At 34.1% G+C, this 70,642-nt stretch overlaps 8 protein-coding genes and 1 non-coding gene across 12 annotated transcripts in view; 6 read left to right on the plus strand and 3 right to left on the minus strand.

Moving 5' to 3' along the window:
* The first annotated feature begins 7,726 nt into the window (after positions 1-7,726).
* TRNAA-UGC (transfer RNA alanine (anticodon UGC)) lies at positions 7,727-7,799 on the plus strand. Its single transcript has one exon. It is a non-coding gene; the product is annotated as a tRNA-Ala (tRNA).
* Positions 7,800-10,904: 3,105 nt separating this feature from the next.
* LOC112697483 (mannosyl-oligosaccharide 1,2-alpha-mannosidase MNS2) lies at positions 10,905-15,586 on the minus strand. Its single transcript, XM_025750683.3, has 14 exons — positions 15,208-15,586; positions 14,709-14,756; positions 14,378-14,584; positions 13,935-14,047; positions 13,692-13,757; positions 13,369-13,540; positions 12,958-13,047; positions 12,643-12,767; positions 12,464-12,529; positions 12,240-12,348; positions 12,068-12,166; positions 11,892-11,972; positions 11,648-11,818; positions 10,905-11,541 (listed from the first exon to the last, which is right to left on the minus strand). Exons 1-14 carry the CDS (start codon positions 15,400-15,402, stop codon positions 11,293-11,295), a joined length of 1,791 nt encoding a protein of 596 aa, XP_025606468.1. The 5' UTR covers positions 15,403-15,586; the 3' UTR covers positions 10,905-11,292.
* Positions 15,587-19,035: 3,449 nt separating this feature from the next.
* LOC112697501 (transcription factor bHLH35) lies at positions 19,036-22,612 on the plus strand. Its single transcript, XM_072199860.1, has 4 exons — positions 19,036-19,439; positions 19,579-19,848; positions 20,026-20,196; positions 21,970-22,612. The coding sequence occupies exons 2-4, from the start codon at positions 19,579-19,581 to the stop codon at positions 22,057-22,059; spliced, it is 531 nt and encodes a 176-aa protein (XP_072055961.1). The 5' UTR covers positions 19,036-19,439; the 3' UTR covers positions 22,060-22,612.
* A 1,263-nt stretch (positions 22,613-23,875) lies between these two features.
* On the plus strand, positions 23,876-26,354 carry LOC112697492 (uncharacterized). Its single transcript, XM_025750694.3, has 2 exons — positions 23,876-25,077; positions 25,676-26,354. Exons 1-2 carry the CDS (start codon positions 23,989-23,991, stop codon positions 25,832-25,834), a joined length of 1,248 nt encoding a protein of 415 aa, XP_025606479.1. The 5' UTR covers positions 23,876-23,988; the 3' UTR covers positions 25,835-26,354.
* Positions 26,259-27,715, minus strand: LOC112697506 (uncharacterized). The gene is made up of 3 exons (XM_025750719.3): positions 27,466-27,715; positions 27,170-27,370; positions 26,259-26,515 (listed from the first exon to the last, which is right to left on the minus strand). The coding sequence occupies exons 1-3, from the start codon at positions 27,574-27,576 to the stop codon at positions 26,480-26,482; spliced, it is 348 nt and encodes a 115-aa protein (XP_025606504.1). The 5' UTR covers positions 27,577-27,715; the 3' UTR covers positions 26,259-26,479.
* A 1,684-nt stretch (positions 27,716-29,399) lies between these two features.
* Positions 29,400-33,620, minus strand: LOC112697517 (RNA-binding KH domain-containing protein PEPPER). The gene is made up of 6 exons (XM_025750731.3): positions 33,005-33,620; positions 32,088-32,346; positions 31,645-31,793; positions 31,231-31,488; positions 30,659-30,850; positions 29,400-29,863 (listed from the first exon to the last, which is right to left on the minus strand). Exons 1-6 carry the CDS (start codon positions 33,419-33,421, stop codon positions 29,684-29,686), a joined length of 1,455 nt encoding a protein of 484 aa, XP_025606516.1. The 5' UTR covers positions 33,422-33,620; the 3' UTR covers positions 29,400-29,683.
* A 7,715-nt stretch (positions 33,621-41,335) lies between these two features.
* On the plus strand, positions 41,336-45,592 carry LOC112697523 (protein CHLOROPLAST IMPORT APPARATUS 2). Of its 2 annotated transcripts, none has more exons than XM_025750740.3 (3): positions 41,336-43,005; positions 43,693-43,848; positions 44,502-45,592. In XM_025750740.3, exons 1-3 carry the CDS (start codon positions 41,938-41,940, stop codon positions 44,547-44,549), a joined length of 1,272 nt encoding a protein of 423 aa, XP_025606525.1. In that variant the 5' UTR covers positions 41,336-41,937; the 3' UTR covers positions 44,550-45,592. The 2 variants fall into 2 exon arrangements, with proteins under 2 accessions (XP_025606525.1, XP_025606534.1); XM_025750749.3 differs by having other exon boundaries at positions 41,460-43,005; positions 45,179-45,592.
* Positions 45,593-46,926: 1,334 nt separating this feature from the next.
* On the plus strand, positions 46,927-50,279 carry LOC112750252 (BRAP2 RING ZnF UBP domain-containing protein 2-like). Its single transcript, XM_072199898.1, has 9 exons — positions 46,927-47,571; positions 47,645-47,753; positions 47,830-47,944; positions 48,039-48,136; positions 48,374-48,480; positions 48,579-48,825; positions 48,906-48,959; positions 49,056-49,199; positions 49,860-50,279. Exons 1-9 carry the CDS (start codon positions 47,558-47,560, stop codon positions 50,004-50,006), a joined length of 1,035 nt encoding a protein of 344 aa, XP_072055999.1. The 5' UTR covers positions 46,927-47,557; the 3' UTR covers positions 50,007-50,279.
* Positions 50,280-67,948: 17,669 nt separating this feature from the next.
* LOC112697531 (BRAP2 RING ZnF UBP domain-containing protein 2-like) overlaps positions 67,949-70,642 on the plus strand; it is a 3,587-nt gene continuing 893 nt past the window's right edge. Inside the window, exons 1-8 of one of the 3 annotated variants that reach the window (XM_072199884.1) lie at positions 67,949-68,851; positions 68,925-69,033; positions 69,110-69,224; positions 69,319-69,418; positions 69,656-69,762; positions 69,872-70,107; positions 70,188-70,241; positions 70,338-70,481. In XM_072199884.1, coding sequence (XP_072055985.1) covers positions 68,838-68,851; positions 68,925-69,033; positions 69,110-69,224; positions 69,319-69,418; positions 69,656-69,762; positions 69,872-70,107; positions 70,188-70,241; positions 70,338-70,481 — 879 coding nt within the window. In that variant the 5' untranslated portion in view covers positions 67,949-68,837. Of the gene's footprint in view, positions 68,852-68,924; positions 69,034-69,109; positions 69,225-69,318; positions 69,419-69,655; positions 69,763-69,871; positions 70,108-70,187; positions 70,242-70,337 lie in introns of all 3 variants that reach the window. The other 2 variants (XM_072199879.1, XM_072199876.1) reach the window with 2 other exon arrangements.

The following is a 70,642-nucleotide window of genomic DNA, read 5'->3' on the forward strand; positions in this document are numbered from 1 at the left end:
CTTGATGACTTACACTCGTTGTGACGTCTTCAATAATTCCCATGCAAAATAATAAATAGTTGTTACTGAGAAAGCAGGATTAGACATATCTTTGACCAAATGAATTGAAGCATATGGGTCCTAACGTAGTCATATTAATTTGACCCCTTGCTAGATTCGAAGCCTATGATATGAAATTTAATCATTATAACCTTTACTTTTGAATCAATTTTTGCTTAGTAATTTCTAAAAAAAATAAAAAATAGATAGCTAGCCCAACAAAACATGAAATAAAATTAACGGTATATATATAGAGGAATTAAAAATAAACAAACAAAAAAGCTAGCATAGAAAAGATAATCCTAAATATATTTTAATTATATATGTATATTCTATATTTCTCACCACTCTAATCAAGTGTTAGCAAAGACTCGAACAGAAATTGACAACGAAATTGTCTGAGAATAATAGAGAATTATAATATTTTTTATTTTTTAATAAGGAGAGTTGTTTGTTATTTAGAGAGAATTTTTTTTAGTCTGCGACTTAGGGTAAAGAGATGTGATTTGCAAAATGAATTGTCTGGACCCTTTTATTCTTATTAATAATTCTCATGATAATGTCGGGTGTACAAATTTTTTGACATTTAAAGTAAGATATATCATAACTTGAAAGTGATGTGTTGATTTTCGCTTGATTATATGAGATGTAAATACTGTGACGAATATCATGACAAAGACAGCGTTGAAATCGCATTCGCAGTATGTAAAATTTTCATTGTCTTAGAAAAAACTTGAGATGAGTATTTAAAGAAATTGTATTGTAATTAAGAAGAACCGTGTAAAAATTAAAGAACACTTGAAAATGTATGTATAATGTGACCATAATTAACATTATCAAAGAAGCATATATAAATGATCATAATTCAAAATTAGTACACAAATTAAACTAAAACAAACAGAGTTTTGAAACTTTTGAGGTTAATTAATTAACTATACACAATTTGAACAGTCAAATTAAAAGGTATGGCAGGCAAAGATATGACCTAGCTAGGTTTATTTGTTACTTTCTTTCTAAAAGGCTAATTTATTTATGGAATATATCCAATTAATACCCTTTTAAGCTTGTCGTTTACACTTATCTCATGATTGAAAGTTTCATAATATATGATGAGATGATATTTGCTTTAATTTGCTTACTGTGAAAAGTTAAATAAAGTTAACAAAAACACAGTGAGTGGTTCATATCATATCATATCATAATATGAGTAGAATTTTTGGAAAGAGAGAAGGGAAGGGATGGAAGCACATATATAAATGTATTCATCATTGAACACTCTTTATTACTATCTTTTTCTTCCGATCGATTAAAGATGAAGTGCACCACTAAGTAGGTAATAATTAGCCTCATTCATTTTGGGCTCATCAATGCTCTTACAACAACCCTTTAGCAGTAGAAAAAAAAAATTATATATATGTATGTGGTTTTTATTAAAAGGAAGGGTTACGTGCTCAAATCATTGGAACATTATATTTCAAAGTTTGAAAAGTATTATTGGATTTCTCTACTTTGAAGCAAGGGATCTCTGATCCCTTTATGAATTAATTTTGAATGTGTTACTCATTGTGATCGAAAATATAATAATAATAATAATAATAATAATAATAATAATAATAATAATAATAATAATAATAATAATAATAATAATAGGTGAAAATTTAGATGCAGTAAATTTTATGTAAAGATGATAGCTGAGAGCGATTAGATGATTTAACTGATTTGACTAAATTTTTATTTAACTACTTTCAGTTATTAACTTCACGTGAAATCGATTGCACCTAAATTTTTACCGTAATATTAATATCTTTGGACTTGATGATGGAATGATTTGGTTTGCATGTTCATTAACAGATTTTCAACAAAGCATATCAAAGTAAACTTAAGAGGCTTCATTAACTCAGACAAATCAGGCCCACCTATACATAAATTCAAGGGCTTATCGGGTATTTCACAAAGTTTAATTATTTTATACCTCGTCCTAATAATTTGATGCATAAATATTGTTAGAGTTAATCACTATATAAAAGAACTTTTATATTATTATATTGTTTATGATCTAATTCCCCTTATTAGCTTCCGTATACATCTGATTTGGAATTTTATTTACAACTACTTGTACAGCTTTAATTATTCTTAAAAGGTGATTATTCAAATATTTCTAAAAAGAGCAAAGAAAGGAAGTGCAAGAATCTGCGTGGTTTGACTGTTCCACAATGGACTATGCATGTCCCTCACACTCTCAATATTTTTACAGCTGCCTGGCCTTCCTTATCTTATCTTCCTTTAATTTCATAGAATTTTTTTTTTCAAAGGTTACATTTCAAGTTTAATTTTCAATAATCTCCTATTGATTCAAGTACTAAAAGGTCAATTTTGTGGTGATTGTATATATATACAAAAATGAATAGCACACAAAAAACCAGTTATTAAAATAATTATTATATATATTTTATAGTGTCTAAGATATTAGTATTTAATTTGTCTAAAAAAATGAGAAAAATAAAGATAAATTTCATTTTTTATTTTTGTATCTAATAATTAAAAAATTAAACACCAACATATCATATATAATATATTTTTTTAATTGAATAATCAGTTATTAAAAGTTTAGGATAATTAGGTCCAGTTTAGGTAACCAACTTAATTAAGTTCCTTTTGATAAAATAACTTAAATAATAAATGACTCTGTTAAAAGTAACATATAAATAAATTATTTTGTATTTGAATTTTTAACTCTAAAAATGCTTATTTTATAGAAATGTAATGAAAAATATAAGTATTATGAGAGAAGTCATTTTTTTTTAACTTCTCTATAAACTTCTAAATAGCTTCTTAAAAAGTTGCACTTTAATTTTAAAAATTGTACCAGACATTAATACTACTATTTTTCACAAATCAAAAATTAAAAAAATTACTTCTAAAATTTTTCAAATAGACCCTTAATCTTGCTGTAATAAAATATTAAATCTGCAATAGTAGAATAGTTAAATTTATTTATAATAGTAGAATAAAAAAATAGATGTTAAATATGTAATTTTATATAGAGTCGCTGAATGGTGACATGATTGATATTTACATTGGTTCTACCTAGCTAGCTAAAACATTAATCAATTAGAATGCATCTCTTCATTAATTAATTAATTCCTTAAAAGCTTGATTTGTCAAAAGAATAAGCTTGTCATCACATATAAAAAAAAGTCTTTAATGAGAAGCACACATATCAAGAGCATCGTCTGATCTGAGATAATAACCTACGTTTATTTTCTTCAGGGTTATATAGTTAACTATAAACAGCTTAGAGTTGCATGCCGTATCTATCTTGAGATTCATGCGTATGAGATTTTGTAGAATATAATGGTCGGTAACTCGGTATACGTAGCATGCTTATTATATAGTAATTAATTTAACATGAAAAATTATTGTTAATAAACGTTAAGTATTGCATCATGATCTATGATGCACAAATATTAATATAGATATAGAACACGACACAATACGACATGTTCTATATCGACACATAAATTATAAAATTTTATAAAACAAAAAAATATGTGTATATATAAAATATAAATTAATTTTTAATTATTTTTTAATTATTATTTTAATTATATAAAATATTTTTATTTTAATAAATAATAATATATATATATAATATTTTAAATTTATTTTAAAAATATATAATAAAAATAATACTAAATACGATTAATACGTAATAATATTTAGATATATTTAAATATGTTCAAAAAAAATTTTTCTTTTATTAAAACATAATCAAACATGACAACTCAATAAAATATTCTAATTTTATAAATCATCATAAATATAGTAATTTACAAGAATTTCGATAATAATAATAATAATAATAATAATGATAATGATAATAATTAAGGATGAGAATGAGTGTATGAATGTGTAGGTGTATAGGATTGGTCCCACGAAGGAGGTAAGGACAGTGGAACCCACAAGTTGCAAAGGGAATTGATCTCTGATTCCAAGTCATTGGTGACTCAAAAGGTTTATTTAGAATATATATTTGATCTTTGGGGAGGTGAAAAGAACAAGTAGCGTGCAACTTTATACAATAAATGTCGCCAGAAACATACATTTTTCTTTTTCGTTTTTCCATTTACACTTACTTCTCCACTATATTTATCTCTCTATCTATCTTAGTTTTAATTTACCTATGCTCTTGTTAAAATAAAAAAACCCTTTTCTTCGGGGAGTGCTTAGTATTCATTACTTAATAGATAATTTGCTACTAATTTATCGTGATGCTAACTAGCTAAATAACTACTTTAAATTTGTTGAATTCATTTGTTTAAATAAGTATTAAAAATTTAAATCTTACTTTATACATGCAGCAATTCAATAGAATTTAAATTTACGACAGATTAATATTTATTTTGTCAAATTAAAAGATGTCGTCGACAATAGTGCTTAATTAATAAATAATAATTCTCTGCTTCAGAGTTAATTTCCTCATGTGCCTGAAATATGCCTTCTCCCTTTACTATATAGTATATAGTATATATAGTTCTTAATTTTAGATTATTTATTTGTCTCTTTTGTTAAGTATTCGATGTTTTTTATTAACCTAAAAAATGAGATTTTTTTTCCTACTTTATATGATGATTTATTCAACGAGATCAACAATAGCGTTTTTTTCTCATTAATAAGTTTTAGGGCATTATTATAATTATTTATCACCAACAAAATGATTAGAGAAAATATCAACCAAATAATGAAGAATGCACATATAGATCACAAGTTTTACATGCTAGCTAGTAGTCTTAAATTGCATGTCATTATTGTTTTTGTTTTGATAAGAAAATGATTTGTTATGTGGTGCGACACAATGATGGTATAGACTGACATTCGAAAAGGAATAATGAGTATTATACATACATGAATAATGATTCTCTTATTGTAACTGCATAAATCAGTTCAGTTCATTTATTTGTAAGCAACTTAAGATCAGAGAATTCAAGTATACTATTTTTGTGTATAATAAGGTTGGAATCAACTCACATGCATGTGTAGGTAATATTTAATAACACTATATATATACTTGTATATATTACATTCTTGTTGTAGAGGAAAAGAATATTTTTACATAATCTTATTATATGTATACCAACATCTATGATCCAAAACTAATAATACGAATGATTCTAAACCAAACAATTAAGAACTCTAATGGCTGGTATTGAAATAACAGCTCATTCTTAAATATTTCTTACTTAGTAGATATAGTATTGTATTTTTTATTAATTAAATAAATTTTAGTTGTTTATTTATTATATTTTATATTTATAATTTATAATTTATAATTTAATTAAAAGTTCTACTCTTTTTTTTTATTTAGCATTCACTAACTGACTAAGGCTTTATTTTGGTAAATTTTTAAGAAAAGATATTTTTTCGAGTTATCTTTTTTTTAAAGATCTTACGTAAAAGTAAAAGTAATTTTATGTTTAGATATTTTATGCAAAAATATCTTTTTATTTATTAATTACGTTTGGGTATAATAATATAAAAATATTTTTTATTTATTTAATATATGAAAAACATATTTTTTAAAGAAAAAATATCTTTTAAAAAAGATGTAAATTGCAGCTTCTCAAAAAATATATTTTTCTGATTTTTCTAGTACTTTTATTTTTACTACTAAAAATTTGTCAAATCACTAAAAACTAAAAAAAAATCTTTTTTTATCAAAATAATAACGTTCAAACAAGCATTAAATAATATTCATTACCTTTCACTTCTAGCTAAACTATATAATTATAAAATAAGAGCAGAAGAAAAACTACAAAACAAGACAAAAGCAAACCTTACCAATTGTTGAAAAATAAATTTTAGTTTCTCTAAATTAAGGCTCAATAATCACAATATCATTATAATAAGAATTGCACTAAAATTGCTTTGAGATATAATTATTAAAACATATAATTTCTCTTATCAGTTTAAACTTCTTAATTAAACTTTTGAAACAAGTAATTTTGTAACGATAATAGAATCAAATTTAAGTTTAAATTACAAAAAATTCACCCTCCAATAATGATTGCATCCGAAAATAAAATAATGCATTCCTTCATCATGACATGCTTTATACATGAATGACAATTCTTAATTAGTAAAACTAAGGTTAAAGTAATATAATTACTTGTAAAACAAGAGATATATACGAAGAAATAATATGTAACGGGTAAAGAGAGAAAAAGAGGAAAGAATGAAGAGGGTGGCTTTTGTTACTGAAATCTAAGAGACAGATTAAAGTTGAAAGCAAAGAAAGTGAAGTGATCAAAGACAAAAAAGGAGCATGTCATGAAAGTATGTTCCTTTATTTTAATTTGCATGCAAAACGATGACAACACTAACCCATCATTGCTGCCACCCTCTCTTTGTTTGTTAATCCCGATAAAAATGTTAGCTTTCTCTCTTTTGTTTTACCACACTACATTGGAGACACACCCCTCTTAGCTTTCACTAATTTAATTTCAAAAGCTGTCTAGGATAAAAGAATAAGAATATTATGTAGCATGAATTATTTTATTTTATTTTATTTTCTTGGTCAGATACATACCTAGCTAGCTAGCTGCTTCAAGATTTCTTTTGATCCGTTATGTCACTACCATCTCTTTTTTTTTTTTGTATTATAACATTGTCTTTATTAGCTCTTTCAATATCAAATTAAAAGGGATTCTATGGCACATAATGTATAAATTACTACTCTAATTAAATTATGGATCCCGCTAGGGAGACAATGGACTATTTGTACAATGTGTACAATGGCTATTAAGTTATGAAATGAACATTCCCTATACTATTTAGAATAACCATCCGAGTACAAGGGATAATGACCTTTCAGATCTAGCGCTTTAATACCATGTCATGATACCACTCATCCCAAAAGATTCAGCTGATGGAAAAATGTAACACTAATAATTATATCTCTAATACTCCATAAACCTCCATTTTACACATTGTATAAATATTTCATTGGCTCCTCATACTTTCCCTTAAATTATGGATATATGTAACTAACTCAGTGGTCGAGGGTACAAATATTTATATTACTATGAACTAATCAGGGTGGAATTAGGATAAAATTTAGAGAGGGGCTAAAGTTTAATTTTTTAATATAGAAGGATTAAAATTAAAATTTTAAGGAGGCTAAATCAAAATCTACACATAACTTATAAGAAAAATTAAAATTTGGGGGCCACTGCCCCTTTTTAGTTTTTATATGAATAGCTCCGTCCTAAAACTAATCAATTTACGTTGACCTACTAGTTAGCTGATTACTTATTTGTTTAAATAAGTATTTGAGTTCAAATTTTGATGTGTACATATAACAATTATTAACTATTAGCTAGCAACAAATCTTTAAATGAAATTTTAGTTCATGACAAATTAATTAGTTCTTGACATATATATCAAAGCACTAAATAATAATCCACACATTGTGATCCATGTAAACACTGAGATCTAAACATAGAGGATAGAAGTAAATAGACAATAATTAATCATTAACCAAACGCCTTCAAGGTGATTTGTTGTATCTATGTAAAACAAAATTAGAGCTATGAATTTGTACCCAGCCCTAGGGCCAGCCTTAAGCCCTTTAAATAGCCCATAATTCTATAGTATTATAAAAAATAAAGCCTGATAATTTACTGAACAAGGGGATGTAGCTCAAATGGTAGAGCGCTCGCTTTGCATGCGAGAGGCACGGGGTTCGATCCCCCGCATCTCCAATTTTGATTTATTTTTCAGTTCTACATATGCAACATTAGTCCAACTAATCTGATATAACAAATATAATAATGTTACAGAGCAAAGCAAGCATAATATATTTGTTATAGATATATAATAAGGTGCCAAAATAGGTCAGAGACTATACTTCATAACAAACAAAAATCTGCTGGCTTTGGAAATAGACCTCTCAAAATCAAAATGAACAATTAGATAGATGAGACCAAGATTCTTCAATTCAGAAAATAATGCAATATGTTCACAGAATAATCCTGACTCTTGAATAGACCTCTCTCATCTCCCTCTTAAAACTGCTCTTTGCTCTTCTTAGCTTATTATATTAGTTTACATCTATTATTGTTGTTATTATTTTCACATAAATCCCAAAGTTTAAATCCAAAGATGTAACCAAGTTAATCAACCCAACAACTAATTCTAGTACTTGCTGAAAAGCTTTTTACTCAAGCGTGACAAGTAATTAATATATATATATATATGGATGATACGAAATCCAATAAGGCAAAGCCAATAGTACATATCATATTTCAACTTTCTTTCATCTCAATCCTAATTTGTGTAAGGAAAGTAGGCATGCAGAGAATATAATGCTAGCTAAAGAGAATGAGAATTTGCAATCCTTGATAGCAGATTCCATAGAGAATAAGAATCTATATGAATACATACATTCATGTATATATAAACATTATTGTTGTAATGTTGTGCACAACAATGTATGTCTTGAAATATTTCATGTCAGTGAAGCAAAGCAAAGCAAACCCGGAAAACTATCCTAACATCATCTGAGGCAGTCTCTGGGGTTGACATTGGACAAGATTTGATGTTGTTTTCAAACTCTGTCAATGCATTTTGTCCATTCTAATTCAATCACATGCTACTGCATTTATACAGCTTTATATATATATGCATTTCTTTGGAACCATGGAATTATTAAAATTACTTTTTTTCTCTCTCAATAAAACATCAAAATTAAATAGTTAATTAGGCAAAGTATAATTAATAATAAGTTCTCTTCACAATATGCATGCAATTGGTTTTAATAATTTGTGATTAATGCAAAATGCACACAAATTTTTTCATGCATATTATTGAGGTGAAATGACAAGTTCACAGAGAAAGATGAACAATTCTTTATTTTTTTTTTTTTAAAAAAAAAGGAAGAAAAAGACAATAGCTAGCTTTGGAATTTAGTATACTGTTATTTTAAAGTCCAGTGGCTGGGGTCACTATCTAAGATGGCTAGATCTTAAATTATGGTATTTTAATTAATATTTTAGCTGATAATAGTACATTGTTTATCATTATCCTGCAAATTTTTATTTATTTATGCTATCACAATCACTAATAGATAATTCTCTATTATTACTTCACTTGAAGAAACAGATAGGTTTAAGATTAATGGTAGCATAATATACACAACACCACTGTGATAGTCAAAAAAACTTCACTCACCTTTTACAACTTTTTTTTGGACCCAGCTTTATTCACTAATAAGAAATGGATCTATGGTATTTAAATCATTGGATTGAGGATCAAATCAGAAAAAGCTTTTGTCGTATCTTTACATGTTTGATGTCTTTAAAGTTTAATCCTATATAGTCTATACCAACCACCTTATAACTTATACAACTCTCTCTCTCTCTCTCACACACACCCTCAGAGAGTTATTGCAATTGTATGCATAATATATATATACATTAATTAACATACAATCAGAAATTCTTATATGAGTACAAGTGTTACAATTTATAAATATATATAAATAATATGGATTATTAAACTTGTGTTCATTGAAGATTTTTGGTTATATCCTCCATAGAATTGAGTGTCATACTACCCCAAAGAATTCATGAACAGAATATAAGTTCTGATGAGGCTTCAGACTTGAGAATTGAATGAATGAAGCCTTAGCCAATGGCTATACCCTATTTATTTAGAAATTGCTGCATTGTTACTAATGTGTCTGTTTCAGCAAAGAAAGAAACAAACAAGTTTTCCGAAAATTCATTCAAAGAAAAACGCATGCCTTCCCAAGCTGACACAAATAGCCCTTCTCTCTCTCTCTCTCTCTCTCATCCTTCAAGGCTCACCTTTTCAAGTTCTTCATTCCATTCCCCCCCCATAACAAGGATTCTCTTTGCCATCCTCATCACTTCTCTCAAGAGATAGTACTAGATTCTACTTTCAAACTTTTTTGCTTCCCTCACATTATTCCTTTTAAAATGCCACACATTATTCTTGAGTGAAGAGTTAAAATATGAATAATGTCATGTTGTCTGCCTTAAATTTGCATGGAAATTTTAAGAAGACTAGTAGGGTATGATGGAATGATACTTTTTCTGTCATTATAGTTCTTCCCAAGCTTTTTACCTTTAAAAAGACTCCACTTCCACTCTTAGTGTCATCATTGCTTCTGAGTTGGTGGGGGTGCATCATGCCTTGCTTTTATGCTATTAGTTTTGTTTAATTTATACCCCCTTTTTTTCTTTTCTTTCTTTTCATAGGAGTGTCTCTTTGCTTGAGCTTCTTCTACACCTCCTCTTTCATTTCATCTTTTTTCCTTCTTTCAATTTTCTTACCATGATCACTTATGTGAAATTGTCTCTGTGTGAAGACAAAGATAAAAACAGTTAGATAGTTATTTAACTAAATTGTAACGATTTTCATTTATCATCTTCACATGAATAGTCACCTTCTCTTATTCTTTGTTTGCCACCACTTTCTCACACTTGGAAAGTAAAAACAGTAGAAAAATGAAGTTTTGCTAATTATTTAACTAATTGTGACAGATTATTTAAAAAATGAACTTTCAGTAATAATGATGGTTAAGGTGGTTGTTAATATCAGTATATGTACATATATAAATCAGTTCTGATAATAACAAAGTGCTGACACAGAATAATAGTTGACATCAGGAATCAATCCACTGCCATCATTTAGATTAACACAATGCTAATATGTGTCCAACTTTATTGCAACAGTTCTATACGTTGCTACATCTTCATACATATTTTTACTCACCCTTTTCTAATCTGATATTCAAGCCTAAAGGGGGATGTTTAGAACATGAAAAAAAAGAAAAGAAAATCTCAAAACCAAGTAATTGATATCTAGATTTCATTTCACTTTAAGCTTACTCCACAGAGGATTTACAACCGTGCAAAAATTGATTGAAACTAAGTAGGGCTTCTACTTTTACATAGGCATTTACAACCAGAGTTATCCTACTAATTAAAAAAAGAAAAAAGAAGTTAAGCTAATCTTCACCATATCACCACATACATAAGATCATTGGTGGTGATAGACAACCCAAGAAAATGTTGATAAATTGTAACAAGCTGTCCCCCTTTGCAACCATTGATATCAAGGTGGTTGATCAGCCTCAAATGCTGTCAAACATAACTAATTAACTTGGTAGGGAACTTAAGCACATTCTTCGGGTTTCGCTCGCCAAGATCCTAAATAAACAACTCTCGGTTACTTGTTTTCCAAGCGACCTTCTTTTCTACCTAGCAAATGGCTTGGAAATTTATCTTCTTGGTCTAAATTCAGTTGTTCCTCATGAACATCATTTCTAGTTCTAATTCTTAAAGGGTGGGCCTCTGTGTTGAACACCCATTCATCAAGAGAGATGACTGAAGGAGGAGAAAAGAGGAGATAGAGGTATTTGAGTGTTTCGGCGAGGAAGAAGCTCTGCATCATATCATCTTGGGCCCCCGTATTCACCTGAATATTTAGTCACTCAAGGACTTTGTTATATGATCATTTTCTTTAAACAGAGAGGAAAATATACTAATCTAATCATCAAAGAAGGGGTTTGCAAAGTTCTTACATCTTTGAGTCCAACATATCCTGAAGCTATTCTAGAGTTCGATTCGAATGCTTCAAAAATATCCCAAGCCCATTCTCGGTATGTGTTGTTTCCAGTTAAACGCCAGAGGTAGAAGAGTGACTCAATCGTTTCTGGTCTTTGGATATTCCATGAAGTGCCAACAAGCATATCCTACAATTTTGTTTACTTTTAGCAGAACAACCTTGGAAATTTGGAGAAAAAAATGTTAATGGAAGATTCAAACCTCTCCCTGGCGGAAGTAATAGTTCTCCCCAGCTAACTTAGTTGGTGTTAACTGGTAGAAATTGTAACACGTCCGTGCAAGCTGCAAAATTGAATTCGGTATAAGCCTGAAAGAGAAGTAGCAATCGGAACCAAGAAATACGAAGAATTAACACGAGAACTTCTCAGAAGAATTACCTCCTCGGCTAGAGACATGTACTTGCCTGCTTCTTCAGGGTCATAGCCAGAAGATCCCAGAGCAAGCATCCCAGGAACAAAACAAGCTAATTCATCCATCTGAAATGAAGACAATGAGATTAGAGATTCTTTTCACAACATACACAGTTAAGGATGTATAAATAAATAGTACCTTGTCATAGACAGTATTTCCAAGCTTCTCGGTTATGTATGCAAAAGATGACGGTGTTGATCTCTTAATCAAGCTTTCAAGACCTTGCATTGATGTCTCCCACATTTCCCTGAATACCATTTGTTTGTAACAGGCAAAGTCAAATGCCTTATGACTCAGGAGAATTGGATCAACAAATTTATGCCTCAACTTTCCAAAGAAAATTGACTTTCCAAGTTCAATACCTGTAGTATTTTACTGCTTCAGTCTTGTTTCCAAGAATCCAGGCCTTGAGTAGATATTCATAGAAGCTGAAACACAAAAATTGGCAACCTTTTAATTATGGCATTATTTAATGTAGTTAACCTTATAACGAAACAAGACCAGATTTTTATTGTTTCTTAGAAATTATCAGAGCCATCACCTGTCACCCATAGCACCAAATGTAATTGAACCAGTTGGGTTGATTCCAGTTTGTGGATTTATATATATGGGAAGCAACCCATCCGCAGGAAAAATTCTACGAAACCGTTCAATTACCTTCTCTGCCTGAAATATCAAAGTTCAGAAGACAAACTTCCACTTTCTTGCAGAAAATCAGAACATTCTCGTTATCGATATGCTTATGCATGTAAAAAGGCAACAATACTTGGAACAAGTTCACCTCGATAAAGATACTTATAATTATAATGTTGACAATTATTGATTGTCAAAAATCTAAAATAAAGCAGGAGATTACCGTTTCCTGGTACTTAGGGTCATTTGTTCTTTGTGAGAGAGTAATAAATTCAAGCTGCTCTGAACCAGAATCTGCAAGAATACTGCTTCCCTAGTAACAGGAAACAAGTAATTAACAACATATTGTTAGATTTACAAGGAAAATAAAAGAACCTAACAGGTTCATTGAGCAACAATATGATTTCAAATAAAGGGCAGCCGGATGCTCAAGCATCACAAGTTAGGGTCTGAGAAGGCCACATCCAAAAGGTCTCCAAACAAAGATGCGAAAAGACTATTATCGACAACAATATTTTGCCAGTAATGAGAAAACTTTATGATAAAAATCAGAGCTTCTAAATTTAGCAAGACATTATCCATAAAAAAGTGAGTGAGTAAATGAATTGGAGTGCATATTAAGGAGCAAACATACCCGTGTCCACCTAGGATTAGTTGGTCTGCCATGTTCCAAGTTAATTCTATTATAGGGGATTCCTGAAGGTGTATCCCAAGCAGGTAACAGCCTCTCTGCAAGTTCTTTTGACTTTTCAAGGAAGACTTCTTCACCAGAGAGATCGTATGCACTAAGAAGGCCACCTAGAATTCTGAATACAACAAAAGATAATAGATAGATGAGAGGAGAATGGACCAGAATGCAAAATCTGCCACAATCAGCCAAATTTGCAATAATAATTAGGCTGGAGAGAAAGCACTAAAAAAAAATTAAAAAAAAAAGATTGAACCTTCTAATTCAACCTTATGGTTGTCTCAAACACGCTCACTTCAACATTCTTCTTAAGATATAAAGATTTCTCAATCCACCTGTAAAATTATCATATTGCACTCTTAGAATTGTTGAACAAAAGAACAACAGCAACATATTAACATTAACTAACACACACAAATTGTGGAACTCCTCTCTCCTTTGAAAACATATAAGAAAACACACACTTATAAACCAATTACATAGTTCACTGCATTAAAGATAAGGTAACTCACTCTCTGGCTTTTTGGAACTCAGAATGAAGGCCCATTATATATAATGTGTCAAGAGAATCTACTAAAGTTGCACCAAGTCCACCAAAACTGTCAACTCCAATCCTTGATATTGGCTGGGAGAGAGGAATAGCAAACAACTGAGTTGCATGCAAGAGCCAAAATATGAGCAAACACTATAAACAAAACGTTCAGATTTACATGAGGAAGACCATTCCAAACTAGAGTTAAGAATGAATATGAAGGACATGCCATGTTGCAGTTTTTCATCTCTGATCTGGATAAAACTCAGTTTGACTTCTACATAGCAATTACTCATTAACTTGTGTGGTAAAACATAAGACAACTCATCTACCTTATGCAAAAGGAGGGAACAAGCAATGCAAGTGATAGACCTATGAAGAGATAGATTAACTATTAACAAACTAAAAATATTATGCAAAAACCTTAAGTTCATCCGTGCCCCATGCATACTTTTCATAAGATGACCATGCATGAAGCATAGCATCTTTTACTTTCTGTCTCCGTTTTTCACAAATAGAATCATTGTCCTCAGCAGAGGTGCTCTTGGTGTGTAAACTAGTTTCTGTTTCATGTTTTGGGATGCTTTCAGTTTCAGCCGAGGTTTTCATATGGTCATGTATAGCTTCCAGCTGCAATTTCAAATAACTTAAACTAAGCAAACATTGCCGTTGAAAGGGACAAAATTTTAACTTCTAAAGTAAAAGAAAATAAAATAACGCAATCCTTTGGAGAGTCACAATATGCAGATCTTACCGCACTTCGTAAGTTGGCAACCTCTTCTTGTAATCTCAAAATTTCCTCCTGAACAGAAAAAGGGAAATAAAACAAGACATTCACTTGAACAATGCCACATTTAAAACATGATCAACACATGGTACTTCAACAATGATGGGAAACACACACTCGTTTCAAAACATAAGAAGGTATGAGATGGAGCATGCATACTACTATGGAGTAATAATCCATCTTTATCAACTTGGAACTTTTTCTATAGATTCTCAGAACAACAATTGACTGCAATCAAATGCCTGAAGATAAAGAAATCAGCTTTCTCTTTTTCCCATTACTTTTCCAATCCCTTAACTTGAAGCATGCCAAGACTGACTATGTACTCAGCATTTAGACATTTTGTCCACCCCCAATTATATATTTTACATAAAAAGTTAAACTTTGAAGCTCCAAAACCAGAAAGCACATGTGCCATGAAGGTGAAACAAAGAAAAAGAGGGAAATAAAATGAAAATGAAGGAACCTGATGGTCCCTGTTGAGTGATTGACGGTCATAGAAAATCCAAGTGACAGAGACGCAGAGGAGAATGAGCAAAGCGAGTCTCTTTGGCCTCTTTCCGTAGTACCTTGGCTGAAAAAACCGCCATCTCCGCCGCAATGTGGTCGACGACGATGACGATCCTGATGAATACGATGATGACGACGATTTCTTCCCCATTATGAATGAATCATGGAAAGGTTTTTGGATTGAAGGGAGCCTGAGGATTATTCAGACGGAGCATTAATTATCGGAACGAGAAGGAATTTTGCTTTTATTTCGTTTCTGCCTTGTAAAGTTTGTATCTTCTCTTCACATGACACAATACGCACTAACCAACGTATGGAGGTTAACGAAAGTCTCCATTTTTGGGAAAACTTAAGCTTACTATTTACGTAAATCAATCACCATCTATAATCATCTCCTCAAAATTATACTTATTTATTATTCAATAATATCTATAACCAAATCTTGTCATGTTTTACGCTAATTTATAATACATAGTTTAAATTATTTTTGGAGAATTCACTCCTAATAACTCAGTATAAAAAAAGGTTTTCCTTTGTATTATCAAATATTAACTTCATATAAAATCAACTTTATCGGAGCTTCATTTAAGAGTTTGTTGTTGGCCAATGAGTTGCTGACTTGTTGCATGCACAAAATGGGATTCGAAACCTGACACTTACTTAAGTGAACTAATGAGATAACCATTATACCAACCCAATTTAATTTGTGTATATATTTTTTTATTATTATATTTTTGGTACACATGCTTTTATATTTTTTTAAACCAAAAAGAGGGTCAATGGATTTAGTTTTCATGCAAAACATTTTTTTTCCGGTACAGTAAAAGGACCAAGGCCCAAGAAAAGAGAGAAAACTACAAAGAAAACAAACACACAGCACTGCAAGTGGTTACTCTACAGCACCACTTCTACATTACGGAATGTATCTTTCCCGGCGCGGACATTTGCTTGTTATATTTGCGTCTCCCACATATTTTAGATACAAATATTTATTAATATTTATCTGACACTTATATTTTTTATATTTAAATAGTATCTTAATGAAAATAAAAAATTTTTTTAGACATATTTAAACACACTTAAAATATCATTATATATTAACGTATTTAACGTTATTTTTAATATGTATTTTTAAAATAAATTTAAAAATAATATATATATTATTAATTATTAAAATAAAAAATATTTTATATAATTAAAAAATATTTAAAATAAATAAAATTTAATTTATATTTTAATATTAATAAAAAACCAAAATATCATTATATTTTTTTAAAAAATATTTTATATCTTATAAAATTTTAAATTTATGTTTCCACATGTTTCATATTGTATCATATCCTATCTTAATATCCATTCATCATAACACTAAGGAGAAATAAAAAGTCGTACTTCACTTCCAAGTTCCAATCCTCTCATGCAAGCTCTGCGCATGCACATTTATTAGTTTCTCTCGTCATGTGCTTATTTTGAATTTTCCATAGTCTTCTTTGTAGTTCCTTGATTCTTGTAATCAGTGAACAATGACTTTGGCAGGGATTGCTTCTCCGTTTCAATTGATTTAACACAAACTGAATTGGAGTATGCTTCAAACTTGGATTGGGCCTAAGTTTCAATTACGTTACACTTTGACTGTATGCATGAGTATGACTCATTCACTATTTATTATGGGTCGAATTGAATAAGATGGATACATTAGCTAGACATATAATTAATATATAATTTAAAAATTATATATAACAAACAAATAAATTATAATATAATATTATATTAAAATAAATTATTCTAAAACAAAAATAATATTATATAATATTAAAACATTAATTTTACTGAAAATATATATTTTAGATATAGAACGTGACATTAGTAATAATAATATTAAATATTATTCAAATTCAGTCTGAAAATAATATTAAATAAAAATAATAAATCCAAATCTCTCAAAATGTGTTTTGGATTCAGGTCAAGTTCAGAATTGAATGAAATCGTGTACACACAAAGATCGTATTGTTATTGACGACAAAACAAGACTAGGTACATTGGATTTGGATAATTTTATCATACAAAACTTATTTTTTATAAATATAAAATTGATTTTTTTAATTTATAAATTTTGTCAGTATTTATAAAGTGCATGAATATGTTTGGTAGTTTTTTCCACAAACATGCCATTGCAATTGACGACAAAACAAGACTATGTATTGTTAGAAAATGCTTTTGAAAGACATAAATGAACAAAGTGAGTTGTACATATTAATTGTTGATAAAAAAACAAGGGTGGATGGTTGTTGTGTTGATTCATAAAGCATAAGTCAAACTTTGAGACACGTCGATGAAGAATTTACTGACCAAAACGTGTAGCACCACGAGCACTACATAGTCATACTATTACTATGTTATTTATTTATTTGTTTAATTTTAAATGAAGTTTTTGTTTCAAAATTGTAGACATTAAATTTCAATTATTAATATATATGGTATCGTAGGATTCATAATTAATGTTCATATTAAATTGTGGCTGAGATTTGGTGTATATAATTGCTATATGAGCTGCATCCTGCATGCATGGTGAAGTGTGAATAATGTTATATTAATTTCCAGCAGTTAATTTGTGGTCCAAATAGATTTCGCACAAGTAACATGCACAAACCCCTAAACAACAAATCAAGTGTGAGCCTAAGAATGAAGTGAAACATGCATGCATTAGGGGTGTGCATGGCCGGCCCGGCCAGCCTTAAACGTTTTAGAGATTAATTTGTTATGATTTTATTGAGTAAGAGTCTAAAAAAATAGACTCGGTCATTATTTCGGATTGGATTTGGGCCATGGCTCGAATCACTCGAAATTGGTTCGGTGGCCCGATCATCATATGCAATTAATATTTTGTGTTATTAGTTATGAATGATGGCTATTCTGACGTAGAATTTAAGTATTGTAAACCTTAATATTTTGTGTTATTAGTTATTATAAGACTATAAATTAATATTTTATCTTTAAAATGCATGAGATTTTAGAGTAATTAATGCATAATATTGTATTATTTGTATTGATTTAAATATTTGGTATTATTAGACAATATTAGTATTGATTATGGTTATACTTTAATTTTAGAGAAGAGTTGGTTCTTGTTATATTTTTCTAAATGAATTTTACTATGTCAAATAATGATTGGAGTATTGAAAATTTGGATATTTTTACATGCTAGTTTATAAGAAGGTATCAAGGTAATATAATATTAACAGCCTGATTTTCATATGGTATAATCGTGATCCGAAAGTGTATAGGTTTCATCAGGTCTAAAGTCGGGGTTCAGGTCTAATAAATAGATCCGGTATATATTTCGGGTCGGATTAGATCACATCAAACCCGATTTCATCACCTGGGCTATGCACACCCCTAGTATGCATAAACATATAATTAATATTTTTTAACATAATATTTATAATTATATATTTATTATATTTAAAATTATATAACTATCTAATAATAATTAATAAATATTAAATAAGATAATTTTAAATTATTTAAATTAATATTTTATTTTTCTGAAAAATGATATATAGAGGGATTGGTTGGATGGATAGTGTGAAAGAACGCTGCCGCAAAGACTAAAGTATATGTTTGACGCTCTATTTTAGGATGCTTCTATGAACCACCCGTACAACATGTTAAGTTGTTAACACAATCATTCCCTTAACCTCCTTTAATTTCACGTGTGTATGTAGAAAATTAATATATATATATATATATATATATATATATATATATATATATATATATATATGTGGCACGGTGCTCTTAGTACCACCCAACTTCAAACACGTACATAATATTTTATGAAACATATACAGAAAAGAAACCAAACTGGGGTATGGAGGACTGTGAGGATTACAAGAATTACTGGGAGACCAACATGTTCCTCCAAACCCAAGAGTTGGACAGGTAAGTCAACTAATACAATCAAATCATACTACCTTATAATAATGTTCTAATGTTATTTAATTTGTTAATTGACACAACTGGCAATTGGATGAGGCCTTCTCCGGCGGCTACTACGATTCCAGCTCTCCGGACGGCGGAGCTTCATCGGCGCCATCTAATAAGAACATTGTCTCCGAGAGAAATAGGAGGAAGAAGCTCAATGAAAGACTCTTTGCACTTAGGGCAGTGGTTCCCAACATCACCAAGGTATATAGATTCAATAGAAACTTAATTATTTAAATGAATGCTAAATCAGATAATCTTTCAGATCTTTAAATTTCAATGAGTGATTAGCAGTGGTTAATTAATGATGAGATATAACTAAGATGAAGTTATTATTACATAGATGGATAAGGCATCAATCATAAAGGATGCAATTGATTACATAGAGCACTTGCATGAACAAGAGAAAAGGATCCAAGATGAGATAATGGAGCTTGAATCTGAGAAGCTCAAGAATCCAATTATTGCAGCAGCAGGAGACTACGATTTTGAACAGGATCTTCCCGTTCTTCTCAGATCTAAGAAGAAGAGACCCGATAACCTTCTCTTTGATACCTCAGCTTCTTCTTCCTCAAGAAATAACATCAACTATTTTCCTATTGAACTCATTGATGTAAGTATATATTTTCGATAAAAAAAAAATAGTAAGAATTTATTTTTAAAATTAATAAATATTAAATAAAACGAATTTTGATTATTTTGTGTAATTTTTTTTGTTACTAAGTATTTTTGATATAGTAATACATAATTAATAATGATGATGATGAGATTTATATGGATGAATTGGCAGCTGAGGGTAACATACAAGGGAGAGAAGATATTTGTGGTGAGCTTGACATGCAGCAAAAGAACAGATACAATGGTGAAACTGTGTGAGGTCTTTGAATCTTTAAAGCTCAAGATCATCACTGCTAATATTACTTCTTTCTCAGGCACACTCTCCGAGACGCTCTTTGTTGAGGTCAGTTTTCTAATTAAGTAAATCAGATTAATTATTGAATAATGTTACACCACTAACAAACAGATATTATTATTATTTTAATTAGTATTTAGTTAATAATAATTTGTATTTATATTTATAAGAGTTTTGTACAAAATAAATATATAATTTATTGATATTTATTATAATTTATACACATAAATTAAAATCATTTGTATTTATATTTTTTAAAATTTGTACATATAAATTAATAAAATTTATTTGTTAAAAATAATTTAGTATTTATTTTACTGATCAAATGACTAAAAATTAATAGAAGTTACTAAGTCCAAGAGTTTGTCTTACTTAATTAATTACTTTTCTTTTTTTTTTTAATTTGGAAGAAAAAATATATATCTCTAGAAAACTGATAATTAAATTGATGAATCACTTTAATAAAGTGAAAATACAATTAAGGGAATGAGTATGGATTTTATGGTTGAGGAGATCAGGGAGAGGACCCCATCCTTGATCAATATTATTGCTTTTTCATAATTTTAGGTAAAATTCACTGGGTTCATAAAAGAATTTGAAGTCCAACTTCTCTATTAATTTCACAACTTCGTACACACGTTTCCCTGTAACTGTGAGTGGGACAAAATGAAACTCTTATCAAATATATAAAATTTCCTATATATGGATATATTAAGAATAGATAGAAAATAATAAGAATGTTATAAAACGTGTTTCTCATTTGGAATTTCTGATAGATTTAATTTACCAGTCTCCACGCGGTGCTATTTCTGAATTTTTGAGACACGTTTTTGTATTCATAAAAATAATAGGAACCTTCCACTGCATTTCACTGTCACAATAGTTTAAGTGAGTTATTTAAATCTTTCTGTGGATTATTTCTTATGAATAATAATATGGGAGTCATTATGAATGACGTTAAAAACATCCTTTTATAAAGATATTTTTTAATAATTAAAATTTAATATATATATATATAATCGATTAAATCGTGTTATTTTTGTCAAAATTAGGTTAGACAAATTGATTTGACCGAAAAATAGTGAATCAAATCTTAAACCCATCTAAATTAATATTTATTTTTATAGAAAATGACTACAATATCCTATTATAGAAAATGACTAAAATACTTCTATTATATATATTAATTTTGAGAATCTTAAATTTTAGTCTTTTTTTTTCTATGGTAGGATTAGGATTTAGAATTTTTAAAATTAATATATATATAATAAAAGTATTTTAATCATTCTCTATAATAAGGGTATTGTAGTTATTTTTTTATAAAAAAATAATATTAATTTAGACTAGTTTAAGATTTGATTCACCATTTTTTTAGTTTAATCAATTTGTCTAGTCTAATTTTGACAAAATTAACATGATTTAATCGATTATATATGTTAAATTTTAATTACTGAAAAACATCTTTACAAAAAAGACATTTTACACGTCTTTATCTGAGTAGTACCTCTATTATTACTACAAGCTAAGTATTAATATCACATCAATTAGCAGTCTTATTCAAACATAATTAAGCCAAAAATTAAAATTAAACAAGGTTCTGTATAACTAATCACTATTCACTAATTGACCAGGCTGATTAGGAACGATAATTAATAGAATCCAATGCTAGGTAGCTAGCTGGAGTAGCATTTATAAAGTTTTAATTTGTGGCCTCATGTTAATTATCTAGAGCATATGAGGCTGAAAATTAACATAATTAATTATTAATTAAGCTAGGCGTTTTTGTTGCTTTGTTTAATTTGTGTGGTTATGTTTTCTCAGGCAGATGAAGAAGAAAAAGATCATCTGCAGCTAAGGATCCAAACAGCCATTGCAGCTCTTAATGATCCCCAAAGCCCAATGAGCATCTGATTTGATGATGAATTAATTGGAGGGTTAATTAAGTTATTATAATCATTTCAGATTAATTGGAGTGGAATAAATACAAGCACTACCTATAACGAGCTATTTCATACACATTAAAGATAACTATCTAGATAAATATTTTTATATATGAAGACTATAATTGAAAATGTTTAGATAAAGGTCGCAAAATTGTTAGTCAAGAATTGTTAGATAATAATTTAATTAAATTTATCAAATTATATAACAATTTTCGACATCAACTTTATATAAAGATAACTGCACGTAAGTCTTATTAATCATTATATTTATATCTTATCCATTATATCTACATCTTAGTTATTAATTTATTATATTCACAGGAACATACACATCTTTGTATTACTATTTTTGTATTTTATCCTTTATATTAATCTTCGTGAGTCATGAGGTGTTGGGTGTACTTTGATGAACGAAGAAATGTGGGGGTGAATTGTGAATTTTTAGGATATTTCCCACTAATTGTTGTATTTACTATTTAGTGAAGATATGAATAATATGTTTGCTGCTTTTGTTTGTGCTCTTTCACTGTCCAAACTTTGTGAACCCCATTTTGCATACACCTATAATCATGAAATTTGCACTTTGCCATATCCCTTTCACTTTATTTTTTTCTTTTTTCTCTCTTCCTCCCTGAATTAGAGCAGCTTTCTTTTTTCTACTTCACATGACATGTATATGCTATGTTTGGTTTTGAGCCAACAGACGATTTTTTTTATTTTTTTACAAAAATATAAAGCAACTATTTCCACGAAAATATCAAAAATCTTCTCCTAATGTCCTTTGTTTAAAAAATGTGATTTATTTATTTAGTCACGTTCTAAATAAAAGTAACATTTTTATAACCTATAAAAATTAAATTTTACCATTTATTATTCAATAGTCAAAATGAAATATTTTTGTATAAATCCAACAGACGATTTTTTTATTTTACAAAAATTATAAGACAACTATTTTCAGGAGCATGTCAAAAATCTTCTCGCAATGTCTTTTGTTTAAAAAGTGCGATTTATTTGTTTAGTCATATTCTATAAAAGTCAAATTTTATAATTTTATTATTTAATAATCAAAATAAAATATTTTTGTATTAATACAATTATAAAATTTTTATTGGAATATCCACCGAATTATAATACTGAAACTTCTCCAATATTAAAGTGTATGGCAAAATAGATTTACGAGAAAGAATAATTTTTTAATAAATTAATTAGTATTTTAGGTTCATTATTATTTCTAATTTAAATTTTAGAAATGCTAATAAAATAGAAGTTCATTTTAAACTTACAACTTAAATGACACAAGAGTAACAACATTCATTTATTCTCAGAATACACACAAAATTTTCAAGGCAAAAGAAAATGTCTTCATCATACATGTGAATATTACATACATTGATGAAATTAATTTTATTTAGAGATAAAAAACTAATTTAAAATTTCATGTGATTTTATATTTGAATTTTGATAATCCATCAGATGAAATAATAAAAAGTAAAAAACTCACTTCTTTTTTATTTTTTTTTTGGTTTTCTACCACAACACACACACACAATACTGAAAAATTCCTATAGATTCAAATTTAAATACAGCATATTAAGAGACATATGGTTTACACCTGAGCTAAGACCTCTGGAATTTTTTTTTTCACAAAATGAGGATATTACAAACAACAAGTTTGGACTTATTTTTATGTCCAGAGTGGTTATTCGATTTTGGGCCTTTCTCCTTACAATAATTTTCCCATGATCCAATATATATGGCCCAAATACATATATTTGACTTAAGTTAAAAAAGAAAAGGAAAAGAAGAAGCAAATATAGGGTTTGGATGTTGAAATTGTTCATCTCAAAATCCGTAATTCCTAATTGATAATTGCAAATCCCTAACCCCTAATTCAATAATGGATTCTCTGTTAGCGAGCTACGCTTCTTCAGACGAAGAAGAAGATGAGCAACAACAGCAGAAACTAACCGCAGCTGTTCCCTCCAAAACGACGTCGTCTTCCAGCAGCGCTGTCTCCTCTCTTTTCTCTTCTCTTCCTCAACCCAAATCTTCTTCTTCTTCGCTGTTTCAATCTCTTCCTCAGCCGAATCAACATTCAGTTACCGCAATCCATGACAACGACGACACGTCTGCACCCTCTTCCTCCAAATTCACCGGAAGCTCTTCCCTTTTCACTTCTCTCCCTAAACCTAAATCCCAAATCCAACCACCACAACCACAACCCAAAAAGGTGGTTCAATTCAGGCCTCCAACTATCCCCATCTCTAGACCTTCCGCACCCGACGATGACGATGATGAAGACGAAGAAGAAGAACGAAACCGAAGAAGAAAAATGGCGTCTTCAATTCAAGCTCCATCGGTGAAGTCATTCTTATCCAGCATTCCGGCGCCCCGCAACTCCGCCACCCTAGGCGTCCAATCCAGTTCTGGTTCCGGCCGTAGATCCATCATCGAGACGGAGGCGCCAGCATCTGAACCGGAACCGGAGCTAGAACCAGCTATGCCTTCAAGTTCTGGTGTTTCGGATGGCGGTGTTGTTGTTGATCAAAATTCAGCTGGTTGTGTGAATTATGAGAGTTACAGCGGTTATCAATATGGGAGTGACCAGAATGCAGGGTCAAGTTATTACATGGATGGTGGTGCTAGTTATGGCGGTTATGGTGCTGGTTATGATCAAAGTTCGGGTTTTCAGCCAGAGGATGGGGTTCCTGGAACTGCTGGTTATGGAAATGGTGATGGTGCCTATGCAAATTATGGTGCATATGCTGATTATGGGAATAATTGGAGTAATGGGTCGTCAGCTTCAGTGACTGCAGAGCCGCTGGCATCTGGGCCTGCCGAGAGTGCGGCGATATTTCCGAAGAAGAGAGGAAGGAATGAGATTCCCTCGGAAATCATAGAGGTGAAGCAGGATGAGTTGATCAAGAACCGGCCAAGAGAGGATCAGGTCAAGCTCACTGGGATAGCTTTTGGACCCTCTTATCAGGTACTACTCTTTGCCTGCTTGTGCATCTTTTGTAGTAAATTCCCTTAGATTTGTTCGGATCTTTGGATCGAAATTCATGGTATAAAGCTGTTATCTTTTGTGATGGTATGGTACTTCATATATAGGACATGTTAATGTTAAGAGTTTTGATTGAGTTGAAAATGTTGAATTTCATATATATGACATAGCTATTCTGTGTAATAGTTTGTTTGTCTCATCAAACCCTGGTGCATGTGGAAATGCGGATATCATGGTCACTTGTCAGTTTAAATCTCTGGCACTCGAAAATGGATGATTAGAGACAGAAGAGAGTAGTCAATAGCTCAATATAGGGCTGGTCTTTTGGTTTACAATCAGGGACTATAGAACAAAAACTTACTTGAGAAAACTCTGAACTTCCTTGTGATAAGTAAAAGCCATGAATTATAGGCTCTCCTAGAAAACAAATTTAATGGGGATGATGATGGACAATGTTTTAAATTATAGATATAGTGGCTGGTGTTTTACTGTTTCCAGATTCAAATATTACTAGACTCCAATGGAAACTCCGTTGTATTGGTACCATGCTTATTTGTATGTATTAATTGTTCTCTTGCAGCCTGTATCAACGAAAGGGAAGCCGTCAAAGCTGCATAAGAGGAAGCATCAAATTGGTTCCTTGTATTTTGATATGAAACAAAATGAAATGAAGCTCGCAGAGCGGCGCGCAAAGGGTATGCTTACCAAAGCTGAAACACAAGCAAAATATGGATGGTGATATGAGGGAGGATTTTCTTGCAATTTCTTGAACTTCCGTGAAACATGGATTACAAAAGGGAAGTTCCCATGTATGACTGCGGCCCTTGTATTTCACTGTTCTTCCAAGATATTTGTATGTTTGCTGTGTTCTCTTTGCAAATTTAAAGCGATGATATGTGTATGCGCTGAAATCTGCAATTTGCTGTATTTTGAGATCCTCTTTCTTCTTTATCTAGCCTGAGATCAAATGGAAGCTTGTGTGAATTCTCTTCTACATGAGTAGTGGCTTCTGGGTCGAATCCAAAAGTCTGTCCATGGATTTTCGACGAAGCGAAGGTGGTGTTGGGGTTAAGATTGGATTGAGAATTAAGGTTTAAGCTTAGAAGTAATTAAGTGATTTAGCTTGTCATGTGTGTTTTTCTCCTAGTTCTACACTAACAGTGTACTCAAGTAGACTCCAACTTTCATTTCAATGTAAAGCATGAATTCGAAAATATCAGAATGAATGGCATAAAAAGGACAACTGTATTGTTTAACAATCCTACACAATTTATATATCAAGTTTATTGGTTAACTACAATCATGCATACAACAGATTTTTCACGGTCGATAGAATGATCATTAGCCGGATTTTGTCCCTGTCCAAGCCCACAACTAGTCTGATCTAGAAGGTTGAGCCATTGAACCCAAAGAATGAGCGCTGCACAGAGAAAAAACAAATAAAATTAGATCAAGTATGTATGTGCTTAAAATAAGTTACAAAGAAAAGCTGTAACTATGCCGTTTATTTCATGGAAAGGCATCTCTTTTTCATAGGCATTACCATTGTTGACCAACAAGCATGATTAGTGTTATACTTATATATCTACCTTAGCAAATTCTAAGTCCAGAATTGGAAAACAAAAGAAAACGTTACGTAGCACCTTATACGAGTAAGGATTAAGAGGAAAAAAGAGGCCACATATGTTGTATGATATTGCAAGCTATTACTACTGCTAAACAATTTTGCGAATTCAATATTGAACTAAATTACATGCATTATAACGGAAAAAAATACCATCATAAATGGAAGGATATATAATAAGATGTGCTGCCAGATTAAAACAGTTTTACGCGAAATATCAAATAATGATAAGTCAGTAAAACTATCTATCTTTTTACATTGACAGCGTACATGATAGTTTAAAAAGAATAGATGTGATTGGACAACGGTGTAAAATTAAGATTTTTTAACGAGTGAAACTCCAAATTCAAGGAAAGAGTGAATTAGAGAAGGGAACTTATGAAATATCGACATGGGGTATAAGAATAAAGCGAATACTTGCAAATATGAATTAAGAAAGCAGGAATAGACCTGAACATCATAGAACTTGATATAGAATCGGGAACTATCAATGAAAAGCTTAGTTTTCAGGATGTCAGCAATGGTGGAACTTAGTTTGCCATTAACAGAAGGATCAAGGCCACCAATGGAGATGAGTTCACCATAAGCAGCTGGCTCCTCAGAGCCAGCAAACGCAATAGGGACACTCCCATTCAACAGTATCATCACATACTGCAAAAGAAAGAACCCAGAGGGATTCAGAGTAATTTCATCGAACAAGAGGTGTGCAATGCAGAAACAAGAAAAAGAGAAGAGGTGTTCTTAACGGATTCGGGTTTTCCGATTATCTTAGCAACAGCTTTGGTGGCGTCTCTGAGAATGTCGGAAGCAACGACGGTGTCGACGGGGATGTTGGTGAACAAGTTCAGCGTCGGCATTGCTGCTGCAACCTCCAAACACCGCTGGGTCAAAGATTAGGTTAAGGATAAGCTCTATCTCTCTTCACAAAACAAGCCTATAGTACTATTACTATTTACTACCATATTGGCACATCTTAATAATAATAATAATAATAATTAATGTACTCAGAAATATTCTTGCCATATTTATAGAAAACTTGAATTTAAAACAATTTAGACATTATGTTTATAAAAATTTGCTTTTGATGTCCCTAACTACAATTAATTACTCGATTGGTTCTTAACAATTAACTCCGTCAGTCATTTAGGTTATTTACTCCGTTAATTCTAACGGAGGACAAAATAATCTCCAACAACTTTAACAGGAGACAAAATGGTCTCTGATCTCCTCTGTTCGGAAACGACACTGTTTTATTCCAATTTCTATCATATTTCACATAACACTAACAGTTTAACACTGTAACTTCAAACTACACAACGCACACTCTATAAATTTAATGTTCACAAGAAAAAAAAATCATCAACTTGTTCTCAACCAATTCATACGCAGAAAACTAATGCATTTGTTTCTCAACTAGTTGTCATCTTTGATGGATCCCATGAATCTAGACAGCACGTCTAATTTGTTAAGACTCGTTGTTGTCGTTGCCATCTCCCTCCTCCTCTGCCCAAACATCTCCATGACCACATTGTCCACCACTTCGATCGCTTCTTTCAACTTCTACTCCGAACCAATGTTTAGTAATCGCTTCAGTTTTTATATGAGCAGCAACGGTGACATTGCTCGTTGTAATAGATTGGATGCGAGGTCGAAGCTGTCTGCCAACTTGGACTCCGGAAAAGAAGGAATGAAGCACTCTGTGTCTATTTCAAATGAGAATATGCATATGATGTCGAAGGAGAATCTTCTCGTGATGTCCTAATGTCCAACAATCTATATTGCTTGCCGGAGAGTGGAGAAAGGCGTGCCCTTGAAGTAGTTGTGGAACTTGGTCTTGAGGATGTCGCGGACATTATTGGAGTTGGAGGTGATGTTATCAAGGATGTGGAAGTGGATGCTTTTGGTGGGTGAAGTGCAGAGGAGGTAAATGTACCAGTCACAAAGATTTAGAAGAAAGTGTGTGGTTCATCACATATTGAGATAGGTGCGACACGTTTGACACGTGCCATGGCTTAATCATAGAACTAAAGAGGATGAAAAAAAAGATGGAAAAGAAGACTGTGAAGATGAAGAAGGAGAGTATGGATGTTAGAGTTATGTAAGATATGATAAAAATTGGAGAAGAACAATGTCGTTTTCGAATAAAGGGGTCAATGATCATTTTGTCCCTTGTTAGCGTTGTCGGGATCATTTTGTCCCATATTAGAGTTTTCAGGAACCATTTTGTCTTCCATTAGACTTAATGGAGCCAAAAACCTAAGTGACTATCGAAATTAATTGTTAGATATCAATCGAGTAATTAATTTTAATTGGAAACTAAAATATCTGGTTTAAAATTCTTTAAAGACAAAAATAGATATATACTCTTATGTTTTAAAAAAAAAAGACATCCAGATGTATTTAAAACATAATAAAAATATTTTATTTTAAAAAATTTCAGAAATCAATTTGAATATGAACTCTACTTTCCGCACTCAAATAAGCCATTTCAAACCACTTAATCAATAAAATTTCACTAGTATGGAAAATAGTTTTGGAGTCAATGAATATACCTCCAAATTATAGTATGTTCGCCCTAAGCTTAGCATATCCAATACTTGAATTCGACTTATAAATGCAAGCTTATGATAAATGTTTGGGTGACAATAAGAAACGGCATGTATAACACTGGGCACAAAAATAACGATACCAAAAAAGAAAAGGTATGATTAGTTGCTCATAATTTGGTGAGTAGTTGCTAGTGAAAACCTACAATTCTCATAATATACACTACAAAGTACAAACTAAAATAATGAAATTGACTAATATTGTGTTACATTTTCTATGGCACTACTCCACTCTTAGCCACAATACCAGATTACATGATATCATAAAAAAAGAAACAAAAAAAACATGTGGAACCCAACATATATATTAGAACAAACTAACTAGAAATCGATTCCTTGTGAATACAGCGAAACCATTTTAAAGTCTGAAAGAACTGTAGCCTCCAAGACCAGAAGAACCATAACCGCTGTAAGGTTGCGTGGACAACGAAGATGATGAGTATGATGTACTGCCCAATTGGGCGTAAGTAGACCTCAGATCGGCATCTAACCTGCTGTAAGCACTAGCGGCAGGCTCTTTGTGATTAGTTATCACTTCCTGTAAAATGCAGAGTAAAGCGTTTCTCTCAACAAAAGCAAATATAAACTGGAGGTGGAAAAACTAAGCAATATATACATACATAAAGAGAGGATATGAATCACAATCACAATCGTGCAAAACTTTTTATTCCCTTAATGATTACTTTTACGATTGTCCTGGTGACATGCATGTATATCTATCTATTGTATGAACTTACATCCAAGCAATAACTACATTTCCTGAACAAATATACAGTTAGTGCAACCCCATCAACCTGAGATAAATATTATCTAAGGATAGGTTTATTCAGGTCTGGTATACACTCAATAATGGTCATCTGTTTTGACTACTTAAGATGATGTCTACTTCCTAATGCTCTGCTTAGAGTGGTATTTATGAAAATGTGAAAAAAACAGTTTATCTGTCTTCTGCTCCTACCAAAATATACAGAATGAAAATGCCAAACTATGCTAAACTGATGAAACGTCTCAATCCCCTTTCTACTACTTCCTTTCAACATCTCAATCAAATTATCAAGTGAAATGGTTTATAACTTTTAACCCATACATGGAATGGGGATATAGACTAAATAGCAAGTGTCTAAATCATTCAAATAAGGGAAGCAATAATGGCTATAAAACTGAGCAGCTGGGCAATAAATTTGTTAAGATCATAAAGCCTATTTCTGCATTAATACTTGCTAACATATTCCTATCAAAATATACAGATATGCTTAGGCATTTTCATTATAATACACAATGGAACCAGATCAATGTAACTTTAACTTTCTTTTCATAGGCCCAGCTCTAGTACCTGAATCAGTTGTTGTGCCAACTGAACCTGAGATGAGGTGCCTTTTTTTTCCACAATAATTTCATCAGGCACTCTGCTCTCCTGCACCGTCAATATGGCTCCACTAGTACGGCGAATGTAATCAATATTAGTCCCTTGTATACCAATTATGTCCTCTGCATAGGACAGTGGTATTTGCATTGTTTGTATTACCTGATAAATGCAAACAATATGGGAGTAAGGTGAGAGTTATCATGATAATCAATGGCAAAATAAATGGGGAAATAAGACCAAGGTGCAAGCATATATGCTAGAATTGGAAAGGGGTTATCAATAAGCAAGTTATACAGGATAGGATTTGATGATTAGCCTCTAATTTAAGTAAAGCCTATGATCTTCTCTTGTATGGAGAATCCCTTATCCTCCATTTTCTTGTATTATTCTTCTCTCTGTCTTAATGATATTCTTTTTTTTTCTTTTGTAAAATAAATCTTATATACACTTTGTAAATTATTATCATAGATATATTTTGTCAACGGAGTTTCAATAGCAAATAGTACCCAAATAAAAATGTGTCACTAAAAAATGCTAACCGTAGTAACAATAGGAGCACCAGCAGCACGGCCCAGAGCTGAAGAACGAAGACCAGAAAGTGAAGAATCTTGCCCGTACAGTGACACTGAGGAGGAAGGGAGTAATGAATCCAATTGATTCTCACGCTCAACAAAGAGAGCATCCCTTTTTGTTGGAAGAGAAACATCAGCAACAATGGAAGGTTGGGAAGCACTATACAGCGATGGCTTGTCAGCCCAGGTATCCACCTGGTGGTCTTGGGAGATTGTTGCATTGTACTTGAACAAAACAAAGGATTCACATATCTTAGAGTAAGGTACAGCAATACCAGATAAGATAGCCTTCATGTAAATGAAATGGCAGTCCAACATGCAGAATATACACTGGAATCAGCTTTTAAGCCTAATAATACCTTTAGAAGATAAAAAACTTACAGTTTTCTCAAATAGGGGAAGAACAGTATGATCCACCAAAAATTTCCTCAGGTGCCCAACTACTGCTTCCAGTGCCTTAAGCACCTTCAAGACTTCTCCCTGCAGCTCTACAATCCTTTCATCGGCCGCAGCATAAAATGGCACCTCGTCTATCATGAAAATGATTTGGCATCAGAAACATTCCGATCTCTTAACCAAAAATGTATTTAAAAAAGAATGCTCATTTCGTTAGGTACATTAAAATGAGAACAGGAATCTAAACTTAAGTCAAATTGGACTCTGCACAAAAATTAGGCTCAAGAAAAGAGCATCGACCAACACAAATCTGATTGAACATAGAATTCAGCACACCTTAATAACCCAAAATCACTAGTTGCTGTTAAAATAGAGGGAAAATCATAGGTTCATTATGTAAAATTACATAAATGTGACAGGAAGCATACCTCCTGACAATACTCTAACAGAAGCAGCAGTGCTTTCCTGTATGGATTTGATTAACGAGCCCTGCTTTCCAATCAAATTGATGGCCTGTGTTGATGCTACCAATAAACGGATAGAACAAAAATTGCCCCCGGAAGCTCCCAATGTCATATTCTCGCCCTCAGTTTCAGATAATCCCGATATACGCTTAAAAATCCTAATTACAGCATCCATTGCAGGAGAGAATGCTGTCTCTGGATCTTCCTTCCCTGATATAAGTACCTACAGACATTTAATCCACATTCAGATTCAAAAGAATTCGATACAAATTAATAAAATATCCTCATGTACACATAAACATTTTGAGATGCCAACGGTGTGAAGTCGAGAATCATCTGCATTCTGTACGATATATAAACCAATTAAATTGGAGAGCTAATTCCCAACCTATACTGAAAGTTACTGTATCAAGACAAAAAATCATGTAGTATCACTGACTGTACAGGGATGAAGATAGAATCCGAAGTAACCTGCTTAAACAATGGAAATCCTGCAGGAACCTACTTCATACGGGTAGCCTTGAAATTTAATCCTATTAATACTGTTTCGATAGCTAAATTCATCAAAAGCTGATGAATTATGATAAAATTGAAGTTGAACGACGAAAGCAAACATGAAATCAAATTACAACATTAGTTATAACATACGACTTAATGAATAAAGGATAAGGTAGAGTAACGCATATCCAAAATTAATGAAACTGCATTTAACCAAGGAAAACAGTGATTAGCTTCAGAGGAAGGAGTATATAAAGTTAAATGCGTGTTTTTTTCTCTGAGCTGATCTATAAAGAGAAAACCTTTGAACGAACTGAGAAAAAGAATGATAAAGAAAACCCAATAAATATAGATGTGTATGGACTATGGAGAGAGAGACTCACGATTCGATCGGAAGTGCCGACAGCACCATCTAGAACGCGAATGCGAGCTCGAGTCTCTTCACATGTCTTCTTAATGAGCTCGCCCTTCCGCCCAATTATGCTGCCGACTTTGAGCACCGGCACGATGAGCCGGAACACGCAGTGGCCGGGCCAACCAGGCCATCTCTTCTCCGGCGGAGTGGTGGTGGTACTGCCGGTTGCGGCAGCTTCAGGTGCCGGAACCGCCTCGGATTCGGGTGCATCGGTTGAAGGGTTTGCGCTGCCTACGGCAGTGGATTCGGTGGCGGCTGCCGCTAAGGCGGTTGTAGTGGTGGTGGCGGTGGAGGGTTGTTCGGCGGCGGCGGCGGCATTTGCCGGTGCAAGTGGCTGGGAAACATTGTTGGAGGTGCCGTTCTGGATTGGTTCGACGGTAGCCATGGACGCGTGGAGCTTAGGTTCTGTGTCGCAAGTTGCAACCGAATTGAAGCGATTAAGGGTTTATAGTTTTAGTTAAAAGTTAGCGCTATTACTCTTAATCTTAACTACTATTCTTATTCTTTTCCAATTGGTAATTTGGAATTTGGGAATTTAGGTCTAGAAGACTACAAGGCCTTTTAATCTATCTTATTATTCAAGTAAAATTAAATGAAGTTCGCTAAACCTAGATATATACTTTCTCCATTTCTAATCATTTTGATATTCAAAAATATTAATTTTAATGTACTAATATTATAAAAATTTATATAATTATTTGTTGAACATGTAAATAGTTTTTTAAAGAGTAAATAGTCAAATTATTTTTTAAATTTTTTTTTAATCAAATTCGTCCAGTATTTATTTACAGAAATGGGACAATATATTTTGTATCTATTTTGACAGAAAAAATATAGAGACACTAACAAATGACATAACTTATTTTTTATTTATTTTTATTATTTTTGTTAATTTCTCATAATTATACTTTTTTATTTATATATTTTTTTATAAATTTTTAATGAAAAAAGATAGAATAAATTAGATTTTCATAATTTGTTATATTTTATTAGAATACAAAAACACTGAATTTATGAATTTCTGTCTTTTATGTCTTAGTGTTTTGTTGTTCTCAACTTTAAAAATTTTAAATTAGTCATATTAGTTCTTCTGTCATTTCCTTGATATGGTATCGAAATTGGGAGTCACTCAGATAAAGACGCCTAAAATGTCTTTTTTTTTAAATATATTTTTCGGTAATTAAAATTTAACATATATAATCGATTAAATCATATTATTTTTGTCAAAATTAAGCTAGACAAATTAATTTAACCGAAAAAATAGTAAATCAAATCTTGAACTGGTATAAATTAATATTATTTTTTAATAAAAAATGACTATAGTACCTTTATTATAGAGAATGATTAAAATACTCTTATTATTATTATTATTATTATTATTATTATTATTATTATTATTATTATTATTATTATTATTATTATTATTATTATTATTATTATTATTATTATTATTATTATTATATTAATTTTAAAAATTCTAAATCCTAACTCTACGATCGAAAAATAAAGGACTAAAATTTATGATTATCAAAATTAATATATATAATAGAAGTATTTTAGGCATTTTCTATAATAGCGTATTGTGGTTATTTTCTATAAAAAATAATATTAATTTAGACCAGTTCAAGATTTGATTCACCATTTTTCGGTCAAATCAATTTATCTAGTTTAATTTTGATAAAAATAACATGATTTAATTGATTATATGTGTTAAATTTTAATTATTAAAAAATATCTTTATAAAAAGACGTTTTCAGCGTATTTATTTGAGTAGCTCCCATCAAAATTTGCTAATGTGACATGTTAAATGACACCACAACGCACACCTAAAAATTTTAATTGATTATTAATATAATAAGTTTACGAACATCAGCTGTTAGCAATTAAAAAAATAGAAAGACTAATATAAATATATAACTAATTTAAAATATTTAAATAACAAATTTAATTAAAAAATTGAACTAATTTAAAAATAAATAATTTTTAAAAATTAATTTAACTATTTATTTATTTTTTAAATAACAAATTCAATAATTTTATGATATGATAATATACCATTAAATATTCGTGTAAAAATATTTTATATTATAAGTCGATAAAAATTAAATTCTTAATAAAATATTGGAAACTAAACCAATAAACAAAGTAATCATAATACTATATTGAGTTATTAACTTTCTTTCTTTTCTTTTCTTTTTTTCGTTCATGCTATGTCTTTTTTTTCATATCAATAAATATTTGTTTTAGCTGTAAAAGCCCAATACCAAGCTGCTCAGAAGACCCAAGTCCGAAAATGAAGGCCCAACCCAAAACGGATAATCAGTGTTAGGTTCGGATCTAAAAGACGTATCCAAGTTGCTCTCACTTTCAGCGTGGAGTTTGGAAAGCTCAACTCAAATTCTGGCTCCATACTCTCACAATTTCACCGTCTTAGCTCTTAAATCTGCAGTTGAGACTTAATGCAAGTGGTAAAATTTTGTACCTCTTAATAGGCTACATTTGGATTTAAAACTTGGCATAAGTCAAGTTATGAAATTCTTAAATGTTGGTTGTATGTGTAGGGTAGATGTGATTGTCGTGGTATAATGTTTAGGATTGAGAGTTGTCTAATTTATCGTAAAAAAAATTTTTTAACTCTTAAGCTTATATAATATTGAATAAATTGTCAAATTATTTTTTGAAAGATCACTTATTTTTTAAATTGGTCATGGAAAGATTTTTTAATCAAATTTATTTTTAAAGATTTTAAATTAGTCATGTTAGTCCTTCCGTCACTTTCACTGCTAATTCACAACACACACTTAGTAGTCCTAATTGATTATTAATATGAGTAATTTATAAAATTAGATTAAATCAATTTGAAATTAAAAGATTTCAACATCTCAAGTTCTTTTTTAATTAGATTTTAATTTAGTCACCAAAAAAATTAGATTTTAATTTTATCTAATTTTATAAATTTATTATATTAATAACCAATTAAAAATTTAAAAAATGTGTTGTATAGTGTTACTTAACGTTTCATATTAGTAAACTTTAATATCATTAATAAAAAATGTCAAAATAATTAATATGACTAATTTAAAATTTTTAAAAAATAAATTTAATTAAAAAATTAAATTAATTTAAAAACAAAATATCTTTTAAAAATTAATTTATCCTTTACTCTTACAATATTGGGTGGATGTTCAAGTTCGCGGTTATTAATATTGTCATTTCTATATTCTCTGGGGTGCCCGGAATTTTTATTATTATTAAAAGAAGACAAAAATAGATGCACTTCCATATTCACCGCTATAGTGCAGTGTCCAAACTCCAAATTGCTTCCTGTTACCCTCCAACAACAATTTTCTATTTTTGGAAAAAGAAAGGGAAAAGAATTAAAGAAATGTATATCCAATAGTATAACTTCAACTTCAATACAAGGTTAAGCGAAAGGGCGGTATAACGGTAGTGTACATAACGAAAAATGTTAGACAACTAATAAAATTTAGAGTAATAGGAATAATAAATATCTAAGCTTATCGAACTCTTGTTCTTTTGAATATAGAGTTTTAATATCATGTCATGATACCATTTATCCTAAAAATTTCAACTGATAAAAAAAATAATATTAATAGTTATATCTCTAATACTCTCTAAATTTCTATTGTACACATTGTATAAATATTCTATTAACTCCCTATATTTTTTTTAAAATCTATTTATTATTATTTTTAGTTATCCAACCTGAAAAAGTGTTACCCAATCTAAAGAAAATATGAAGATTATTTACCGTGACTATTATTATAGACGTTTAACCTGAGAGATAAAGTGGGAGGGTGTGTCCATGCTTATAGCTTAGGCAGGATGGAATATATGGTCCCAAAATTATGTGTTATTTTGTAAGCATCTGTGTTTGTTGATCAACTTGTTTGCTGTGTTAGAATTCAGATAGTGACACCCCTGCTACCCACTACACCATTGCTCACTCATGTATATGTAAACCTTCTATGCTCAATTTTAAATTTCAAATTATCTTACCTTATACTTTCTTATTTCGGTATATTATATATTTGTTGCCGCAAGTCCCACCCAAGTTTAGGCATACATTTTTTTTTTTAATCTGCATCATAATTATATTCATTATACCTGTGCATATTTTCAATATTCCGAGTGACATGCATTCGAAGTATCTCGAGTCTTGAACCTCTTTTTATTATTTAAACTGATACTATATATCTCATGTCTCTATAATAATTTATTATATATTATTAATTTTACAATTAAAGTATGACATGTTAATTTTTTATTGTAATTGAATTTAAATATTTTTTTTAAATTAAAAAATTCTCTGCTCCTCTCTCTTTTTTTTATCTCTCTCGTTTCTTCACTCATTTCATCTCTTTTATATATTATTATTAATGATTAATTACAAATTTGACAATTAAAATATACAACATGACATTTTCTAATTATATTCAAATTAAATTAAAATCAAAATTAAAATATTAAAACTAAAATATAGCTATACTATATATTCTATTTATATATTACTAACTAATTTTAATAACTAAAATGCGTCACACAACATTTTTTTACTAAAATCTAGAGAAAATATTTTTCTCTAAAATTAGTAAACTTTTTTTTATGTACTCTTATTTATTTATTTTTTATTTTTTCATTTTATATATAATTTATAATTTATATTAGTAATTTGACAAATTAAAATGTATCACTAAATACTTTTTTAGTAATTTGATAAAGTAATTTATATTTTATGACTTTTCTCTAAAAGTAGTTTAATATTATAAATTTTTGTGTCATAATCTATAATTTTGAGATTAATATAATTTTAAAAAATTTATATTCTCGTATTAATAAACACTAGTTTCTAAACTAATTATGTCATTTTTTTTCGTGAATTTAAACTGCTTAGTCCAAAATAACTATATATGCACACAGAAAAAAATTAGCAAAAATCAATAGTGATCCGTAATCCCAAATTTGTAAGAATTTACTATAATTTAATACGTGGAATGGGTATGAAATTTATGTTAGTACGTGGATTGTAGTGAGATTATGATTATGATGTATTATTGTATGTTATTGAAAAATAGCATTAATGTAAAGATAATTGCACTAAGTGAATATAAAATCGTCAAGTCCACAATGGCGGAGATTGCGTCTTAGCTGTGGCAAATGCAATCATATCCACTCGTTGAAAAGCTTATATGATGATGAAGTTGAAGATAATATTAAGATAACATGAAGATCTCAACTAAATTCATATGGAGACTATGGTCACATGTTTTGATTTAATTTCTACCTTATATTAATCGTACGCACCTCTATCATTCATTTATCCAACTTCAATGGCTCTAGGGATTCCACGTCACCCTCTTTTTGTGATAAGGTACTACCAAATATCAACTACTATATATTGAAAAAATTTTAAGTATACCAAAAATTCAATATTTTAATCGTTATAACCGTTGATTTTAATTAATATATATTATATATATTTTTTATAATTTAAATCAACATAATACATTTACAATTCTTCCTATAAATATATCATCATTCTATCTGTCACATGAGTGGCTACTTAATTAATTACTTCAAATAATTTCATTTGGAGGGTTTCTATATGCAGTTATTCAACTATATATATATAAAATATAATAATATGATTAAGGAATAAAATGCAATATTTTATCAATTGGAATGACCTGAAAATTTCTCTTTTTAAATCAAAATTTAACACTTAATTAAAGTTATAATTAGGATCGGTAGTATTAATTATTTTATTATGGTAAAAATGAAAAAAACGTAATTATATTATTATTTTTAGAAAAAGGAAACAGAAAGTAAAAAATATAATTCTGGATACAATCAAGGCTCTTTCAATTTTTACTGGTATCGGAGATAGCGATAAAAATATAAAATAGACAAATATCTCTTCAAGAATGTTTTAACTTCATCTTATTGGAAGATACAATATGATATTTTCCCAAATATCTTAATTGGGAAAAGGACATTCAGCTCTGAAATACAAACAAAAAATCACCGGACTCATTCCTTTCAACAAATATAATAGTATTTAGTACTACTATCTATTCACATGAAAAATCCATCAACTATTATATATAAAATAGTGTAATTATGGTTGTTCATATTTTTTTTAAGATTTATTTGAAAAATTTAAAAATAATTTTTTTTATTTTTTTATTTGTAAAAATATTAGTATTAATATTTAGTACAACTTTTAAAATTAAATTATAATTTTTTAAGAATCTATTTAAATATTTATGAAAAAATTAAAAAATATTTTTTATTATATTTTTTAAAAATAAATATTTTTAAAATTAAAAAATTAAATATAAAATAATTTATTCATAATTATTTTTAATATAAATATTTATTGTTTAAACTATTTTTTCAAAAAAAATTTAATTACTAAACCTTAATCCATAATCTATACCATTTTGTTTAAGCTATTTAAATTTATTTATGAGAATTCTCCATAGAAATATAATATTCCCTTATTTGTTTTAATTAAGTTTTAAAACATCATTCTCGAAAGAATAAGAAAAAAGGGAAATTATAATGGGAACCAAAAAATTTACAAAGAAAATATTATTTTTAAACTCAATGAAAAATAGGAAATTTCACAAAAAAAAATATATAATTCCATCCCACCAGATGGGCACAATAATAATGGAAAATAAATACCCCTATCCCACCCGATAATTTTATTGATGGAGCCATCTTATTCTTAGCTTATTCATATGGAATTAAGGTCGGTGATGTGTCACTGGTTTTTTTAGTTCATTATTTTACGGAATTTAAATTTAGTGAACATATAAAATAAAAGTAAATCAACTACATGAATACCTTAAGCATATACTGAATTACTTGGTTCTACTTTTACATAACATTTTTTTATTTATGAAATATAAAACTAGGTGTCCTATTTAAAGAATTTAGTGAAAAGTCTAATTTTCCCTTACAATAAATACACTATAAATTAACAGTATGGACAATGTAATTTATTGAAGGAGATTTAAACATATAACGGTTAGTTTATTAAGAATGAATTAAAATTGATTTATTAAGAGAAGGAACATGAAAATGCAAATTGGGAATAAAAACATAAGTAGCAACAAGAGTGATAATGCGGAAAATAGAGGATAATAGGTGAGAAAAGATTGTTAATAAGGAAGTAAATGAACAAAATAAGGGAAACGTAGTATGATTGAGTGCCACAGATGTAATGGGGAAGACACCAAAAAGGTTGGAATCATTGATAAAAATCCAAAAATCCAAAAACCCACCTCTTCCCTTCATACACGTGAACAACTCAAGAACCGCTAAAGCATATGCCATGTAAGCCCCAGAAAATCTAAACCATCCAATCACACTGCTCCATGTCATCAGATAAGGAGCCTTTCCCATAACATTGTCTTTTGCAGGTATGGGGTACAAATAATAATCCTTTGCCTACTTCCTTTCCTGGCTCCTCTATCCTTAACATTTTAATTACTCAATTACCAAATTACCCAAACATAAGATAATAACATTATATAATTTTTTTTTATATTTTCTTATCATTTTTAATAAAATATTTTGTTTTAAGTACGTGCTAATATTCTTAGCAAGATTTTTGAAAGGTCAATATTTAAACTATACTTCAAGATTTGCGTTACCGAATATAAAAGTTTAAATTATAATTTATCTAAAATTCGAATGAGAGTAAAATAATTAAATTTTATTAAAAAATTATATATTTTTTGATAATTTTAAGTGGAATATTTTGTTTAGAATACATGTTAGTGTTAGCAAGACTGTGGAAAGTTAGTATTCATAATATATATTAGTAATTTGTAATAATGCTTGATGTATCTTATTTGAGCTTTTTTTTTAATAGATATTTTGTTTTGTTTTGGAAGAAAATTAATACATATACAAATTATTGGATACAAAACGGCTACTAATTTAAATTAATGATTTTGATTAGCAAGGCTGGCTCAGGTGCATAAAATTTATTTTCAAAATTATAATTATTTAATGAATTTAGTTAATATGTGTTTTTAAAACAAATAATAAATTTATCATTAATAAAAAAAATTAAATATTTTTATTTAATAAATATAAAATAAATTATACTTTTAATAAAAAAACTTTTTGTTTTGTAACTGTAAACACATGTACTCTTAGAGTACATGATAAATTCACATTTATTTAATTCATTGATTTCATTCAATTATTAACTTTGTTCACTTGGCATATCCATAGATACTTATTGAAAGATGAAAAAGCATGAAAGTAGTGAGAATATAGAAGGGTTGAAGGATATAATAGTAAAAGAACAGTGTAAAATAATTGGAGGAAAGAAGGGGTAAAAGTAGAAGAGAGGAGAGTGGTCCCTACTGAGAAGTAGGAATAGCAGAGAAACCGAGCATTGTCTCTTCCTCCGTTGCTACTCATCTCCATAACTCCATTCTTCTTTCTTCCTCACTCTACATCGTGCCACTTGCCTATATGTATAGACACCCCAACGGGTCTTTTCTTTCCTCTTTTTCTTAACCCCTTCAATTCCTCTCTCAAATTAAATACTTCTCTACTTTTCCGGAATCGGTCAACTTTTTCTTTTCTTTCTCTCAATCCAACACACCAATCCTCGTTCTTACTCTTTCTGGGGGGTTTTACTTTACTTTACTTTACCAATCCAGTCCCTTAGATATTTTCTTGCCGGAATTGTTTTTTAATCCTTCAACTCCGGAGACTCTCTTTGGCCTTTTCTTCCATTTGTTTTATTTTAAGTTCTTGTACTTTCTGGGTTTAGGGTTTTGTACTTTTTGTTCCATCAACCATGTTTAGCTGCTAGCTCTTAATTTCTAAAATTGAGAAAGAATTAATAGAATGTCATCATCGTGTTTAAGTGGAGCTGGCGGAAGAACCTATGGCTTCGAATTCGAATTCGTTAAGTCAACATCTTCATCAATCACCAGAACTTCACACACTTCATCATCACCGTCTTCAACAATCTCCGAATCCAGCAACAGCCAGCTGGCAATCTCCACGCGTAAGCCCAGAACCGCTCGCAAGCGACCCAATCAAACCTACAACGAAGCCGCGGCGCTTCTCTCCACCGCATACCCCAACCTCTTCTCATCCAACACCCTCAAAAGCTTCGCCAAACCATCGCCGCAATACAGTAACGGTAATATTTCCAATACGGCGTCGTTTTTGGACGACTCGTCGGACCTGTTGTTGCCGTTCAGGGTGTTCGATACGTCGTCGTTTCTGCTCCACCAGTACAAGCCGTCGTGCTTCGCGGTGGAGCCTAAGGTGGTGAGTGTGCAGCACGAGAAGCCATGCCAGAGCCCAGGGGAGATAAGCTCCAGGGTGAATTCCTTGGAATTGGAGGACCATAACAATAACCATTGCTGCGCCGGAGAAGACGATTTCGATGCCGAATCGATGCTCGACGAGGAAATCGAGGAGGGAATTGATAGCATCATGGGGAGCGGGGTAGAATTGGAATCGTCCTCCATTGATGGAGCTTCTTCGGATAATAATCCGTGGAGTTGTTTTGGCGGGAAACTGGATTTCCGGCTAGGGTTGCGGAGGGCCGGAGTGAGGGCTCTCCGAAGCGCCGACGACGGCAATTGGTGGAATTTCCCGGCGGTTGATATCCTTCAGATATCGCCTAAGGCCGTAAACAAGCCTGCGCCGCAACAACCGGTGGCTGCGGCAGCTGAAAAGGCGAAGAAGAAGAAGAAGAAGGTGGAGAAACCGAGCGTTGAGGTGAAGAATAAGAGCGATGAATTTCCGAAGCTGAATAATATTCATGCCGCTGTTCCGAAATTGAATTCCGGATTGATGTTGAAATTGAATTACGACGGTGTCAGGGATAGTTGGTCCGACAGGGGCTCGCCGTTCGGCGACGACGGCTCAGCCTCCGACTTGCCGGGAAGTGACGTCACCGTACGTCTCTAATCATATTTTTTTTATTTATTACTGTTGGCACCTTAATTCCTTAAACCCCTCAAAGTTTTTCCTTTGTTTATTTTTAATTGTCTTTTTCCTTATGTTAAATTGACTTCTATTTTTTGTTGCATTAGATTAACTTATTTCAAAAATTTAGACATACTTTATAATTTATAGTAATTCATAATTATACAAGTTACAAAGTTTGGACTTTGGAGTTCACTATTTGGTCGGCATTTTAATCACGTGGAGCGTTAGAATCACACCTTTTCACTCTTCAACAATAAAAAGTATTTCATACTTTCATGCATATCATGCTCCCTTCTTATTTAATTTACTTCCCAAAGTTCTATGCTTTTGAAAACATTCCCTAAACTAATATTTAATTAATTGTTTCCAACTTTCCCTTCGTTGGTTGGCCTACAAAAGGTTTTTGTTTTTCCTTACAAGATCTCATTTTCTTATTATTTATTGTAGCCTTTTCCAAATAAGTGGTGGTACCATTCCGAACACGTTCGTTTATTATGAGGAGGAAATATTTATGTTAAATATTTAATTGAAAATAGAAAATACATTGTGGAAGAGATGTCACGGTTGAAGGGTGTATGAGTGTGTATTATGATGCCGAAGCACGTAATAATTACAGCTTGTAACGGTTTTGAATTGTTTTGGACTTTGGTGCAGGCACGATTGTCACAAATCGATTTGTTATGGGAGAATGGGGGAATGAGAGAGGCTAGCGTGCTTCGCTACAAAGAAAAGCGGCGTACACGCCTCTTCTCGAAGAAGATCAGGTACCAAGTCAGGAAGGTCAACGCAGATCGACGGCCCAGAATGCAGGTACGACCCAGCTGAGTTCAGGACATTCCAGCAAAAATTATATATATGTTTTAGCAGTATTTTATGTGTCACAAAAGGGGAAAACAAAATCTCCTTCATGATTTTGAGATAGTGATAACAATTTGGTAATGAGGTGCGTCACAGATCGAGAGTATTTCTTTTTTGTTATGGAGAGTGGACCCTAGCATAGCGTGCTTGCTCACTTTCGTCCAACTTTTTGAGGATCTATCTTATTCAAATTATTTGCTATGTTTAGGATTTTCATTTTCATATGCATTCTTATTTTCAATCAATTAATAAGTCCTAAAATATGTTACGGACTTGCTCATTCTCTATCTATAAAGCTATTCTCGAGATTCTTTAATTTTATAGAGGGCAAAAAAAGAAGGAAATAATGTTAAATCTACGTTACCATGTCACATGAGTCGTACGTAAATCCCTATAAGGGTTCCGATATTTTCAATTTTAGTGTTGTGTCCGACAGTTAAGCAACGAAGTATTGTTTAATAACTTAAAAATAATTAAGGGGAGGTTTGACTAAAACAAACATTTGTAAGTTTAAAAGGAAAAAAAAAACACATAAAATTGAATTATGGCTTCCTCATTGTGTTAAGACTTGAGGTAACAGGTGTACCTTGTTTGTGATGTGGCAGGGACGATTTGTTAGGAGGGCGATTTCTAGCTCAAATGCGCACAGTTGAACATGCTTATTTGTGACCTTCCTTTTAAAAATAAAGTTTTAATTCTTGTAACCTTTTCTTTAAAAAATTCCTCTTCACTTTTTGCGGTATTCTTCCTTCCTTTACTGAAAGAACCAAAGTGGTAAAAGAGGCATCCTAAGACTAGGATAAAGCAATGAAGAACTCACAAAAACAAAACACCAACAACAATAATAATTGGCTACAACTCGATAAGCTAAGAACTAATCTGTTGCAGTTTTGAATTCTATTTAAGAGTTTACTATTAGTCAATAAATTACTGTTATACAAGACAAAATTCAAATTAAACGAATAAGTAAACTGACTACTCAACCAACTCAAGTTGGTTAATTGGCTAAGATTCTATAACAGTTAACAGTTTGACTTGCTTCACACTATGGGCCTCTAGATTCTCTTTGGTTTCTACTATGTTCCAATGTATGTGCTACTTATTTAGTATGAGGATTCTTTGATTAAACCAAATGTCCATAATTGCTGCTTTCATGTTTGTTTGGCATTTTTAGCGATTTCGATTATGTAATTCTGGTGCTACTGATTCCTATTACTTGAGCTTGAGTGGTTGGAAATTTGGTCCTCAGGTCTGAAAAGTGAATGGTGTGACTTGTTTCCAGGAAAAAAAAATTCTTTAAACGGTCGGAGGAGATAGTAGCAAGCCTAGAAGAGCTGGTTAAAGTACCGTTTTCCTTAATATATTTTTATATTGGTTGATGATGGGAGTTAAACTTGTACAGTAGTTATTTAATATTTATAAGGACATACTTATGCATATCATACAACACAAATGGATCGGCTATTCGATACTGTCTTAAACTCTACAGCTTAGATATCTCATGACTTGTCTAGATGATGCGAAGCCGGAACAACAACAGTTGCCTGAGCATAACGAAATCGAAGATGGGCTTGTGTCTGCCTCATCAAAGGAATCCTCGTTAACTACTAACTCTCAGCTTGGCAAAAATCCATAAATACAAGAATCATCCGACTAAAGTCCTCACACTGATTTGAATCAATCGTGTTATGTTCATGCGTTCATACAAATTGTGCATATGGATCCATTAGTATAAATGTTTCAACCTGAAATATTTGTTGTTTCGAATTGTGGTATATACCTTGAATCTATTCAGTTATGTAAATAGAGTACTAATATTGGATTGATGCCATAAAAACGCAAACAAATAAATCATGTCAAGGAAGGTATGGCAAAGTCAATAAAATTGCAAATAAATTTTATGACGATACATGTTGCGAAAGTTAATAAAAAAAGATTAATTGTTAGTTGATTAAGTTAGTTTTTATTATTATTATTATTAAGGATAAAACGTAAAACTAGCAAGCCACATGAAATGTGAAGCTGAGTGGAGAGATAATATTCAATTAAAGAAATGTCGTTCGAGATTACCATCACAGTTTAGTGTATTATGTAATGCATGAACACAATAATGCTATTCGTAAGTCGAGCAACTCGGATTGCTTTCAATTCTATTTGTATATATTATCTTTTACGTATAAATTAAGCAAAACAAGATGATACACTCACGATACATGGATTTGTTCACCTTTTGACCAATAGTGAAGCTTGTTTCCCAAAATGTTTTATTGTCTTTATTTATTATTTTTTTTCCTAACACAGTTTTGCTACTGGCTAGAGAGTAAAGAAAAATATTCGCCGTCATCTTATATCGTACAAAAGACATCATATTATTTGTCAAGAGAAGAGTAAAATGTTAGGGGATTAGATCAACATTTTTAGTAAATAAAAAATATTAAATAGTGTTGATTCAAATACAAGAAAAAAGAAAATGTTGGAAGTAATGTTATCATTTATATACAAGGATATCATGTCCATGTAATGCAGCTATGAAATCAAAGAATGAAGACAAGAGTAACGTTACTCGAAGAGTCGAAGCATATGAATTTCAGTTATACACTTATACTGAATAACTTAAAATAACATTCATACATGAGATTTAGTTTTAATGAGTGCACTTGGTTGGTATATTTGGTAGGTGCTGACATTCTTCTTCCTTGAGCATAGCCACTTGTCTAAGGTTTCTGACTAGATCCTTCACTATGAAGCTGCATTTGTGACCCATCTGTAGAACAATGGAATAATTGTGAATGTGAGTAATGAAGAGAAGAGCATATAGAATTGTGGTTCGGTTACGTACGTGAGCAATAATGGTGATGTCAAGAGTGTTTCCAAATGGAAAGACGTTACTGCTGGAAATGGAAAGATGGAGGAGTTGAAGTTGGGAGAGTATTTGGATGAGAACGCCGTATTGAGTGGCACAGTGAATTTTGATGAGCACTTGCTTCCCCAACACAGTACAAGGTCCATAGAGAGGACATGTTACCACTTACGGCCGAAAACAAAGCCCATACATATATAGGAGTCATAGTCGAAGACATGCTTTCTGTCCAAAAAAAAAGGCATGCTTAATGCTTTTGATGGATAACATTAATATACCATCTCATTTGATCAAACATGTTGAGCGTTTATGGTTTATAAGACCCAACATACAACCAAATCATATAGTTACGGAGAACCTTAAACTAGAAAGTTATTGAATCATCTATAGAACAAGAAAGCAGGAGCAGTGGAGGAAAAGTGGAGGAGCAGGAGCAAGAGGGAAAGGTGATTAAGATTAAGAGACGTGTGTGCGCGCGTAAGTTTGAATATTAGGTGTAGCCTTGTCCACAAGCTGGCGTTCCAGCACTGCCGTTTCATCACTGCCAATCCTAATTCCAATTCCAATTCCAATCCCCAACGAGGAGCCTTCATCATTCTTCACCTCTGTCTTCAACTTCTCCTCTGAAAACCCTAGGATCGAGGAAACCCGCGGCCTCATGCATCTCTTCCCCGACCAAGATCCCCTTTCTACCTTCCCTTTTGGATGCAAACCCTTCGTCTGCGTCATCGGTGTCCCCAATCACATGACCTACGCGACTTCTGCCAGTTCTGTGGTACCTTCCTTCACCACATCCTTTAGATGCGCATTGTCAGGTACTACCCTACCTCCTTCCCCCGTCTGTTCTTCCCTTCACTACTCTCTTACTTTCTTTCCTTCTTGCTTCAGAATGGATGGAACGGAAGATCAGTACAGCGTTTTGATCCGCTTCAATGATCAAGGCTCCACCGACAGCTTGTTCAAGCATTACAATGGCCGCCATTTCTCCTCTCTGGAGGTCCTTCTCCATTCTCTTTTCTCCATTAGCTGCCTCTCTCACTGCCTTGTACTTGTTCTTCTTATTTCAATTGTAGGTTGAGGTTTGCCGTGTTCTTTTCACGTTGGATGTGCAGTACACTGGTTCCGTTGAACATGCCCAACCATCCAATGCTACCTCCACTGAACAGCCCACATGTCCAGTTTGCCTTGGTACAACATCCCCTTTAGATATGCATTGCCCACTCTCACTATTATATTATCCATCACCATCTATGACTCTAACCGTATTTTGTGTTGTCTGCAGAGTCGTTAGATCAAGACACCAGTGGAATTCTCACTACTATATGTAATCATTCCTTTCATTGTTCGTGCATATCAAAATGGGCTGATTCTTCTTGTCCTGTAAGTCCCTCTAGAGCCAATTTTTTTCTGTGCATCACATTCATTAACATGTACATAGCGTACACTTGACTTTCCTGTTTGAACTATTTTGCGTGCTTGCCAGGTTGGGTGTTTGAATTCATTGTTCTTTTCAGACTTTTCATTAATTTAGCTAGCATGTCTAAATAAGTTTAATGTAGTGCTAGTTATTGAATCTCTGTACTTGTCTGCTTAGTAATTTCCCACTATTTTATTCAGGTGTACCGCTATTGCCAACAGCAAGCAGAAAAATCCATATGTTCTGTTTGTCGGAACACTGAGAACCTTTGGATATGTATTATATGCGGGTTTGTTGGTTGTGGAAGGTGAGAGAATTTCTCTTCAACCCTTATTTTTTATACTGCTTCTATCCTGAATGTATCTCAGCCATATGTATCTTATTCCTGAGACAATGGTGTCTCAGATATAAAGCAGGACATGCCATCATGCACTCAAAAGAGACACAACATTGCTATGCCCTAGATGTGGAAACCAAACGTGTGTGGGATTTTGTGGGAGACAACTACGTTCATAGACTTATTCAGTCCAAAACCGATGGGAAGTTGGTTGAGCTGAACACTCACTGTGTTCATGCAGAGAATGGCTGTGGAAGTTGCAGCTGTGAAGATAATTCTATGAGCGAGGCGTTACTTAATAGTAAAGTTGAAGCTGTAATGTTGCAAAACTAGTCAAATAGTTTTTTCTGAAATCTTGGCTTCTGTATGTTTAATTTTATTTTTTACATTTGCAGATTGTCAATGAGTACAATGAGTTGCTTGCTACTCAACTTGAAAACCAAAAATCTGTAAGTGGATTCTAGTAGTCATTTACAGTGAATCGGCTGAGGCTGCATCATGTCCAACATCCTCGTTTTGCTCACTTTTCTATGTGTTTATTGAAGTATTTTGAGTTGTTGTTGCAAGAGGTAAAAGAAGAAACTGAGAGAAAAATCTCTAAAGCTGTTCAAAAGGCTGTCAGTCTTAAACAGCAGAAGATTCAGGCCAAGATTAACAGATGTAACAAAGAGAAGAAATTTCTGAAGGAGGTAATAAGTTGTAATCCATTGTTAAGAATTTCTTATGAAAAATTCCCATTCCATAATCACAAGACCTCATTAATATATCATAAGGACAGGAAATTGTATTACAAATGTTTATATGTGTTTTGTGTCTATCGCTTAATAAGAATCTTGTTAAAAATGAGGATGCTTGGAAAGCAAAGTTGCTTGAGATTGAGGAGAGGTATTCTTTTTCATCTTTTATATCTTTCTTATGGGTGATGTGTTCTTCATAAAATAGTTACTCTTTATGTGCTACTTATTTAGTATGAGGATTCTTTGATTAAACCAAATGTCCATAATTACTGCTTTCATGTTTGTTTGAAAATTTTAGTGATTTTGATTATGTAATTCTGGTGTTAATGATTCCTATTACTTGAGCTTTAGTGGTTGGAAATTTGGTCCAAAGGTCTGAAAAGTGAATGGTGTGACTTGTTTCTAGGAAAAAAAATTCTTTAAACGGTCAGAGGAGAGAGTAGCAAGCTTGGAAGAGCTGGTTAAAGTACCGTTTTCCTTAATATATTTGTATATTGGTTGATGGTGGGAGTTAAACTTGTACAGTAGTTATTTAATATTTATAAGGACGTACTTATGCATATCATACAACACAAATGGATCGGCTATTTGATACTGTCTTAAACTCTGCAGCTAAGATATCTTATGACTTGTCTAGATGATGCGAAGCCAGAAGAACAACAGTTGCCTGAGCATAACGAAATAAAAGATGGGCTTTTGTCTGCCTCATCAAAGGAATCCTCGTCAACTACTAACTCTCAGCTTGGCAAAAATCCATAAATACAAGAATCATCTGACTAAAGTCCTCACACTGATTTGAATCAATCGTGTTATGTTCATGCGTTCATACAAATTGTGCAAATGGATCCATTAGTATAGATGTTTCAATTTGAAATGTTTGTTGTTTCGAACTGTGGTGTGTACCTTGAATCTATTCAGTTATGTAAATAGAGTACTAATATTGGATTGATGCCATAAAAATGCAAACAAATAAATCATGTCAATGAAGGTATGGCAAAGTCAATAAAATTGTAGATAAATTTTATGACGATACATATTGCACAAGTTGATAAAAAAAGATTAATTGTTAGTTGATTAAGTTAGTTATTATTATTATTATTATTATTATTATTATTATTATTATTATTATTATTATTATTATTATTATTATTATTAAGGATAAAATGTAAAACTAGCAAGCCACATGAAATGCGAAGCTGAGTGGAGAGATAATATTCAATTGAAGAAATGTTGTTCGAGATTACCATCACAGTTTAGTGTATTATGTAATGCATGAACACAATAATGCTATTCGTAAGTCGAGCAACTCGGATCGCTTTCAATTCTATTTGTATATATTATCTTTTACGTATAAATTAAGCAAAACAAGATGATACACTCATGATACATGGATTTGTTCACCTTCTGACCAATAGTGAAGCTTGTTTCCCAAAATGTTTTATTGTCTTTATTTATTATTTTTTTCCCTAACACAGTTTTGCTACTGGCTAGAGAGTAAAGAAAAATATTCGCCGTAATCTTATATCGTATACAAAAGACATCATATTATTTGTCAAGAGAAGAGTAAAATATTAGGGGATTAGATCAATATTTTTAGTAAATAAAAAATATTAATTAGTGTTGATTCAAATACAAGAAAAAAGAAAATGTTGGAAGTAATGTTATTATTTATATACAAAGATATCATGTCCATGTAATGCAGCTATGAAGTCAAAGAATGAAGACAAGAGTAACGTAACTCGAAGAGTCGAAGCATATGAATTTCAGTTATACACTTATACTGAATAACTTAAAATAATATTCATACATGAGATGTAGTTTTAATAAGTGCACTTGGTTGGTGTTCATACCCTGGGTCAAGCTGTCTGACCCGGATGTTTAGCGACAAGCCGACCGACCTCTTCAGGTCAGACTATCCGACCTCTTCTCAAAGAGCTCGGCCAATACCCGAGCTCTTCTCAAAGAGCTTGGCCAAATCGTTAAAGGAGCCGAAAGCAGGCCCACAACGAAGGAACACAGCCCATTCTAAAGGCGGTTCCGCTAAAGATAAGATGACTTCACTCAAAGATAAGATAAGATAAGATAAGATAAGATAACTATCTTATCTCCAGAGAGGTCACTCCTCACCATTATAAATAAATTGGAGCACCCATGTATAACTCATACTCTGATTCTACTCAATACCTGCTTAATACCCTTGCTAACTTAAGCATCGGAGGCCCTTGCAGGTACCCCCACCCTCTGGGGATGAAGGATCAGCAGGACTTTCAGTCTTACAAGTCAGACACACCAGCTCCGGCCGCTACACACCTGCCGGACACGTCGGCTCCGACCAACACAGAAGATATCGACCGAGATTGACCTACAGTTTCAGGTAACCCTCGGAACATTGGCGCCGTTGCCGGGGAACTTGGAAGTCATCCCACCACCATGGCAGACAACCATGACAATGACCACGATTCAGATCTAGAGGATAGAACGCCGCAAAAAAATGCGGACACTACACCAAAGGATACTCCTCAACTTAACAACGAAAATGATTATCCAAATACGGGAGCCATGGAGGCGCTTCAAGACCGTTTAAAACAACTAGAAGAAGCCCTACATCAACGAGAGGCTGAGAAAGACCTGCAAAGGGAGATAAAGCGACGCCGGGAATTGGAGGACAAACTCCTAAAAAACTCGAAGCAGATCTCAAGGCCAAAGCTAATCGATCCTCTCATGAGGATAGCCCCTGCAAGGACTAAGATCCATTCACCAAAGAGATCATGAAAGCTAAAGGTCCCAAAGGACTTCAAAGCTCCAGACATGACTCCGTACGACGGCACATCAGATCCAAGCCATCATCTTAGCAATTTCAGAAGCAGGATGTATCTCACGGAGGCCTCAGATGCAATCCGTTATTCTCCATCCAGAGGGACAAAGCCAAACACGCACCGAGCCTATTAGGAATCAAGCAAGGAGATCGAGAGAAGCCTTCGCAACTACATGGAAAGATTCAATAAAACATGTCTGGGCATACAAAGTGCCAACAGAAGCAGCTATCAGGGGCCTCATCAATGGTCTACGAGAAGGACCTTTTAGCCACTCAATATCCAAGAAGCACCCAAATATCTCTAAACGAGGTACAAGAATGAGCAGAGAAGTACATCAACATGGAGGAAAACTCTCGACTAGAAGAGATCTCAAAAACCGAACATTCATACTCCTCTCAGGATAAGGATAAAGAGTCCAAGAAAAAAGAAGATCAACATGGAGAGAAGCCTAGAAAATACCACAATTACACCCCTTCGGGTGTCTCTTGTGGATGTCTACCGAGAAATATGCAATACTGAGAAGATCCCACCACCTCGCCCAATCCAAAACCAAAGAGGTCGGACGCGTTGAGGATCCACCTCACACCGAAGAGGTCGGACGAGTTAAAGGTTCACCTCACACCGAAGAGGCGGGACGTGTTGAAAGTCCACCTCACACCGAAGAGGTCGGACGCATTGAAGGTCCACCTCACACCGAAGAGGTCGGACGCGTTGAAGGTCCACCTCACACCAAAGAGGTCGGACAAGTTGAAGGTCCACCTCACACCAAAGAGGTCGGACAAGTCAAACGTCCACCTCACACCCCTGAGAGACATGTTCATGGAGGATTCGTAGGAGGAAGGATTTCTAAATCATCTCAAAGGACACCTCAAAGAGGTATATTAAGGAATGGAGAGAGGTTTGAATAGGACTACGGGGTGAAAACAAGCCTTCCGAGATTTCGAAAGTTCTTGGGGCAACCACCCATTCTTACCCAACCAAGGGAAAGTGAAAAGCTCATATTATACCTCGTAGTGGGAAGTCTGGCAATAGCCTCATCACCAGTTAAAGAAGACAAAAGTGGGAAACAACCCGTCTACTTCATCATCAAGGCTCTACAAGGGGCCGAACTAAACTATCAAGAGATAGAACAGTTCGCCTACGCCCTCATACTCACCTCTCGATGACTCCACCTATACTTTCAAGCTCACGCTATCAGAGTTCGGACCAACCAGCCCATAGAAGGCATCCTACAGAAAATAGACTTAACAGGAAGAATTCTATAGTGGGCAGTCAAGTTATCCGAAATCGATCTTCGACATAAAGCTCAGATAGCCATCAAATCACAGTATCTGGCCAACTTTATTACAGAGTACACTGACACCCCAGAAAATCCTACAAAATGGAAACTCTACATGGACGACTCTTCAAACGAAACCGGGAGTGGTGCAGGCGTAATTATATAAAGCAATTAGGGAAGCAAAATCAAGCTAAATGACCAAGCTAAATACGAGGCACTACTCGCTGGTTTAAGGCTAGCTAAGAAGGTAGGAGCTCACAATGGCCAGTGATTCACAAGTAATCACCTCACAAATAGAAGGGAGCAACCAAGCTGAGAATCCCACCATGAAAAAATACCTCGGGTAATTCGGGGGACCCTGGACAAAACTAGAGAACAGCTCAGACAATTCGGGGGACCCTGGACAAAAACAGAAAATAGCTCGGACATTTCGGGGAATATGAAGTCCGACACATACCTCGGAAGCAGAATGCCCGAGCTGATGCACTTTCAAAATCAGCCAGTACCAACAGCTCGGACAATTCGGGAAATATGAAGTCCGACACATACCTCGGGAGCAGAATGCCCGAGCTGATGCACTTTCAAAATCAGCCAACACCAAACCAAGGGGCAATAATAGAAGCTTCATCCAGGCTACATTACTAGACCACAACAAGGAAGGAAAACAAACCCTCTCCTCAGAGTCTGACGACACTAGCTGATGAGCGGATAATTTGTACGCTTTTTGGCATTGTTTTTAGTATATTTTTAGTATGTTCTAGTTAGTTTTTAGTATATTTTTATTAGTTTTTAGTTAAAATTCACTTTTCTAGACTTTACTATGAGTTTGTGTGTTTTTCTGTGATTTCAGGTATTTTCTGGCTGAAATTGAGGGACCTGAGCAAAAATCTGATTCAGAGACTAAAAAGGACTGCAGATGCTGTTGGATTCTGACCTCCCTACACTCGAAGTGGATTTTTTGGAGCTACAGAAGCCCAATTGGCGCGCTCTCAACGGAGTTGTAAAGTAGACATCCTGGGCTTTCCAGCAATATATGATAGTCCATACTTTGCCCAATATTTGATGGCCCAAACCGGCATTCAAAGTCACCATCAGAATTCCTAGCGTTAAACGCCGGAACTGGCACAAGGATGGGAGTTAAACGCCCAAACTGGCATGAAAGCTGGCGTTTAACTCCAAGAAGAGTCTCTACACGAAAATGCTTCAATGCTCAGCCCAAGCACACACCAAGTGGGCTCGGAAGTGGATTTTTATGTCATTTACTCATCTCTGTAAACCCTAGGCTACTAGTTCTCTATAAGTAGGACCTTTTACTATTGTATTTTCATCTTAGAATCTTTAGATCTTTGTATTCTTGGATCTTTGGATCTTTGATCACGTTTTGGGGGCTGGCCTCACGGCCATGCCTAGACCTTGTTCTTATGTATTTTCAACGGTGGAGTTTCTACACACCATAGATTAAGGTGTGGAGCTCTGCTGTACCTCGAGTATTAATGCAATTACTATTGTTCTTCTATTCAATTCCGTTTGTTCTTGTTCTAAGATATCACTTGTTCTTCAACTTGATGAATGTGATGATCCGTGACACTCATCATCATTCTCACTTATGAACGTGTGACTGTCAGTCACCTCCGTTCTACCTTAGATTGGGTGGATATCTCTTGGATTCTTTAACCGGAATCTTCGTGGTATAAGCTAGAATTGATGGCGGAATTCAAGAGAATCCGGAAGGTCTAAACCTTGTCTGTGGTATTCTGAGTAGGATTCAATGATTGAATGACTGTGACAAGCTTCAAACTCCTGAAGGCTGGGTGGTTAGTGACAGACGCAAAAGAATCACTGGATTCTATTCCAACCTGATTGAGAACCGACATATGAATAGCCGTGCCGTGACAGGGTGCGTTGAACATTTTCACTGAGAGGATGGGAGGTAGCCACTGACAACGGTGAAACCCTTGCATACAGCTTGCCATGGAAAGGAGTAAGTAGGATTGGATGAAGACAGTAGGAAAGCAGAGAGACGGAAGGAACGCAGCATCTTCATACGCTTATCTGAAATTCCCACCAATGAATTGCATAAGTATCTCTATCTTTATCTTTATGTTTTATTCATCATTCATAACCATTTGAGTTTGCCTGACTAAGATTTACAAGATGACCATAGCTTGCTTCATACCAACAATCTCTGTGGGATCGACCCTTACTTGCGTAAGGTTTATTACTTGGACGACCCAGTACACTTGCTGGTTAGTTGTGCGAAGTTGTGTTTATGCCATGGTATTGAACACCAAGTTTTTGGATTCATTACCGGGGATTATTTGAGTTGTGAAAAGTATTGATCACAATTTCGTGCACCAAGTTTTTGGCGCCGTTGCCGGGGATTGTTGAGTTTGGACAACTGACAGTTTATCTTGTTGCTTAGATTAGGTATTTTTTCAGAGTTCTTAAGAATGAATTCTAGAGTTTCATGATGATCTGTTGAAGTCTGGCTGGCTGTGAAGCCATGTCTAATTTTATTGGACCGAGGTTTCAATTTATCATCACAAGAGCTTGTTGATTTCTATCAATCTTACTGTTGGAGCAGTGATCTGCTAAGGCTTGGCTGGCCATTGGCCATGTCTAGTGTTTTGGACCGAAGCTTTCTTTGAAAGCTTGGCTGGCTATGAAGCCATGTCTAATTCCTAGACCGGAGTCTTAGACTAGCATTGCAATGATTCCTGGAATTCTCATTAAGAATTTTGATATATTTATTTTCTTTTCCACTTAATTTTCGAAAAAGCACAAAAAAATTTACAAAATCATAAAATCCAAAAATATTTCTTGTGTGAGTCTAGTGTTTCATTTTAAGTTTGGTGTCAATTGCATGTTTTTTGTTCTTCTTGCATTCATTCATGTGTCTTCAGTGATCTTCAAGATGTTCTTGATGATTTCATTGCTCTGATCTTTGAATTCTCTTGACTTGAGTGTTTATGTGTCTCATATGCATTCTTATTTTTAGTGACAGCAGTATACAAACTGCTAAGTTTGGTGTCTTGCATGCATTGTTATTTGATTTTAGTTGCATGTTGATTATTCCTCACTATTAAAAATCCAAAAATATTTTTATTTTGTGTCTTTTCAAGTCAATAATACAGAGAATTGAAGATTCAGAATATACAGCAGAGGAATTATACAGAAAAAGCTGGGCATTCAAAATGCCCAGTGAAGAAGGGCAAACTGGCGTTTAAACGCCAGCCAGGGTGCCTGGCTGGGCGTTTAACGCCCAAAAGGGTAGTGATTTGGGCGTTAAACGCCAGAATGTGCACCATTCTGGGCGTTTAACGCCAGGATGGCACAAGAGGGAAGATTCTGTTTTCAGTTCAAATTTTTTTCAAGTTTTCAATATTTTTCAAAATCAAATCTTTTTCAAATCATATCTTTTCAATCATATGTTTTCAAAATCAATTTCTTTCCATTTTCAAAAATACTTGCTAACAGTTAATGATTTGATTCAACAATTCAAGTCTGTTGCCTTTTCTGCTGAGAAAGGTTTAATGTTTGAATCATATCTTTTCTTGTTAGCCAAGTCATTAATTTTTAAAATCAAATCTTTTCAAAATATTTTTCATATCATGTCTTCCCAATCACATCTTTTTTTAAAACCAATCATATCTTTTTAATCACATCTTTTTCAAAATAGTTTTCAATCATATCTTTTTTTTATTTTTTAATTTCAAAATCTTTTTCAAAAATCACTTAATTTCTTTTCCACTCTTATTTTCAAAAATTAATTAGTGTTTTTCAAAATGTTTTTAAAATCTTATACTTAATTTTCGAAAATTTCTTCCCCTCTTCTCACATCCTTCTATTTATGGACTAACACTATTCCTTAATGCACAATTCGAACTCCATCTTTCTTGATAAGTTCGAATTTTCTACCTCTTCCTTCCATTTTTCTTTTCCTCTGACACCTCAAGGAATCTCTATACTGTGACATAGAGGATTCCATATTTTCTTGTTTTCTTCTCTTTCATATGAGCAGAAGCAAAGACAAAAGCATTCTTGTTGAGGCTGATCCTGAACTTGAAAGGACCTTGAAGCGAAAGCTAAGAGAAGCTAAGGCACAATTCTCTGTAGAGAACCTAACAGAAATCTTCAAAGAAGAAGAACCCATGGCAGCCGAAAACAACAACAATGCCAACAATGCAAGGAAGGTGCTGGGTGACCTTACTGCACCTACTCCCGACTTCTATGGGAGAAGCATCTCTATCCCTGCCATTAGAGCAAACAACTTTGAGCTTAAGCCTCAATTAGTTTCTCTAATGCAACAGAATTGCAAGTTCCATGGACTTCCATTGGAAGATCCTCATCAGTTTTTAGCTAAATTCTTGCAAATCTGTGACACTGTCAAGACTAATGGGGTTGACCCTGAGGTCTACAGACTTATGCTATTCCCTTTTGCTGTAAGAGACAGAGCTAGAATATGGTTGGACTCACAACCTAAAGAAAGCCTGAACTCTTGGGAAAAGCTAGTCAATGCCTTCTTGGCAAAGTTCTTTCCACCTCAAAAATTGAGTAAGCTTAGAGTGGAAGTCCAAACCTTCAGATAGAAGGAAGGAGAATCCCTCTATGAAGCTTAGGAAAGATACAAACAATTAATTAGAAAGTGTCCCTCTGACATGCTTTCTGAATGGAGCATCATAGGTATTTTCTATGATGGTCTCTCTGAACTATCCAAGATGTCTTTGGATAGCTCTGCTGGAGGATCTCTTCATCTGAAGAAGACGCCTACAGAAGCTCAAAAACTAATTGAAATGGTTGCAAATAACCAATCCATGTGCACTTCTGAAAGGAATCCTGTGAACAATGAGACAAATCAGAAAAAATGAGTTCTTGAGATTGACACTCTGAATGCCATATTGGCTTAGAACAAAATATTGACTCAGCAAGTCAATATGATTTCTCAAAGTCTGTCTGGAATGCAAAATGCACCAGGTAGTACTAAGGAGGCTTCATCTGAAGAAGAAGCTTATGATCCTGAGAACCCTTCAATGGAAGAGGTGAATTACATGGGAGAACCCTATGGAAACACCTATAATCCTGCATGGAGAAATCATCCAAATCTCTCATGGAAGGATCAACAGAGACCTCAACAAGGTTTCAACAACAATAATGGTGGAAGAAACAGGTTTAGCAATAGCAAACCTTTTCCATCATCTTCTCAGCAACAGACAGAGAGTTCTAAGCAGAACACCTCTGACTTAGCAACCATGGTCTCTGATCTAATCAAAACCACTCAAAGTTTCATGACTGAAACAAGATCCTCCATTAGAAATTTGGAGGCACAAGTGGGACAGCTGAGTAAGAAAATTACTGAACTCCTTCCTAGTACTCTTCCAAGCAATACAGAAGAAAATCTGAAAGGAGAGTGCAAGGCCATTAACATGGCCGAATTTGGAGAGGAGGAAGAGGCAGTGAACGCCACTGAGGAAGACCTCAATGGACGTCCACTGGCCTCCAATGAGTTCCCCAATGAGGAACCATGGGAATCTGAGGCTCAAAATGAGACCATAGAGATTCCATTGGACTTACTTCTGCCATTCATGAGCTCTGATGAGTATTCTTCCTCTGAAGAGGATGAGTATGTCACTGAAGAGCAAGTTGCTAAATACCTTGGAGCAATCATGAAGCTAAATGACAAGTTATTTGGTAATGAGACTTGGGAGGATGAACCCCCTTTGTTCACCAAAGAATTGGATGACTTGTCTAGGCAGAAACTGCCTCAAAAGAGACAGGATCCTGGGAAGTTTTCAATACCTTGTACCATAGGCACCATGACCTTCAAGAAGGCCTTGTGTGACCTAGGGTCAAGTGTAAACCTCATGCCTCTCTCTGTAATGGAGAAGCTAGGAATCTTTGAGGTGCAAGCTGCAAAAATCTCACTAGAGATGGCAGACAACTCAAGAAAACAAGCTTATAGACTTGTAGAGGATGTTCTGGTAAAAGTTGAAGACTATTACATCCCTGCTGATTTCATAGTCCTAGAGACTGGGAAGTGCATGGATGAATCCATCATCCTTGGCAGACCCTTCCTAACCACAGCAAAGGCTGTGATTGATGTTGATAGAGGAGAATTGATCATTCAAGTGAATGAAGAATCCTTTGTGTTTAAGGCTCAAGGATATCCCTCTATCACCATGGAGAGGAAGCATGAAGAGCTTCTCTCAAAACAGAGCCAAACAGAGCCCCCACAGTCAAACTCTAAGTTTGGTGTTGGGAGGCCACAACCAACTGCTAAGTTTGGTGTTGAACCCCCATATTCAAACTCTAAGTTTGGTGTTGGGAGGTTCCAACATTGCTCTGAGCATCCCTGAGGCTCCATGAGAGCCCACTGTCAAGCTACTGACATTAAAGAAGCGCTTGTTGGGAGGCAACCCAATATTATATATTATCTATTCTCTTTTGTTATTTTATGTTTTCTGTAGGTTGATGATCATGAGAAGTCACAAAATCAATTGAAAAAGCAAAAACAGAATGAAAAATAGAAATAAAAATAGCACACCCTGGAGAAAGATCCTGCTGGCGTTTAAACGCCAGTAAGGCTAGCAGATGGGCGTTTAACGCCCAGTCTGGCACCATTCTGGGCGTTTAACGCCAGAAAGGGGTACCAGACTAACGTCAAACGCCAGAAAAGGGCAAGAACTTGGCGTTAAATGCCAGAAATGGGCACTAGCCCGGCGTTTAACGCCAGAATTGGCACAAAGGGCATTTTTCTCGCCACTTGGTGCAGGAATGACTTTTTCTTGACACCTCAGGATCTGTGGACCCCACAGGATCCCCACCTACCCCACCACTCTCTCTCTTCTTCACCCATTCACCAATCACCTCAACACCTCTTCCCCAAAAACCCTTCACCTATCAAATCCCATCTTTCTCTTCACCACTCACATCCATCCTTCATAAAACCCCACCTACCCCACCATTCAAATTTAAACCACTTTCCCTCCCAAACCCACCCTCCCATAACCGAACCATAACCCTCCCCCCACCCCTATATAAACCCATCTTCACTCCTTCATTTTCACACAACCTAAACACTACTTCTCCCCCTTTAGCCGAACCACAAAGCCATTTCCATCTCCTTCATTTCTTCTTCTTCTACTCTCTTCTTTCTTCTTTTGCTCGAGGACGAGCAACCTTTTAAGTTTGGTGTGGTAAAAGCATTGCTTTTTGTTTTTCCATAACAATTTATGGCATCCAAGGCCGGAGAAACCTCTAGAAAGAGGAAAGGGAAGGCAAAAGCTTCCACCTCTGAGTCATGGAAGATGGAGAGATTCATCTCAAGGGTGCATCAAGACCACTTCTATGAAGTTGTGGCCTTGAAGAAGGTGATCCCGGAGGTCCCTTTTAAACTCAAAAAGAGTGAATATCCGGAGATCCGACATGAGATCCAAAGAAGAGGGTGGGAAGTTCTTACCAACCCCATTCAACAAGTCGGAGTCTTAATGGTTCAAGAGTTCTATCCCAATGCATGGATCACCAAGAACCATGATCAAAGTGTGAACCCGGATCCAAAGAATTGGCTTACTATGGTTCGGGGGAAATACTTGGATTTTAGTCCGGAAAATGTAAGGTTGGCATTCAACTTGCCCATGATGCAAGGAGATGAACATCCTTACACTAGAAGGGTCAACTTTGATCAAAGGTTGAACCAAGTCCTCATAGACATCTGTGAAGAGGGCGCCCAATGGAAGAGAGATTCAAGAGGAAAGCCGGTTTAATTGAGAAGGCATGACCTCAAGCCCGTGGCTAGAGGATGGTTAGAGTTTATCCAACGCTCAATCATTCCCACTAGCAACCGGTCCGAAGTTACTATAGACCGGGCTATCATGATTCATAGCATCATGATTGGAGAAGAAATAGAAGTTCATGAGGTGATATCCCAAGAACTTTATAAGGTGGCAGACAAGTCCTCTACCTTGGCAAGGTTAGCCTTTCCTCATTTCATTTGTCACCTCTGTTATTCAGTTGGAGTTGACATAGAGGGAGACATCCCCATTGATGAGGACAAGCCCATTACTAAGAAGAGGATGGAACAAACAAGAGACCCCTCTCATCATCAAATCCCTGAGATGCCTCAAGGGATGCACTTTCCTCCACAAAACTATTGGGAGCAACTAAACACCTCCCTAGGAGAATTGAGTTCCAACATGGGACAACTAAGGGTGGAGCACCAAGAACATTCCATTCTCCTCCATGAAATTAGAGAAGATCAAAGAATCATGAGAGAGGAGCAACAAAGACAAGGAAGAGACATTGAGGAGCTTAAGCACTCCATAGGATCTTCAAGAGGAAGAACAAGCCGCCATCACTAAGGTGGACCCATTCTTTGATTTCCTTGTTCTTTATTTTCCTGTTTTTCGAATTTTAGTGCTTATGTTTATCTATGTTTGTGTCTTGTGATCATTAGTGTCTTAGTGTCTATGCCTTAAAGTTATGAATGTCCTATGAATCCATCACCTCTCTTAAATGAAAAATGTTCTTAATTGAAAAAAGAAAAGAATTGCATAAATTTTGAATTTTATAACAGATTAATTATTTTGATGTGGTGGCAATATTTTTGTTTTCTGAATATATGCTTAAACAGTGCATATGTCTTTTGAATTTGTGGTTCATGAATGTTGGCTCTTGAAAGAATGATGAAAAAGGAGACATGTTACTGAGGATCTGAAAAATCATTAAAATGATTCTTGAAGCAAGAAAAAGCAGTGAATACAAAAAAAAGGAAGAAAAGAGAAAAACGAAAAAAAAGAGAGAAAAAGAAAGAAATAAAATTGTGATCCAAGGCAAAAAGAGTGTGCTTAAGAACCCTGGACACCTCTAATTGGGGACTCTAGCAAAGCTGAGTCACAATCTGAAAAGGTTCACCCAATTATGTGTCTGTGGCATGTATGTATCCGGTGGTAATACTGGAAGACAGAGTGCTTTGGGCCACGGCCAAGACTCAATAAGTAGCTGTGTTCAAGAATCATCATACTTAACTAGGAGAATCAATAACACTATCTGGATTCTGAGTTCCTAAAGAAGCCAATCATTCTGAATTTCAAAGGATAGAGTGAGATGCTAAAACTATTCAGAGGCAAAAAGCTAAAAGCCCCGCTCATCTAATTAATACTGATCTTCATAGATGTTTTTGGAATTCATTGTATATTCTCTTCTTTTTATCTTATTTGATTTTCAGTTGCTTGAGGACAAGCAACAATTTAAGTTTGGTGTTGTGATGAGCGGAAAATTTGTACGCTTTTTGGCATTGTTTTTCGTATGTTTTTAGTATGTTCTAGTTAGTTTTTAGTATATTTTTATTAGTTTTTAGTTAAAATTCACTTTTCTAGACTTTACTATGAGTTTGTGTGTTTTTCTGTGATTTCAGGTATTTTCTGGCTGAAATTGAGGGACCTGAGCAAAAATCTGATTCAGAGACTAAAAAGGACTGCAGATGCTGTTGGATTCTGACCTCCCTGCACTCGAAGTGGATTTTCTGGAGCTACAGAAGCCCAATTGGCGCGCTCTCAACGGCGTTGTAAAGTAGACATCCTGGGCTTTCCGGCAATATATGATAGTTCATACTTTGCCCAAGATTTTATGGCCCAAACCGGCGTTCAAAGTCACCATCAGAATTCCCAGCGTTAAACGCCGGAACTGGCACAAGGATGGGAGTTAAACGCCCAAACTGGCATGAAAGCTGGCGTTTAACTCCAAGAAGAGTCTCTACACGAAAATGCTTCAATGCTCAGCCCAAGCACACACCAAGTGGGCCCGGAAGTGGATTTTTATGTCATTTACTCATCTCTGTAAACCCTAGGCTACTAGTTCTCTATAAGTAGGACCTTTTACTATTGTATTTTCATCTTGGAATCTTTAGATCTTTGTATTCTTGGATCTTTGGATCTTTGATCACGTTTTGGGGGCTGGCCTCACGGCCATGCCTAGACCTTGTTCTTATGTATTTTCAGGGTGGGTTGAACATTTTCACTGAGAGGATGGGAGGTAGCCACTGACAACGGTGAAACCCTTGCATACAGCTTGCCATGGAAAGGAGTAAGAAGGATTGGACGAAGACAGTAGGAAAGCAGAGAGACGGAAGGAACACAACATCTTTATACGCTTATCTGAAATTCCCACCAATGAATTGCATAAGTATCTCTATCTTTATCTTTATGTTTTATTCATCATTCATAACCATTTGAGTTTGCCTGACTAAGATTTACAAGGTGACCATAGCTTGCTTCATACCAACAATCTCTGTGGGATCGACCCTTACTCGCGTAAGGTTTATTACTTGGACGACCCAGTACACTTGCTGGTTAGTTGTGCGAAGTTGTGTTTATGCCATGGTATTGAACACCAAGTTTTTGGATTCATTACCGGGGATTATTTGAGTTGTGAAAAGTATTGATCACAATTTCGTGCACCACTAGCTCATAATTCTTCTCCTCATCCCTATCCCTACAAATTCTACGGAACCTCCTAAGTCGCACACAGTACTCAAGGTCAGCCACAGTAACACGCATTAAAACTATGGAATCCAGTCAATCAGACATGCCGTCCGGGATCTTAGTAGACATCTCAGCAATATTTTTTCAAGAAGACATAGGTCAACCATGGGGTTATTACCAAACAACTCAGACAAATAAGGAAACAACTCGGACAATAACAACCAACATCAGATGTCAGATACAGCAGTAAAAGAGAAACTCCAGGACTCACACGAAAGTCCAGGGGCACCCTTTGGAGGCAAAAACACGGCAAGAACACAGAGAAGAGAAGCCGACAATCTATACCCAAACAGTCCGAACACCTCTCAGACAAAAGGTCAAAACAAAAGCTAGAACTTTTATACAAAAGGAGTCAGGCAACGATGAAAAGAAACAGGAACAACAACAAAACCCTAAAAGCCCACATTCTTCTCAAAGGTGAATGACAAAAGAAAAGTCATAACAAACGATCAAAGATGCAAGCTTTTTGCAGAATGAACCAAAGTTCTTCAGAGCAAAAACCCAACTACAAAGTCAAAGCTTTACATAAAAAACATAGCCCCACCAGAAGAGTTCCAACAAGTCCTATGGGCATATCGAACAACTCCACACTCCACCACAAAGGAATCACCTTTCTGATTAGCTTACAGAATGGAGGCAATGATCCCAGTGGAGGTCGAAGAAGGATCCCCCAGACTGATCCACAATAGTGAAGAGGCCAAACTCCCAACTTCAAAAGGAAGAACTCGACCTACTTCCAGAAATCTGAGAAAGAGCTCGGACCAAGGAAGAGGTGTTAAAACGTCAAATGGCCTCAAGATACAATCGAAAGGTAACCTAGCAACGACAATCTCATCCTAATCTGAAATGACATCAGAATAGGTCGGTCAGGAGAAGAAAAGCTAGCAACCAACTGGAAAGGATCATACCAAGTTGTTCAGAAGAACTAGGGAAAGGTTACTACAAAGTGTCCAACCTCGAGGGGCATGAACTACCAAGGTCATGGCATGCCTGCAAAAGGCGCCAGGCCGAGAGCCAAAAAATTGCCCGACCTAGAAAGGTAAGTACTAACATGTACACATTCTTATCTTCATTTTATTAAAAAATTGCGGATTCCCTAAAAAGTTTCCTACCAAGACGCCCAACTACGGCAGGTTGGCAAGGTGAACACCAGATTCACCACCCGATCACGACAAAGTCGGCAAGATGAAAACCAAATTCATCGTTCGATTACAAAGTAACAAGTCAGCAAGGTGAAAACCAACTTCACCGCCCGACCACAATAAAAATCGAATTCATCGTTTGATTTTGACAAAGGTCGACAAAGTGAAAACCAAAATTCACTTCTCTACAAACTCCCAAGACGCATTAATCTGAAGCATTCATCGTCCGATTATAAAGCAACAGATCGACAGAAAGTGAAGAACAGATTCACTGTACGATCTCGATAGGAATGATCGTCCGACAAAGGTGAAAACGCAATTCACCTAAAGGATGATCAAACCGGGACAGAAACCACCATCTACAAATCGGCAAAGATAAACACAGAATAATGCAAGAAGTTATCAAAAGTGATCCCAAAAAGAACCTGACGAGGTCTTATGGATTGCTATATAATAACTTAAAAAGACTGGCCGACACTAAAAAGTCGAACCAAGTCAACCCAAGTTATCAGCAAATTCCTGGAAAGAGGTATGGCCAAACCTATTAAAGAGGAATTGCTATAACTTAGAAGAGATCAACCTAACGAAGTCGGTCTCCTACAAGACAAGTTATAAAAGTAATCCCTAAAAGAGACCTAACAAAGGTCCAAGAAAGAGGATTACAAAAATAACTTAGAAGAGATCGACCTAACGAAGTCGGTCTCCTACAAAACAAGTTATAAAAGTAATCCCTGAAAGAGACCTGAACAAGGACCAAGAAAGAGGATTACAGAAATAACTTAGGAGGACCCGACATGACAAAGTCGGCCCAAGCGACAAAAGTTATAAAAGTAATCCCTGAAAGAGACTTGAACAAGGTCCAAGAAAGAAGGTTACAGACATAACTCAGAAGAGACTAACAAGAAGAAGTCGGACCAACGAAAGCAACAGCTTGGACCGACAAGAAGAAGTCGAACCAACGAAAGCTACAGCTTAGACCGACAAGAAGAAGTCGGACCAACAAAAGCTATAGCTTGGACCGATAAGAAGAAGTCGGACCAACGAAAGCTACAGCTTGGACCGACAAGAAGAATTCGGACCAACGGAAGCTACAGCTTGGACCGACAAGAAGAAGTCGGACTAACGAAAAATGTGCACTAAAACGGACATAGCTCCGCCCAAAAAGCCACGGCTCCACGACAAGGCTATCAAAATTGTTCAGAATGACTAAAAAGTGTTCTACAAAAACACTAAAAGGTCATCGGACAAATTAGCCCCAAGGACCACCTCGACCAAGCAGAAAGTGGACAAAATCAGAAGTGATCAAAAGAGGTCGGACAACAAAGTACTGACACTCTACAAAGATCCACAAAAACGGACAAAGACATCTCGCAAATGGCCAGAGGAAGGCCAGGAATGTTTTGCTAAAAGGTACGAAGTCTTGAAAAAAGACACTACTTAAAAAGCGAAAAGCACAGCCTCAAAGACAGAGCTAAAAAGTCATCCAGACAAACTATAAAAAGGTTCCCCATCGGAACACTACCTAAAAAGATGTTGGATTATGACTAAAAAGCCTGAACAGCGAAGACAAACAAGTCGGAAGAAGGCTGAAAAGTCCCCTCAACAAAGTAAAAGGGGCAATACCAGACTCGCACAAGGAGAAACTACTCAAAGATCGACCAAAGTCAGGATGCTTGAGCACAACTTCCCCGAAGAGATCGAAACTCTGAAAGCACGGTCTCACGGAAAAGTCCAAACTCAAGCAGGGGCAAAGTCATACAGGTCGACGTCAGCTAAAGAAGAGGCGCAAGTACGACTTCAAAAAAGAACAAGCCAAAAGGTTGGGAAACAACTTAAGGCTCAAATGCGCTTAGCTAAAAAGGATACAACTCCACTCAAAGAAGGCACAATCTCAAACAGGGCTACGAACATCATCCAAGACTAAAAAAAAGGTTCTATATAAAGAACACTAAAAAGTCATTGGACAAATCACTAAAAGTCCGGATATCAAGCCCCAAGGACAACTTCGTCAAAGCAGAGGGTTGTCAACACAAACTTAAAGCAAGGCATGATCCAGAAGGCAAGGGTAGAAAACCCACGCTACCACTCAAAAGAGGTTGGACTGTGAAGTACCAAACCTCTAGAAAATCTACAAAGATTGCAAAGTAATAAAGAAACAAGCTAGACAGATGCTTGATCACGACTTCCAAAAAAGATTGAAGCTCTGAAAAGCACGATCTCACGGAAAGATCGAACTCAAGTAGGGGCACTGTTCATACCCTGGGTCAAGCTGTCCGACCCGGGATGTTTAGCGACAAGCCGACCGACCTCTTCAGGTCAGACTATCTGACCTCTTCTCAAAGAGCTCGGCCAATGCCCGAGCTCTTCTCAAAGAGCTTGGCCAAATAGCTAAAGGAGCTCAAAGCAGGCCTAAAACGAAGGAACACAGCCCAATCTAAAGGCAGCTAAAGCCCAAAAAGATAAAGGCGGTTCCGCTAAAGATAAGATGACTTCACTCAAAGATAAGATAAGATAAGATAAGATAACTATCTTATCTCCAGAGAGGTCACTCCTCCCCATTATAAATACATTGGAGCACCCAGGTATAACTCATACTCTGATTCTACTCAATACCTGCTTAATACCCTTGCTAACTTAAGCATCGGAGTCCCTTGCAGGTACCTCCCACCCTCTGGGGACGAAGGATCAGCAGGACTTTCAGTCTTACAAGTCAGACACACCAGCTCCGGCCGCTACACACCTGCCGGACACGTCAGCTCCGACCAACACAGAAGATCTCGACCGAGATCGACCTACAGTTTTAGGTAACCCTCGGAACAGTTGGTATATTTGGTAGGTGCTGACATTCTTCTTCCTTGAGCATAGCCACTTGTCCGAGGTTTCTGACTAGATCCTTCACTATGAAGCTGCATTTGTGACCCATCTGTAGAACAATGGAGTAATTGTGAATGTGAGTAATGAAGAGAAGAGCATATAGAATTGTGGTTTAGTTACGGACGTGAGCAATAATGGTGATGTCAAGAGTGTTCCCAAATGGAAAGACGTTACTATTGGAAATGGAAAGATGAAGGAGTTAAAGTTGGGAGAGTATTTGGATGAGAATGCCGCATTGAGTGGCACAGTGGATTTTGATGAGCACTTGCTTCCCCAACACAATACAAGGTCCATAGAGAGGACATGTTACCACTTACGGCCGAAAACAAAGACCATACATATATAGGAGTCACAGTCGAAGACATGCTTTCTGTCAAAAAAAAAGCATGCTTAATGCTTTTGATGGATAACATTAATATACCATCTCATCTGATCAAACATGTTGAGCGTTTCTGGTTTATAAGACCCAACATACAACCAAATCATATAGTTACGGAGACCCTTAAACTAGAAAGTTATTGAATCATCTATAGAACAAGAAAGCAGGAGCAGTGGAGGAAAAGTGGAGGAGCAGGAGCAGGAGGGAAAGGTGATTAAGATTAAGAGATGTGTGTGCACGCGTAAGTTTGAATATTAGGTGTAGCCTTGTCTACAAGCTGGTGTTCCAGCACTGCCATTTCATCACCGCCAATCCTAATTCCAATTCCAATTCCAATCCCCAACGAGGAGCCTTCATCATTCTTCACCTCTGTCTTCAGCTTCTCCTCTGAAAACCCTAGGATCGAGGAAACCCGCGGCCTCATGCATCTCTTCCCCGACCAAGATCCCCTTTCTACCCTCCCTTTTGGACGCAAACCCTTCGTCTGCGTCGTCGGTGTCCCCAATTACATGACCTACGCGACTTCTACCAGCTCTGTGGTACCTTCCTTCACCACATCCTTTAGATGCGCATTGTCAGGTACTATCCTACCTCCTTCCCCCGTCTGTTCTTCCCTTCACTACTCTCTCACTTTCTTTCCTTCTTGCTTCAGAATGGGTGGAACGGAAGATCAGTATAGCATTTTGATCTGCTTCAACGATCAAGGCTCCACCGACAGCTTGTTCAAGCATTACAATGGCCGCCGTTTCTCCTCTATGGAGGTCCTTTTCCATTCTCTTTTTTCCATTAGCTGCCTCTCTCACTGCCTCTTACTTGTTCTTCTTATTTCAATTGTAGGTTGAGGTTTGCTGTGTTCTTTTCACGTTGGATGTGCAGTACACTGGTTCTGTTGAACATGCCCAACCATCCAATGCTACCTCCACTGAACAGCCCACATGTCCAGTTTGCCTTGGTACAACATCCCCTTTAGATATGCATTGCCTACTCTCACTATTATATTATCCATCACCATCTATGACTCTAACCGTATTTTGTGTTGTCTGCAGAGTCGTTAGATCAAGACACACCAGTGGAATTCTCACTACTATATGTAATCATTCCTTTCATTGTTCGTGCATATCAAAATAGGCTGATTCTTCTTGTCCTGTAAGTCCCTCTAGAGCCAATTTTTTTCTATTCATTACATTCATTAACATGTACATAGTGTACACTTGACTTTGCTGTTTTAACTATTTTGCGTGCTTGCCAGGTTGGGTGTTTGAATTCATTGTTCTTTTCGGACTTTTCATTAATTTAGCTAGCATGTCTAAATAAGTTTGATGTAGTTCTAGTTATTGAATCTCTGTACTTGTCTGCTTAGTAATTTCCCACTATTTTATTCAGGTGTGCCGCTATTGCCAATAACAAGCTGAAAAATCCATATGTTCTATTTGTCGGAACACTAAGAACCTTTGGATATGTATTATATGCGGGTTTGTTGGCTGTGGAAGGTGAGAGAATTTCTCTTCAACCCTTATTTTTTGTACTTCTTCTTTCCTGAATGTATCCCATCCATATGTATCTTATTCCTGAGACAATGGTGTCTCAGATATAAAGCAGGACATGCCATCATGCACTCAAAAGAGACACAACATTGCTATGCCCTAGATATGGAAACCAAACATGTGTGGGATTTTGTGGGAGACAACTACGTTCATAGACTTATTCAGTCCAAAACCGATAGGAAGTTGGTTGAGCTGAACACTCACTGTGTTCATGCAGAGAATGGCTGTGGAAGTTGCAGCTGTGAAGATAATTCTATGAGCGAGGCGTTACTTAATAGTAAAGTTGAAGTTGTAATGTTGCAAAACTAGTCAAATAGTTTTTTCTAAAATCTTGGCTTCTGTAAGTTTAATTTTATTTTTTACATTTGCAGATTATCAATGAGTACAATGAGTTGCTTGCTACTCAACTTGAAAACCAAAAATCTGTAAGTGGATTCTAGTAGTCATTTACAGTGAATCGGCTGAGGCTGCATCATGTCCAACATCCTCGTATTGCTCACTTTTCTATGTGTTTATTGAAGTATTTTGAGTCGTTGTTGCAAGAGGTAAAAGAAGAAACTGAGAGAAAAATCTCTAAAGCTGTTCAAAAGGCTGTCAGTCTTAAACAGCAGAAGATTCAGGCCAAGATTGACAGATGTAACAAAGAGAAAAAATTTCTGGAGGAGGTAATAAGTTGTAATCCATTGTTAAGAATTTCTTATGAAAAATTCCCATTCCATAATCACAGGACCTCATTAATATATCATAAGGACTGGAAATTGTATTACAAATGTTTATATGTGTTTTGTGTCTGCCGCTTAATAAGAATCTTGTTAAAAATGAGGAT

Source organism: Arachis hypogaea, chromosome 1 (genome assembly GCF_003086295.3).
Source record: "Arachis hypogaea cultivar Tifrunner chromosome 1, arahy.Tifrunner.gnm2.J5K5, whole genome shotgun sequence".
Classification (NCBI taxonomy): Eukaryota; Viridiplantae; Streptophyta; class Magnoliopsida; order Fabales; family Fabaceae; genus Arachis; species Arachis hypogaea.

Excerpts from the sequence above, each read along its gene's own strand:
- LOC112697501 (XM_072199860.1), top strand. The coding sequence starts at position 19,579 with ATGGATAAGGCATCAATCATAAAGGATGCAATTGATTACATAGAGCAC. Across the intron at positions 19,849-20,025 it reads TTCCTATTGAACTCATTGAT|CTGAGGGTAACATACAAGGG; the intron begins GTAAGTATATAT and ends ATGAATTGGCAG. Across the intron at positions 20,197-21,969 it reads CCGAGACGCTCTTTGTTGAG|GCAGATGAAGAAGAAAAAGA; the intron begins GTCAGTTTTCTA and ends ATGTTTTCTCAG.
- LOC112697483 (XM_025750683.3), bottom strand. The coding sequence starts at position 15,402 with ATGGGGAAGAAATCGTCGTCATCATCGTATTCATCAGGATCGTCATCG. Across the intron at positions 14,048-14,377 it reads GGGGCACGGATGAACTTAAG|CCAATATCAAGGATTGGAGT; the intron begins GTTTTTGCATAA and ends CCTCTCTCCCAG. Across the intron at positions 11,973-12,067 it reads ACATGTCTCTAGCCGAGGAG|CTTGCACGGACGTGTTACAA; the intron begins GTAATTCTTCTG and ends TCAATTTTGCAG.
- LOC112697506 (XM_025750719.3), bottom strand. The coding sequence starts at position 27,576 with ATGCCGACGCTGAACTTGTTCACCAACATCCCCGTCGACACCGTCGTT. Across the intron at positions 27,371-27,465 it reads TAATCGGAAAACCCGAATCC|TATGTGATGATACTGTTGAA; the intron begins GTTAAGAACACC and ends TTTCTTTTGCAG. Across the intron at positions 26,516-27,169 it reads TCAAGTTCTATGATGTTCAG|CGCTCATTCTTTGGGTTCAA; the intron begins GTCTATTCCTGC and ends TTCTCTGTGCAG.
- LOC112697517 (XM_025750731.3), bottom strand. The coding sequence starts at position 33,421 with ATGGCTACCGTCGAACCAATCCAGAACGGCACCTCCAACAATGTTTCC. Across the intron at positions 31,489-31,644 it reads TTCCCCTATTTGAGAAAACT|TACAATGCAACAATCTCCCA; the intron begins GTAAGTTTTTTA and ends GTTTTGTTCAAG. Across the intron at positions 30,851-31,230 it reads GTGCTCCTATTGTTACTACG|GTAATACAAACAATGCAAAT; the intron begins GTTAGCATTTTT and ends TGCATTTATCAG.
- LOC112697492 (XM_025750694.3), top strand. The coding sequence starts at position 23,989 with ATGGATTCTCTGTTAGCGAGCTACGCTTCTTCAGACGAAGAAGAAGAT. Across the intron at positions 25,078-25,675 it reads CTTTTGGACCCTCTTATCAG|CCTGTATCAACGAAAGGGAA; the intron begins GTACTACTCTTT and ends GTTCTCTTGCAG.
- LOC112750252 (XM_072199898.1), top strand. Across the intron at positions 47,945-48,038 it reads CACATGTCCAGTTTGCCTTG|AGTCGTTAGATCAAGACACC; the intron begins GTACAACATCCC and ends TGTTGTCTGCAG. Across the intron at positions 49,200-49,859 it reads AGAAGAAATTTCTGAAGGAG|CTAAGATATCTTATGACTTG; the intron begins GTAATAAGTTGT and ends TAAACTCTGCAG.
- LOC112697523 (XM_025750740.3), top strand. The coding sequence starts at position 41,938 with ATGTCATCATCGTGTTTAAGTGGAGCTGGCGGAAGAACCTATGGCTTC. Across the intron at positions 43,006-43,692 it reads TGCCGGGAAGTGACGTCACC|GCACGATTGTCACAAATCGA; the intron begins GTACGTCTCTAA and ends ACTTTGGTGCAG. Across the intron at positions 43,849-44,501 it reads ATCGACGGCCCAGAATGCAG|GGACGATTTGTTAGGAGGGC; the intron begins GTACGACCCAGC and ends GTGATGTGGCAG.